At 58.4% G+C, this 60948-nt stretch overlaps 6 protein-coding genes and 1 pseudogene across 26 annotated transcripts; 4 read left to right on the top strand and 3 right to left on the bottom strand.

The window, feature by feature from the left end:
- The first annotated feature begins 2854 nt into the window (after nt 1-2854).
- TRIM28 (tripartite motif containing 28) lies at nt 2855-8970 on the top strand. The gene is made up of 17 exons (XM_059044602.2): nt 2855-3224; nt 3561-3673; nt 3897-4029; nt 5698-5833; nt 5911-6027; nt 6130-6244; nt 6396-6542; nt 6619-6733; nt 6815-6921; nt 7012-7048; nt 7144-7189; nt 7272-7524; nt 7612-7931; nt 8010-8133; nt 8216-8302; nt 8381-8518; nt 8613-8970. Exons 1-17 carry the CDS (start codon nt 2870-2872, stop codon nt 8787-8789), a joined length of 2520 nt encoding a protein of 839 aa, XP_058900585.1. The 5' UTR covers nt 2855-2869; the 3' UTR covers nt 8790-8970.
- Nucleotides 8971-9646: 676 nt separating this feature from the next.
- Nucleotides 9647-12514, bottom strand: CHMP2A (charged multivesicular body protein 2A). Of its 2 annotated transcripts, none has more exons than XM_059044752.2 (6): nt 12340-12514; nt 11392-11605; nt 10335-10514; nt 10131-10261; nt 9985-10046; nt 9647-9866 (listed from the first exon to the last, which is right to left on the bottom strand). In XM_059044752.2, exons 2-6 carry the CDS (start codon nt 11557-11559, stop codon nt 9739-9741), a joined length of 669 nt encoding a protein of 222 aa, XP_058900735.1. In that variant the 5' UTR covers nt 11560-11605; nt 12340-12514; the 3' UTR covers nt 9647-9738. The 2 variants fall into 2 exon arrangements, with proteins under 2 accessions (XP_058900735.1, XP_066876094.1); XM_067019993.1 differs by having other exon boundaries at nt 11392-11583; nt 12340-12508.
- Nucleotides 12515-13160: 646 nt separating this feature from the next.
- Nucleotides 13161-15969, bottom strand: UBE2M (ubiquitin conjugating enzyme E2 M). The gene is made up of 6 exons (XM_059044757.2): nt 15782-15969; nt 14509-14603; nt 14348-14386; nt 14132-14235; nt 13759-13822; nt 13161-13673 (listed from the first exon to the last, which is right to left on the bottom strand). Exons 1-6 carry the CDS (start codon nt 15888-15890, stop codon nt 13533-13535), a joined length of 552 nt encoding a protein of 183 aa, XP_058900740.1. The 5' UTR covers nt 15891-15969; the 3' UTR covers nt 13161-13532.
- A 1124-nt stretch (nt 15970-17093) lies between these two features.
- LOC131744799 (tigger transposable element-derived protein 1-like) lies at nt 17094-40882 on the top strand. The gene is made up of 5 exons (XM_059044680.2): nt 17094-17153; nt 28309-28485; nt 28667-31091; nt 34847-35064; nt 37661-40882. Exon 5 carries the CDS (start codon nt 37744-37746, stop codon nt 39502-39504), a length of 1761 nt encoding a protein of 586 aa, XP_058900663.1. The 5' UTR covers nt 17094-17153; nt 28309-28485; nt 28667-31091; nt 34847-35064; nt 37661-37743; the 3' UTR covers nt 39505-40882.
- Nucleotides 20689-31060, bottom strand: LOC131744781 (myeloid zinc finger 1). 5 transcript variants are annotated; one of them, XM_067019898.1, is made up of 6 exons: nt 30192-31060; nt 28845-29280; nt 28263-28452; nt 27704-27774; nt 27485-27605; nt 20689-22413 (listed from the first exon to the last, which is right to left on the bottom strand). In XM_067019898.1, exons 2-6 carry the CDS (start codon nt 29238-29240, stop codon nt 20876-20878), a joined length of 2316 nt encoding a protein of 771 aa, XP_066875999.1. In that variant the 5' UTR covers nt 29241-29280; nt 30192-31060; the 3' UTR covers nt 20689-20875. The 5 variants fall into 5 exon arrangements, with proteins under 5 accessions (XP_066875999.1, XP_066875998.1, XP_066876000.1 ...); XM_067019897.1 differs by having other exon boundaries at nt 30522-31060; XM_067019899.1 differs by having other exon boundaries at nt 20689-22311; nt 30522-31053.
- LOC136793063 (WW domain-binding protein 4 pseudogene) lies at nt 31131-33147 on the top strand (annotated as a pseudogene).
- A 72-nt stretch (nt 40883-40954) lies between the features above and the next one.
- LOC131744771 (tigger transposable element-derived protein 1-like) lies at nt 40955-49529 on the top strand. 16 transcript variants are annotated; one of them, XM_067019889.1, is made up of 4 exons: nt 40955-41716; nt 43710-44164; nt 47099-47178; nt 47611-49529. In XM_067019889.1, exons 2-4 carry the CDS (start codon nt 43826-43828, stop codon nt 49421-49423), a joined length of 2232 nt encoding a protein of 743 aa, XP_066875990.1. In that variant the 5' UTR covers nt 40955-41716; nt 43710-43825; the 3' UTR covers nt 49424-49529. The 16 variants fall into 16 exon arrangements, with proteins under 16 accessions (XP_066875990.1, XP_066875981.1, XP_066875989.1 ...); XM_067019880.1 differs by having other exon boundaries at nt 47591-49529; XM_067019888.1 differs by having other exon boundaries at nt 43706-44164.
- Nucleotides 49530-60948: the final 11419 nt, after the last annotated feature.

The raw sequence follows: 60948 nt of genomic DNA, 5'->3' as shown, positions 1-60948 counted from the left end.
TGAGAGTATAAGATGACCCTGGCCCACTGGGAGGCAGAGTCAACATGTGCCCACGTCCTGCCACTCACCTCTGGACAGGCCGGCTCCTTGGAGAGGGCCTCTGAGGAAGGCTTCTGGCCTGGCCTTGCTCTCCTGTATGCCCACTCTGGCTTGGCCAGTCCCAGGATGCTCCCTTGCACCTCCCTGAGTGCCTGAGCCTGATTTCCAGGTGAACCTGCCCGCCCGGATGCTGTTCTGGAACAGTTGCCAGGGTCTAGTGACGGGACCATAATACCAGGGGCAACCCGAGGGCCCAACCCATCCCCAGCAAGCTGTCCAGCAACCTCTAGGCATCTCCCACCACTCTTCCTCACTCCTCCCGGTGTGCCTGTCTGCCTCGGGGCCTTTGCACTTGTTTCTCCACTGAACGGTTCTTCCCCCAGGTGTTTGGGGGCAGCCCCGAGGCAAGTCCACTCCTACACTCTTTTTTTTTTTGCGTTACGCGGGCCTCTCACCGTTGTGGCCTCTCCCGTTGCGGAGCACAGGCTCCGGACGCGCAGGCGCAGCGGCCATGGCCCACGGGGCCAGCCGCTCCGCGGCCTGTGGGATCCTCCCGGACCGGGGCACGAACCTGTGTCCCCCGCATCGGCAGGCGGACTCTCAACCACTGCACCACCAGGGAAGCCCCACTCCTACACTCTTTACCATCACCTACTTATTGTGACTGTCTGGCCCTCGACAGCCCCGCGTCTGACGGGGGTGGGGGTGGGGGTGGGGGTGGGCGGGCAGGGTAGGTATGGATCATCTCTACCCCACCCAACCCGGTGATTTTGGGGCCCAGCGCAGAGAGCGGGAGGGGGCATGGAAAGTACTCAACAAATATCACTAAAGGATTCCGCACCTCAACCTGGGCGCTGCCTGCCACCAACTTTCCTTCCCAATTGTCGGAGATGGGAGGCGAGGGTCTGCCTCCCAGGCCTCTGAGGGAGGGGCTGAGCCGGGGCGGGCCAGTCAGTGGAGGGGAGGGGCCTCGCGCGGACCGGGCGGTGGGCGCTCCGGCGGCTGAAGGGGCGGGGCAGGGAGGGGCGGGGCCCGGATTTGGGGGCCGCACTCGAGCTGAAACAAAGGCAGGCGCGGAGACAATAGGCCCGAGTTCCCCCCAGGCCCTCCGGGAACGAGAGCAGCGCCGGACGCACTTCCACCACCGCCACCTACACCGCGTGTGGGCGCCTAGGGGAGCTGGGGTGGGGGAGGCTGCGCCCCGCTCCTCTGAAGCTTTTGCAAGGTCGAGCCCGCGGGAGGCGGAGTAGGGCCTGGGGGCTAGACGCGCCGGCCCCCTCCAGATTCTCTGCATCCTCTCACAGCTGCCGCCCAAGCCTCCCCCTGGACTGGCAACCGCAGGACTGAGGAGCCCTGCACAGGGACGAAGGCCCACCCCAGGCAGAGGCTCCAAGGCACCCATGCCTCAAGTATTCTCCGTGCCTAGTGACTTCAGAGAGGATCCCCTCCCCCAGGCCCCACTCCCACCTCTGACGGGATCCCCTCCCACTGATCTTGCTTTCCTCTCCGTCAGGACCCCTCCTCCGCCAGCTCCAGCCTTAGGCCCTGCTTCCCTCCTTCTCAGCTCAGACAGGACTCCTCTCTCCCCACGGACCCTGCCCCACCGCCAGGATTTTCCTCACAGACTCTGCTTCTCCCTCAGACAGGATTCCCACAAAAAGACCGTGTTTCTCTCGAATAGGATTCCTCCTCCAGGCCCAGCTTCCCCCATCTGACAGAATTCTCACCAGACACTCTAAGTCCTTCCTCAGACGGGAACACCCTCCCCGCACGCAGATCCTGCTCCCCGCTGAGGCACGCTTCCCCTCGCTACAGATCCTGCCTCCGCCCACAGATGGATCGCCCCACGCAGACCCTGCTTCCCCCTCAGAATTTCCCCACTGTTGCGGTTCAGTCCGCCCGCTTGAAGAGCATCAAGGCCAGCGCAGTGGCGGGCTAAAAGATGGCAAGGGGCGCTTGCAGGGCCACGCGGGATTTTCAGTCTCGGTGTTCTGAACCCCGTGGGATCTATTTGATTTAATCAGGTGTCAGCGTATCTCGTGTTAAACAATAAAATGGTTAAAACCCCAAAGTCAGCGTCCCGGTTTAGAAGAGTACTTCCTTCACGGGATGGGGACCCTTCGCCCTTCTCCCTCGGCCCAGCATCTTCCCTAGGTCTCGGCCCCGCCCCCTCTAGGGAACGCTAGTTGACGCAGCAACTGGAGACCTCCCCAGGCGGCCAAAGGGGCGGGGATCGAGGTGCAAGAACCGACTGCCGGCGCGCGTGCGGAGTAAGCGGCCTGGAGCAGGGACTACAATATCGGGCGCGAGCCCGGCGGGTGGACCAGGCTGCGGCGGCGGCGACCAGATGCCCCGCCCCTGCCGCACGAGCAGCGCTGCGGGTGGTGGAGGCGGGGGTGGGAGGAGCCCGCTCAGGCGCGTGCGTACTCATGGCCTCCCCCGCCGCGGCCCGCCGCGGCCCCGCCCCCGGGCGCGAGGTGCCCAGTGCGCGTGCGCGACAGCGTCGGCGCCAGTTATTTCTGTCCCGCCCCCCAACCGCGGCTCTTTCTGCGAGCGGGCGCGCGGTCGAGTGGTTGTTCGCGTGCCGCGTGGCGCTGGTCTTGGTCGCCGCTGAAAAGGAAGCGCGGGCGGCGGCGGAGGCAGGAGAGCGGGCAGCGGCCGGCCGGGCCTTGGCAGTGCCCCGCGCGCAGCGGGCGGCGACCTAGGCGGCGCGTGGCGGCGCTAGGCCTCGCGGCGGCAGCGGCCCAGCCGTTGGCGGCGAGTGCGTCTGCGCCTGCGCGGCGGGCCCCGCGCCCCTCCTCCCCCCCTGGGCGCCCCCGGCGGCGTGTGAATGGCGGCCTCGGCGGCGGCGGCGGCGGCCTCGGCGGCGGCAGCGGCCGCCTCCGGCAGCCCGGGCCCGGGCGAGGGCTCGGCGGGCGCCGAGAAGCGCGCCGTCGCCTCCTCGGCCACGGCCTCGGCTTCGGCCTCGGCGGCGGCCTCCGCATCGGCATCGTCGCCCGCGGGGGGCGGCGGCGAGGCGTTGGAATTGCTGGAGCACTGCGGCGTGTGCCGGGAGCGCCTGCGGCCCGAGAGGGAACCGCGCCTGCTACCCTGCCTGCACTCGGCCTGCAGCGCGTGCCTCGGGCCCGCGGCGCCTGCCGCCGCCAACAGCTCGGGGGACGGAGGTGCGGCGGGCGACGGCGCTGGTGAGTGCGGTGGGGCCGGGGCCGCCCCTCCCCCACCCCGCAGCCTTTGATCCTGACGAGGCTCGGGGATTGGGGGGGTCTCTTCCCAGCGTGACGATGACGGGGGTCGTCTGGGCGAGAGGATGGGGACCCGAAGAGTGGCCGGAACGTGTGTGGGCAGTGGGCTGTGGGCCGGGCACTGAGATGGGGCGACTGTTTAAAGTTCGGTAAAAGAAGGGTTTGGTTCTTCCTCCGGGAGGGTCGGGTCGGCTTGGCTTGGCAGGGCATGGAGTTTGGGGCCCAGTGGGGGGGATGCGCTCACCATGCAATGGTTTTGTTTCTTCGTGTTCTTCGTAGTGGTGGATTGTCCAGTATGTAAGCAGCAGTGTTTCTCCAAAGATATTGTGGAGAATTACTTCATGCGCGACAGTGGCAGCAAGGCTGCCACCGATTCCCAGGATGCGAATCAGGTATGTCTCGCCCAAGCAACCCCCAGGAGGTCTCTGGCCATGAGTAGGGGTCACTAGCCCAGAGCGTGGTACCAGCTCCAGGCTCTACTCTCCCCGTAGTAGAAGGCTTAGGGCAGGTTGTGTAGGCTAAGCAAAGGCCCCACTTTTCTTCACGTCGTGTTTCCTGGTTTTAAAGGCAGATCTGTGTGGTGGTTGTCTTTTTTGACTCTGCTTTGCTCAGCAGTGCTGCACTAGCTGTGAGGATAATGCCCCGGCCACCAGTTACTGTGTGGAGTGCTCTGAGCCGCTGTGTGAGACGTGTGTGGAGGCGCACCAGCGGGTGAAGTACACCAAGGATCACACTGTGCGTTCCACTGGTATGCAGCGTGCAGGGGGCTGCCCTTGCTGTTCTCCTGTATCTGTCTTTCGTTGCTTGTGATGGTAGTTGCAGTGGAAGGGTCTCAGGGAGTTTCTCTGCGGGGTACCAACTGAAGGGCCTGAGGGCAGAACTCAAAAGGGGGGAGGCTGGGGCTCTGGTGGGCAGTGTCTGCAGGTCCAGTGGCAGGGGAAAAGCCACAGGCAGGGAGTAGGGGGAGTTCACAGGGGATCTCCTGGTGCGGCAGCGGGTGGATAGAGGGCTTGAGAAAGCTCATCAGGGAACCCCCCCCCCCCCCCCCCCCCAGGCAGGGGATAGGCCTCTAATGGTACAGAGATCGGCATGTATGGATAGGGAAATGCAGGGTGTTTGGGGAATGATGTGAGGAACCTCCTGGACCAGAGGTTCCTTGGCACCTGTTTTAAGCCTCTGTAGGGAAAAGTGAGGTCTTTGGACCTTGTGTCTTAACAAGCTGGTAGGGTTAGCAGACTGTCACTGACCAGTGAGTGCTGGAAGTGTTCTTATCATTGAGTCACAGATATTTCACAGCCTAGCTCGGTGTTTCCAGACTTTCTGTGAATGTGCTGGAAGTGCTATGGAGAGGGGCTTGCGCTTGGTTTTTGACCCAGAACTCCCCATCAGTGGCGTTTTGGTAGTTACGCTGTGGCTCCGCCACCCAGAGGACAGTTTTGATGGGAAAGCTTGGGTGGAGGTGGTTCCTGTGGGGCACGAGGAGCCAGGAGAGAAGGGCGGGGTCTCCAGGGGGTCCTGGGTTCCAGGCAAAGGTCAGGGTGCAAGAGTGGGCAATATTTAGAGGAGCTGAGGCTCAGCTTATTTGTATCAGAATGTTCCTGTCTCTCACGCTGGGCTGGCGTAGTAATGAGACACGGTAGGGATTGGGGAGGTTTTCTAGTGGCAGCAGCCTCTGGGGAGGGCTGGGGGGTCAACATGGTGCGTTAAGTCTCTGGGGAGTGTTGCTCTGAGCAACAGGACCCTTTTCCCAGCACAGGGGCCTGGCATCTCTCTGAGGGTCCTGGTCTGATAGCGCATCTCTCCAGCCTGAGAAGGTTTTGTAGCTTCCCCTGTGGGTTGTGAAGGTGGTGTGGTCTCATTTTACCAGAGAAGAGAGGGGAGGTCACCAGGCATGGCTTATGAGAAAAATGTATCTGACCGTCTCTTTAAGCCCTGATTTGCTTTTTTTCTGAGCCAAAAAGCAAATGTTGTGTGTGCTGGGCTGCCACAGTAGCCAGAATCCCCTCGCCTGCTGGACAGAATCTTCTGTGAGTGGAGGAGAAAGGGAGCCCAGTGGCGGGTGGGGGCAGGGGTTCAGAGGTGGAGGAGCTTTCTTGAGTGTCCACCTGGAGGAAGTTTCAGTAGAGGGAACAGCGGGGAGGTCTCTCCTGGCAGAGGCTGTCAGTCTTATCCTTTAAGTTGTCACCTCCAGAAGCTGAAAGGAGAGGGGTGTGATTCTCTTGGTCAGGCTGAGGGCAGAGGGTTTTGAGAGCAAGGATCTAGGCTCTTCCCTGTCCACTGCTGTAGGCCCACAGGGTTCTTCCGGCAGATAGCCCAGGGGTGAGGGACAGGCAGGAAGTGAGGCCCTGATCTCTGTCTGCTCCTCGAGTTGGAGGTGGTGAGGATGAGCTCCCGCTTCATAGATCCCATTCCCCAGGACCAGCCAAGTCGAGGGACGGTGAGCGCACGGTGTATTGCAACGTGCACAAGCATGAGCCCCTTGTGCTGTTTTGCGAGAGTTGCGACACCCTTACCTGCCGGGACTGCCAGCTCAACGCCCACAAGGACCACCAGTGAGTCCTGAGGCTTGGTGGGTGGGTGCTGCCTGTTCCTGTGCTGGGCGCCTGGGCCCACCTCTATCTGCCCTCAGGTACCAGTTCCTGGAGGATGCTGTGAGGAACCAGCGCAAGCTCCTGGCTTCACTGGTGAAGCGCCTCGGGGACAAGCATGCGACATTGCAGAAGAACACCAAGGAGGTTCGCAGCTCGTAAGTATGGATGCCCGTGCTGTGCTGGGGTGGGTGGGTGGGGGGTGGCCCTAGGTGAGCACCTGCCTGAGTGGCCCTGACCTCACCCACTCTGGTACCCAGGATCCGCCAGGTGTCTGACGTACAGAAGCGTGTGCAGGTGGACGTGAAGATGGCCATCCTGCAGATCATGAAGGAACTGAACAAGCGGGGCCGTGTGTTGGTTAACGACGCCCAGGTACCCCCCGCGTGGTCCTTTTCCGCTGGCAGCTCACTGCCTCTGGTGGAATCGTCCTGGGGTCCAGCGCCCTCCGCTGGCTGCTGCTGCCCTCCGCGGGTGGGGAGAGGCAGTGCTCTGTGCGCCCTGAGCCCCCCGACCCCCCCTGCAGAAGGTGACTGAGGGGCAGCAGGAGCGCCTGGAGCGCCAGCACTGGACCATGACCAAGATCCAGAAGCACCAGGAGCACATCCTGCGCTTCGCCTCGTGGGCTCTGGAAAGCGACAACAACACCGCCCTGCTCCTCTCCAAGAAGCTGGTGTGTGCTGGCGGGCGCCCCCCAGGGCTGGGAGCCCCGTTCACTGCCCGTGCGCTCATGTGCCGCCCACCCCCAGATCTACTTCCAGCTGCACCGGGCCCTCAAGATGATCGTGGACCCCGTGGAGCCACACGGCGAGATGAAGTTCCAGTGGGACCTCAATGCCTGGACCAAGAGTGCAGAGGCCTTTGGTGGGTTTTTGTCCTTCTCTTGCTGTACCCTGCCATCCCAGGCCCTGCATTTTCTTCTACTGTTCTATTTCTTTACCGCAGGCAAGATCGTGGCAGAGCGTCCTGGCACCAACTCCACAGGCCCCGCACCCATGGCCCCTCCTCGGGCTCCAGGGCCTTTGAGCAAGCAGGGCTCTGGCAGCAGCCAGGTGAGCCAGAGAGGGGACCGTAGTGGGAGGAAAGAGGCACGGGGGCCTGTGGGATGCTTGTCTACTGAGGTCCACTTGCTCTGCCCACAGCCCATGGAGGTGCAGGAAGGCTATGGCTTCGGGTCAGGTGAGTGATTCTGCCCCCCCCCCCCCCGCCCCCAGTAGGTGGGAGAGCTGCAGTGTCCTATGTCCACCCCAACCTGTTTTCTGTGTTCCGAGCAGATGACCCTTACTCGAGTGCAGAGCCCCACGTGTCAGGGGTGAAGCGGTGAGTGTGGCTGCTCTTTGGTGGTTACAGGGACGGGGGGTGGCCGTAGGGGCGGGGTGCTCACACCAAGCCACACCCACAGGTCCCGCTCAAGTGATGGTGAGGTGAGTGGCCTCATGCGTAAGGTGCCACGGGTGAGCCTCGAACGCCTGGACTTGGATCTCACGGCTGACAGCCAGCCACCAGTTTTCAAGGTCTTCCCAGGCAGCACCACTGAGGATTACAACCTCATCGTCATCGAGCGAGGTGCTGCAGCTGTTGCTGCTGGACAGCCTGGGACTGCGCCCCCCGGGGCCCCTGGCGCCCCGCCCCTGCCTGGCATGGCCATCGTCAAGGTGAGCCTGCCCAAGTGACTGTGGCTGGGAAATGAAGATCTGCTGCGCAGGCCGGCACCCCACTGAACACCCCTCACCTCCTTGCAGGAGGAAGAAACAGAGGCTGCCATTGGAGCCCCGCCTGCCGCCACTGAGGGCCCCGAGACCAAACCTGTGTTGATGGCCCTGGCGGAGGGCCCCGGCGCCGAGGGCCCCCGCCTGGCTTCACCCAGTGGCAGCACCAGCTCAGGCCTGGAGGTGGTGGCTCCAGAGGGCACCTCGGCTCCAGCTGGTGGCCCAGGTGCCCTGGATGACAGTGCCACCATCTGCCGTGTCTGCCAGAAGCCAGGTGACCTGGTCATGTGCAACCAGTGCGAATTCTGCTTCCACCTGGATTGCCACCTGCCTGCCCTGCAGGATGTGCCAGGGTGCGAGGCTGTGCGGGGTCTGTAGGGTGGAGGGCTGGGCCAGGTCCCGTGCAGCCTCTCACAGCCTGTTCCCTCCAGGGAGGAGTGGAGCTGCTCTCTCTGCCACGTGCTGCCCGACCTGAAGGAGGAGGATGGCAGCCTAAACCTGGATGGGGGTGACAGCACTGGTGTGGTGGCCAAGCTCTCGCCAGCCAACCAGCAGGTGAGGGTGGGGCCCACTCCCTTGGTTTGGCCCGCAGCACCCCAAGTCCCCTATGACTCTGATGTTCACGTAATGCCTGCAGAAGTGTGAGCGCGTCCTGCTGGCCCTCTTCTGCCATGAGCCGTGCCGGCCCCTGCACCAGCTGGCTACTGACTCTACCTTCTCCCTGGTGAGTTCTGGGACTTGGGAGGGTGGGAGGTGCAGGGGCTGTTTGGCCTCACCTTCAGCCTGTGGGCTCTGCTTCAAGGATCAGCCCGGCGGCACCCTGGACTTGACGCTGATTCGAGCCCGTCTCCAGGAGAAGTTGTCGCCCCCCTACAGCTCCCCCCAGGAGTTTGCCCAGGATGTGGGCCGCATGTTCAAGCAGTTCAACAAGCTGACAGAGGTGAGCCTGTTGGGGTGGGGATGGGTTGGGGAGGGGAGGCTGGGGGCAGAGAGGTGGGCGACCTAGGACCCATCCACTGTAATTTGCCCGGCAGGACAAGGCCGACGTGCAGTCCATCATTGGCCTGCAGCGCTTCTTTGAGACTCGTATGAACGAAGCCTTTGGTGACACCAAGTTCTCCGCTGTTCTGGTGGAGCCCCCGCCGCTGAGCCTGCCTGGTGCTGGCCTGAGCGCCCAGGACCTGTCCAGTGGCCCTGGTGATGGCCCCTGAGGCTGGGCAGCCCCTGAGCTGCTCCAGCCTGGCTCTGTTCTCTGTTCTGTCCTGTCACCCCTCTTCTCTCTCCTCTTCTCCTCCCTCCGGTGGCCTGGTTCCCACTCCTTGGTGGCCCATACCCCAGTCCCTCACAATATGGTTTTTACTTCTGTGGATTTAATAAAAACTTCACCCGTTACTCAGGCCTTGGTTGGTGGGGGCCGTGGTCCCGGGGGCCTGGTGTCTGGCTGTTGCCGACCCCTCACCAAACCCTGTTGGGCCTGATGGGGGTGGGGCACTTGTCGCCAGCCACCTGGGTGTCCAGGGAGTGGGGAGCAGCATCCCTCCTGGGCCCTTTGCGATCTGGGGAGTGTCTGGTGGGTAGGAGGGTCACCCGGTAGGTAGGCAGAGCCGGGCGAACCTGTGGGCAGGCAGGGTGAATCCCCCGGTGGGTGCTGCACGGCAGCGCATTCTCCCTGAGAGCTTCCCGGACTGGTCTGGAACCGTTTCTCGCAACCAGCTCATCAGAGTGAGCTGCGTGGGCTGGGCTAAGCGGAGTTGGGCACTGTATCCCTGGGGGACAGGCCTGGACTCCTGGGATGCTGCTACCAGGATGTCTGGGGAGCCTGCCTTCTTGTGGGTGCTGGGCCAGCGTCTGCTGCTCATGTTCACATCCCAAGCCCTGAAGACTGGGGTGGGCTTGGTCTGTCCACTCCCGCCAAAACGAGAAAACGACTCCACCCCTCTGTCTTACACGGCAACGAACCTGGCACACGTTACCAAGCCCTGCCTGAGCAACTCCTGTCAGCCGTGTCGCCGGACTCCCTAACCCACCCAGCCTGGCTCGCATTAGGCCACTCACACAGGCCCAAGACTAGTAGCCAACTTTTATTGCAGAGGGTACAATGAAAATGCTGGGCCCTCCGCTGGCTCCCCAGGGTGGCACGGTGGAGGGGGTGGTGTGCAGTCAGTCCCTTCGAAGGTTCTTGAGCCGCTCCTCCAGGTCTGCGTCTGCATCAACTAGGGCAGAGGCTGCAGCCTCTGCTTTCTTCCCACTGGCAGCCACACTGAGGGAGCCTCCGGTGGAGGGGAGATCTGCAGAGAAGGGTTAGGAAGAGAGCCCCTGCGGAAAGGGGTAATGCCAGGAGAGGAGGGAGGGTCTGCGCGGTGGCTGAGCTGCATGCAGGACAGGGCCCAGGGTCTGGACACTCACTTGACAGCTCATCCGTCAGGCTCAACCCCAGCTCATCCAGGACCTGGGCTACAACAGCGTCACTAGGTTTAAAAAAAAAAAAAAGAACTATGAGGGCCAGGCACTTAGAGGGCCAGGCATCTGTCCTCACCCTCCTGTCTCCAAACCTCTCCTCTTCATCGTCCTCGTCACCCATGGCATCATCAATGGCGTCGTTCATCATCTCCTCCTTCATGTCCATAATCTCGGCCTGCCGCTCAAACTCCATCATGATCTTCTGGATCTGGGGCAACTTCAGCTGGAAGTGGGAGGAGGGTGAGTCTGGCCCCTGAGGTTAGTAGGGGTAGGGAGGGGGATCGCGAGAGGCGCACCTGTCTGTTCATGGTGCCCATGGCCTTGGTGACGCCCTTCATAGCTTGTGCCATTGAGTTGTTAGACTTGAGTGTCTGGATCTTGAGGGACACGGCCTGGATGTTGGCCCGCATCAACACAAACTTTCGCACGTACCGCCTTGTGCGCACCAGGTCTCTTGCCATGATACGCACAGCGTCCTGAGAAGTGGACAGAGGTGGCAGGGAGCCAGCTTTGGGAGTATGCTCCCTGCCACCCCACCATGCCCACTGAGGCTTTCAGGGGTTCCTATGTGCCCGCTCCCAGTGGTCACTGTTCCCTCTCGCTCTCATGCCTCTTGGGTCACCACTGCACAGACTCCTCCGCAGGCTTCTCACCTCTGATCCAGAAATGAGAGGAAGAAAGGTGGGGCCGCCCTTGAGGGGTCCTTTTCTCTCCATGTCTATAGAGTCAACACCCATTCCTGAATTCTCTCCTGGCCAAAGAATGTGTGTCTCCCTCCACCTCACACAGGCCCTCACCTCAAGAACAGAACCCTGATTCACACACAAACACATCCAAACCTCACCTTTTCACTTCCTCCCCAGAGCGCTTCCTTGCTTTGCCCATCCCAGGAAATGGCACCTCAACCCAGCTGCTCAGGCCAAAACTCTCACCCATCAAAGGTGCTGCTCCCCAGCGGTTCAGGCCGGGCCCATCTCTTTGCTCACTGGCCCCCAGGGCCAGTGCATCCCATGCCACGTGGGCTCCCACTATGGCCCACGATTCCAAGTGGTCTGGCCCACACCCACTCCTGAGCTCACCCATCACTCTCATGGAGCATCTGCTGTTCTGACACACTTGCCACTTGGATCTTCACGGGCTCACTCTCTTCATTACTCAACGTTTGGCTCTGATACCACCTCCACAGAGGCAGCCTTTTGGACCCTGAAACTAGGGAAAGCCCCACTCAACCCTTCATTTCCCTAGAAGCACCTCCCTGTTGGGTGCTCAGCCTGTGCAGTTTGCTGCAGCCCCAGTGTCTGAACAAGCAACAGCACCGGCCCTGCGCCCCAGGCTGTGCCCAATCGAGCTTACCATCTGGCCCTGCTTGGCCATTTTCTTGATGTCTGCAATGATTTTCTTCTCCTGGCTCTCTAGCTTCTGTCGTTCACGGTCCAGCTCTCGCATGGCGCGGTTCAGGGCGCGCTGGTTCTGCCGCAGCAGCTCCTCCGGCGTCTTCCGGCGCCCAAACAGCAGGTCCATGGCCGCAGGAGCCCACCGGTAGGACTGGGGCAAGTGTGAAGCCTTACTGCAGAGTGGTGTGAGGCCCAAAACGAGGGCATGAGGCAGAGCTGGGGTCACACTGTGTATGAGCAGGGACAGATGGGGGCTCCCAAAATTGAAAGGGCTGAGCAGGGAGAAAAGGCGTGAACGGAAGGCCAAAAGAATGGAGTCTGGAACTTGGGTAGCCCCAGGGACGTGAGTGGGGACAACGTGCCCACCCCAACCCCTCCTCCATCACAGTGCCCCCGCTTCCACCTCGTCCTGCAGACGCTGCGATGAGGCCCTAGCGTGTCCGGTGGACTGAGACTGGAGATGGCCGTGTGTGGGCGGACGGGGGTAGGGGGCACTTGGAACCCTGAGCGCCAAGGACAGGGCACTTGAGAGGGTCCCTGACAGGAGGAGGTAGAGGCTGCGAGTACTAGAAACAGGGTGGATTGGGGCGGGTGGGGGGCTCTGAAGCTGACAGCGTATGGATGGAATTTGGTTTGGGGCGGGGGTCCTAAATGCTGAGGGAATTTGGGTGCGGAGAATAAGGCTGGGGGGCGTTGCGGACTCCTGTACAGAGGGAGGGATGCTAAGTGTTGGGGCGCCTTGTTCATGCAGGAAAGCCTGGGGGGGTCATTCGGGGTGTTGACCACTATAGGCAAGACAGCATGGGGTCCTCTGATGATAAGGCCGGGTCCCAGGGAGGGGCGAGGCCCTCGTACGCCGCCGCCCACGCGCCCACCCAGGGCCCGCGCCCCAGTAGGGGCCACTCACCGGAGTTAAGACTCGCTTCCGTTTCCGGGTCACGCTCTTCTCGCTGGGAGCCCCGGAGCGCCCACCAACGACAGCCCCTCGGTTTTGTCGCCTCGGCGGTCGCCGCCGTTTCCGGATTAAACCACCCGACGTCACACGCCCCGCCGGCGCCCGGAATGCTGGGCGGGGACAAGAGACGTGCGCACGCGCCGGCGGCGGCGGCGGGGGGGGGGGGGGGTGGGGCGCGGCAAGCGCATGCGCACCAGCTTCCGTGTCCTTGCCGCAGACTCGGTGTTCCGCAGGTTCAAGTCTAGCCTAAGGGAGCCGAGCCACGGCCGGAGTCCTGCTCCTTGCGGGGTTGGCGCCCTTCCGGGCGCCTTCTGCGTAGCCAGCCGGAGGCCCTCCACCCCACCACGTCACCCACTGTAGGGCCCAGCTCATCTCAGGGACCCAGAACTCTCGCTGAAGTTTCTGGACTTCAGGCACCCGGTGGCACCAGGCAGCATTCTCCTCGTCAGGCCCTCCCATGGCAGCTAGAGGCAGAACAGGAGATGGTGCGGACTTTCTTGTGTGTTGGCTTACTGGCCAGGAAGCCTGTGGTTACTGGATCCTGCCCCTCCTTTGTTCCGGAGTGGGGTTCATCCCACCCTGCCCGAGGCCTGGGGCTTGGTCCCCTTACGACTCCCAGGGCTGCCCCAGGCACTGGGCAGCCTGCTGACGCGGGGGCGGGAGGGGGGCCCTAATGCCACCTGCGAGCACACAACTCCCACCACGCTTGCTGCAGGAGCCCTGGTGGACATCACCTGCCCCTCCCACCCCATAAAAGGAAGAGGCAGAGGCCATGCGGTAACATTCCCCTTTAATAGCCTGGCGGGACCTCCAGTGGTGCAGGGGTGGGGTGCCGGGTGCCCAGCCACCCTTGGCCTCCCATCCCAGAGCCCAGATTAGGGGGGCTGGATAGTACCCAGCGTGGGGCTAGACAAGCCAATTCATTTCCCATCGCTGAGCGGGTCGGGGGAGGCAGCGCCGACCTCAATCACATGGTGGTTTAAAAAAAAAAAAAACTAGGAGCGGGTGGCAGGGAGGGGTGGCAGGTCAGGGCATGGGATTCCCCCACCGGCTGCCCCATGCCCCCCCCCACCTGTGGCCCCCAATAAATATTTGCAGGGGACGCCGGGGCTGGTGGCCCTGGCAGGGGTGGGTATGCGCCGACCCTATTTCAGGCAGCGCTCGAAGTAGGTGGAGCCGATATAGCCACCCCGCATGGAGCGCTGCACGTTCTGCTCAAACAGCCTCCGGTTGTTCTGCAGGACCTCGGCGGCTTCCTTGTTCAGTGGGTCTTCGGGGTTGGGCTCCTGTGGCCGGTATGGGTGGGGGTCAACAAGCCCAATGGGCAGAAGGCCAACCTCCCCCAGCCCCAGCGTCCCCACCCCTACTCACCAAGAAGAGATACTGCAGGCCATAAATTATGGAGTTTATCGTAAGGACTGGCTTCCAGTCCTCTCTGTGGGCAGAGAACATCATGATCAGGGTCTGGTGAGTGGGCAGCCGTCACAGGCCCTGCTGGGACCGGACAGGTCAGGCCCAGGGCACGGGACAGTGCGGATGGGAGAAACTAGCGGGAGGGTGCAGAGAAGGACAGACCATGGAGAAAGCCAAGGTCAAGCCACGAGGAAGAAAACGTGGAAATGAAGAGACAGAGGAACACACACCACAAGGGGTAAGGACTGGACAGAGACTGGTGTAGTGCACGGCCATGAAGGGTGCCTGGCACACAGGGCTGGGGAGAGCTGTGGAGGGCTAGTGCCCTCACCTGAGGATGTTGAGGCAGACGTTGCCCTCGAGGTCAATGTTGGGGTGATAAACCATCGTCTCACACTTCACCTTGGGGGGGTCATGCGGGTAACCCTGGCCCACCTGGCTCCAGGAAAAGAGAGGGGAGGTGGATAGGTGCCGCAGCAGTGCCTGGCCGGGGCCTCAGCTGTTGCTTCCTCAGCCCAGGGAGCCACCCCGGCCCACCGAGACTCACCTTAAAACTGAACACAAACTTCCCGCTCTTGTAAAAGCCCTGTGAAGGAAGAGAAGAGGCGCTGGGATCCCATCCAGCAAGGCCTGGCAGGTGAACCAGGTATCCCTACTTGAGGTGGGGCCACCCGCCGTGCCTGGGAGTCCAGCCGAGTGTGCCCTCACCTCATCAGGACAGATAACCAGCTTGAAGTTGAGAAGGTCGTCTGGATCTGAGAAGCTGATGTCGCACGTCTTGGGCAGATTCAGCTCGTTTATGTCTGGGTGTTCACAGCAGAAAAGGGAAACCGAGAGAAAGGAAGAGGGAGAGAGGAGGGTGTTCAGAGCAGGTGCAGGTGCCAGCAGAGCCTGCACAGCCTCCTCCAGGACCCTGGCTCTGTCCTGGGCAGTGGGCCACATCCCCAACCCTCTCCTCGTTCTGCTCCCCAGTCTCCAGGCAGGCTCTTCTGGATCTCCAGAATCCCAAAACACGCATGTTCAATTGTGACTGTGCTTGAGCTCCTGGCCCGGGGTAAGTTCCAACCCTTCTGAATCCACAGCCCTAAGTCCCAGCACCCAACAGCTGGGTCCCCCCCAACCCACCTCCTAAGTGCCCCCACTCCCATATGCATTCCAAGAGCCTCTGACTACCCCACACCCAGGATCCCGGGCCATAACCCCCACCTTCTAGAGGAGTCCCCAATTATCTGCCCAAACTCAAAGACCTTATTCCCCCCCCACACCCTAAATCATCCCCCACCAATCCCTGGTCCCCACGATACATATACTCCTCTTCCTGCCTATCGTCCCAAACCCAGGTTCCCATCTGACCCCCAGATCTGTGAGTTCCCAGCCCTCCTACCTTCCACTGTTCTGACTATAAGATTTCCAGCATCTCCAGTACCATGGTCTAAACCCAACCCTACTCCTATCTCTAATCTCTGGCACCCACTGTCCCTCCCTCCTCCTCCTGTCACCCTAAACCCCAAATTGCCATGTGACGCCCCCCCCAGACCCACGAAACCCAGGCCCCAGAACGTACTTCACCACGCCTGACTCTGATTCCCACTGACCCAAGCATAATACACTAAATCTCCCACTCGGATCCTCAATCCTCGGCCCCCACTATCCATATCTCCTCTGCCTTTCACCCAGGTTCCCGTCTGACCCCCAAGACTCTCGAGTTCCCGGTCCCCCCACTACACTGCCACCCTCAGATTCTCAGTCTCTAATATCAGACATCTGGCTTTCCAAATACCTTCAGTGCCCCATCCTCGGCCCCGCATCTCTGACCACTTCAGTGACTATTACTCCACCCCTGATCCCTCAATCCCCAGGCCCTGATCTCCGATCCCCACATCCGCGGCCCCCCCATTTCTGACACCTCTGACCCCTGGCGACCGCATTACCCCAAGCTAGGCCCTGACCTCCGACCTCCACCCCCATCCCGACTCCTTACCCTTCTGGATCCGCAGCTGCGCCGCCGACGCCTTCTTGCTGCTGCCCTTGGTGCCGCCCGCCGACTCCTCCTCCTTCTTCTGCTGCTTCAGCGAGAACAGCTTGATCATCCTGCCGCCGCCGCCGCTGCCGCCCCTGCGGGGCCCGGGACCCCGGCCACCCGGCCCCCCGCCGCCGCCGCCCTTGCCGCCTCCGCCACTCGGACCCGCCGCTGCGGCCTCTTCGGCTGCTGCCGCCGCCCGCCCGGCCTGCCGCGCCGCTCCGCGCCCACCGCGCGGCCCGCGTCGGCTCCCGTAGTCGGCTCCGGCCTGGCCCGGCGCCTCGGGCTCGCTCGGCGGCGCTCGGGCCCACTCGGCTCTTCTCGTGTCCGCTCGGCCCCGCCCCCACCCGCCGCTCCCTCCTCCCCCTCGCCCGCTCCGGTGTCCTCAGGCCCAGCTGCGGACGCGGGGTCCTTAGGCCGCGCCACTGGCCCGTTCACTCGCTCCCTTCCTGAGGGGGTTGCGGCTCGGGTCGGAAGAGGGAGGCGGGGGCTGCGGTGGCGACGGCCGTGTACTGGAGGAGGGTCGGCTTCCGTGGCAGCAGCGGCTTCGGCGCGTAGGTCCGCATCGGCCTCGGGCGCCCCACCGCTTCGGATATTTCCGCCGCCTGCCCTCCTCGGCTCTTTCCGCCCGGCCTGCGCTGTGCGCCTGCGCAGCCGCCGATGCCTCCGCCCCGCGTTGCTCCGCGATGGGACTTGGGGATCGGGCTCCTTCGGCTAGGCTCGGGTATTTCCGTTCGTGCAGGCCGGGCCGGGCCGGTCACTTCCGAGGACGCCTGCGGTTCCAGGGAGCGGGGCGGTGTTGCCGCCATCTTTGAGTGGGGCAGATGCGGGCAGCTTCGCTTGCGGGCCAGCCATTCTCACTTGTACTCGTGCAGACGGCGGCGTAGGCGGGCCAAACGAAGTACTTGGCCCCGGGGGTCACAGACTGAGGCTGGGTCAGCTCTGAGCCTGAGCAAGGCAGGGGCGTTGCCTAGAGGGTGCGTGGTCCAGCACTTTCGGTGTCCCATCGCAAACCCAAGGAACCCTCTCGCAGAGAGTCTGGCTGAGGTAAACTAACAAATAAAACGTGTATTGTGTCAGAAGGTAGTAAGCACTGTCGAGGTTTACACGGGCTGACACGCTTCGGAAGCGGAACGTGGGGAGGGCCGCGCTCTGCGCGGGTCTACAGTTCCAGCGGAGGTGCCCTACGACCTTCCACCGGCTGCGCGTTAGATGTGGGCGGGGCCAATCTCCCCTCCAATCAGGGCTCAGCGTGCCTCGGGTGGGGGGGTGGGAGGAAGCGGCGCGGAGCGGTTCTGTGATTTCAGGCTGTCACCAAGGGAACCGTCTGGTGGTGAGCGGAGCCGCGAGGGCTGGTTGGGGCGGGGGGCCGGGCCCGTGGGGCGGCGGGGGCTCTGTCTCTCAGCCTGCCCACGTCCGAATGAGGCTCCTGCCGCACGTCCCATCCAGTCGCTGAGGCGACGTGCCGCCGCCATCATACGGACCACCAAGGGAGAAGTAGTCCCGGCGGCCCAGTTGGGCCCGCGCTGGGGGTGGGCAGGCTCAGTCCATGGCCTCCTCTTGGCGAACGACCCCGGCCCCTTCCTCACCCCAGGGGGTCGGCTCTACCCCTTCGGGCCTTGATTTGGCGTCCATCCCGGCCCCAGCCTCCTCAGAGGCCCTGCCCGGGTACCCTCGGCGTCTTTGGGCTCCGTGGACTGATCCCAGTGGTGTCTGTGCAGCCGCTCCCCCTTTCGCCCCTTTCCATTCTCTTTCCACCATCCAGACGCCCCTCTTCAGCCCTCTAGTTGTCCTAGCCTCACACTCCCAGCTTCGTTGACTCCCTTGAGAGCTGAGTGCTGGAGAGGCGCTGGGGTGAGGATGGGAGATCAGAAGCTGCAAACGGCTCAGGTTTGGGGCTGACAAGATTGCAACCATCCCAGCGTTCTCACGCTTCAGACATGGCTGGTCCTGGGACCCAGAGGGCTCTTCCAGACTCAGTTTCCCTCTCCCTCTCCGTTCTTCTCATCCGCTCCGCTCTTGCTGATTATTTATTTTTGTACAGGACGTGAGGGTTGGTGACCATACTGCGGTTTCCAGCCAAAGTCTCAGGGGTGGTTTCTGTTGGCCAGCCTGGTTCATGTGCCCATCTCCAGGCCAGTTGCCGAGGCCCTTCCGCTAAGGTCCCATCTGGGGATGGGGAATCGGTTCCCTGGAGAGGACTAGCCAAAGTTCGACTCGCGTGGTCTCTGATCTTGTGGCTTCCCCAACGTCCAGTGGGGGAAGACTTGACCATGCAACAGAATGCTAGGCAAAGGGGGCCATGGTTTCTGGACGGGAGAAGGGGATGGCCTAACTGAGGCAGGGAGCTGGGTTGGAAGTGGTGCAGCTAAGCTGTGTATTCCTTGTCACCTTCGTGGCCACTCAAGTGGCAGAGAGGCACAGGTGGTTTTGGTGGCAAAGGTGCCTTTGGCCCTTGGGCCTGCAACCTCTTAGGATGCAACCTAGGGCTTAGCGCATGCAGAGGTCCTGAGGGAAGCTGGGGCCAGTGCCTTGGAGGGACTGGGCAGAGCGTGGCGGGTGAGTTGTGAGGGTGGAAGTGCATGTAGGGTTGTGAGTGTAGCCTCTGGGAGCTGACACTGGGAGGAAAGGGTCTGTCTGGGGCACGAGAGAGCAGCAGTAGACCGGGAAGAGAGGCTGGTGCTGCGGGCCTCCAGGCTGGAGATGGCCGGCTGGGATCAGAACAGTGCTGGGGGTTGGAGAGAAGTGGATAGATTTGGGAGGCTAGGCTTCCGGTGAGAATAGTTGGATGGACGTGGCATGGGGAGGCTGGGCTTGGGAGTGAACAATACGGGCTCAGGTACAGACAGTCCAGGGACAGGCTGGCTGGGCACTCTTGTAGCTTTCTTAGATGACCAGTACTTAGGTATTCCTCTCCTGGGTTCCTCATATGGCTCTGGCCAAGTGGGGCGAAGTGGTCATTCTGTCCAAGCCCTCAGCCCTGATGATAGTATGGTAACACTTGGGCTCTCGACCTGCAGCCACATGACTGGATTGCAGAGGTGTGCCTGGCCAGCTGCAGAAATGACCTTTCATGAGTGGCCCTCACATAGCTGTTCATGTTGATTTCTTCTCAGAGGGCTGTTTTGGCAGGTGGGTCCATGGACTTCTCAAGGCTTCGGGTGTGGGGCCCTGGCTGTATGTCTCCATGCTTTTCATGTTTGCTGTAATTTTTCCTGTGTGGAATTTCATGTTTTTATGTAGTTGTATCTGCACAGATTTCCCTTCATGATTAACACGAAGATGATCAAAGATGAGAGCTTTCTTGTTTTCTTTGTTTCAGATCATAAAAGTCATACAGGTTGTAAAAAAAAAAAAAAAAGAAATCCATGTTACAGGATTTATAAAGTTCCGGCAACATTCCTCCAACCTGAGACCACTGGCTCCCTCAGTGTTCATTCATGTGCCTTCCCTGATCTGATTCTCCCAGCCCCTCCCTGCCTTCCTCTCCCCTCTGATTCTACAGATCCCAGACCAGGTTTCCTAGAATCCCGTTCGTGATCAGAGAGAATCGTGAGTGCTGTCAGAGAGTCCGGGGACGCCCCACGCCTGACCGCCACACAGGAGTGCCCCTGCATGGGGGGGCTGCTGACTTTGCCAGACGTCATACATGCCTGAGTGGCTCTGGTCTGGGCTGGGGCTAGACTAGCAGGGAGGTGGGGAAAAGGGAGGAATAGGGGCGGGGAGGAAGTGGGGCTGAGGCAGGGAGCATGCCTTCTCTAGCATGTCTGTAGGAAGCCTCTGGCCCAGGCTGGCTTGTCTTTCCCTGATACCAGGGCCCAAGTCTTGAGGGGATCAGGCTGACTCAAAGTGGCAGGGGCAAGTCCAGCTGCACTTCTGGAAGAAGCTTGGACATACAGGCCTAGAAGGGCTGTTCTGGAACCCTCTAGGCCAAGGGCAGGCTGACACCCTCCTAGAGTGGGGTTTAAGTCCCACGCCAGACCCTGCTGCATGAAGATGCCCTCTTTGGAACTGCCTTTCTCCATTGTCTCTGGCACTTACAGCACCCATGGGTGGAATGGGGGACTGTGTCAAGGCCTGAGCAATAAGATGGAAGGGGAAGATAGGGCAAAAGAAGCAATGGCACAGGAAGAGGCTGGAGGGTTCCAGAGACACCCGCCCTCAAGTCTGCAGGACACTGAACTGGAACTGGCGGTATCTGTCCATCTTCATGAAAGCTGCTGCCCGCTGTGCTTCCTGTGACTCGTTACTGAATACACTCACCATAGAGACCTCCCACTGTGCGGGAGCCCTTAGGGGCTGTGTGGGGGGCCAGGGAGGGAGGAGAACGGCGCGTGACGGCATGATGGGGACGATCACTAGAGGGCTGGGGCACTGGCCTGGGGTTTGCAGCCACCTGCGGGCCTCGGACCGGCTGGAGTCTGTGGGGAACAGAGGAAAGTCTCCAAAGAATATGGATTCCCAGGTAAAGCCGTGTAGCTTTTACACCTAAGAAATGGCTCCCTAGGTTTAAAGTTTCATAAACACATATCCTCAGGCCGGCCCTGGCATGCTGGGTACCAGTTTGATACTTTAGCACCTGATGATATTGGCCGGCTGGGGAGAACTCTGCCAGCCCAGGCCCTCATCTGGCAGTTGGCTTGGCTGGCAGACGTGTGGGTCAAAGGGAACATGGGCAAATAGCACAGGAGCCGTGGTGCAAGGGGGGCACCCCACAGATGAGGCCAGGCTCTGCTAGGGGCCACATCTGCAGGGGGCTCTGGCTCTTACAGGAAACATGTGGTTGCAAAGAAAGTGGTGGACCCGTCGGGTGGGCAGAGAGGGACCCAGGCAGGTGGGGAGGAACTGAATTGGTGCAGACCCAGACGCAGGTTCCGTGTACTGTTTATTGAGCACCTACTGGGCACCGGGCCCTAAGAGGGCTGGCTTGTACCCACGTGATCACAGGCCTCACAGCATCCCCGAGAGGTAGGTGTTCTGCAGCACCGCCCCCCCGCCCCCCCCCCCGTACGGAGGACCGAGGTGAGGGCGGAGAGGGGGTGCAGTGCGCGCTGGCTACTCCGCACTGTGGACGCGCTGATGCTGGATGAGCTTGGTGCTCTGGTGGAAGCAGCGGCCGCAGTCCTGGCAGGCGAAGGGCTTCTCGCGTCGGTGGGTGCGCAGATGCTGCGTGAGCGTGGGCCGCTGGCGGAAGGCTTTGCCGCACTCGGGACATGTGTACGGCCGCTCGCCCGTGTGGATGCGCCGGTGCTGTGTGAGGTTGGCGTGCTGCCGGAAGCTCTGGCCGCACTCCAGGCAGGCGAAGGGCTTCTCGCCTGTGTGGATGCGCTGGTGCTCGGTGAGCCGCGAGACTTGCGTGAAGCCCAGGCCACACTCGCTGCAGCGGTAGGGCTTCTCGCCGGTGTGCGTCCGCTGATGGCGAGTGAGCTTCAGACGCTGGCTGAAGCGCTGGCCGCACTCAGGGCAGGCGAAGGGCTTTTCCCCCGTGTGCACGCGCAGGTGCTGCGTGAGCGTGGGCCGCTGGCGGAAAGCCTTGCCGCACTCCGCGCAGGCGAAGGGCCGCTCGCCCGTGTGGATGCGCCGGTGCTGTGTGAGGTTGGAGCGCTGTCGGAAGCTCTGGCCGCACTCAGCGCAGGAGAAGGGCCGCTCGCTGCTGTGCACGCGCCGGTGCTGCAGCAACACCGAACGGCGGCCGAAGCGCTCGCCGCACTCCACGCAGCCGAAAGACTTGTCGCCCGTGTGCACCGCCTGGTGCTCCAGCAGCACGGCGCGCCGCGCGAAGCTCTCCTGGCACTCGCTGCACGGGAAGGGGCCTGGGCGCTCCGGCGCGCCAGGAGGCGCGGGGGGTGCCGCGCCGGGGCCCGGGGGGTCGCCGTGGATGCGCTGGTGCTGCAGCAGGTTGGAGCGCTGCCGGAAGGTCTGGCCGCACTCGGCGCAGCGGAAGGGCTGCTCGCCCGTGTGCACGCGCCGGTGCTCCTCCAGGCGCGCGCTGCGTACGAAGCCTTGGCCGCAGTCGCCGCACACGAACGGCCGCTCCTCGGTGTGCGTGAGCTGGTGGCGCAGCAGGTGCGAGCTGCGGCTGAAGCTGCGGCCGCATTCGCCGCACACGAACGGCCGCTCTCCCGTGTGTATCTTCTGGTGCCTCAGCAGGTTGCTGCGTTGGCTGAACACCTTACCGCACACGTCGCAGCGGCCACCTCGCACGGCCCCGGAGCCTGTGCTGGGGCGACCTCGCCCCCGGCTCCGGCCCCTGGGGGCACGCCAGCGAGCGGCGGCCAGCCCGGGTCCCACGCCCTGGCGGGGATCGTACGTGGGGTCCTGCTCACCTCCTGGGTCGCTGGAGAGCACCAGCGCGTGTGAGAAGCCACCTTCGAGGGAGGGTGACTCGAGTCGGCCCGTGAGGCTGGCCACGCCGAGGTCCCAGGGGAGGTGGACGTGGGAGCTCACAGTGTCTGGGCCAGCAGAGATGCTGTCCATCTGGAGTGTAAACCCTGCATTGCAGAAGGGGATACGCTCATTCATGCCAGAGAACCCACTTGTGCCCAGAGCCACTCCAGCCCTGCGGAAACGGTGCGAACTAGAGCGACCTGAAACTGACCAAGGAGGCAGACAGAAGTGACGTGGGCAGGGGCAGGGGTTGTATCTGTTCAGGCTTCCCTAAGGAGGTGACAATGGGACAGACCCTTGCAGGAGGTGGAAGACTGAAAAGCTGGGGACAAGCTTTCCAGGTCTGACGTAAGTTTGTAAAAACCGCCTTTCTGGAAGGGGCTGTAGGGCAAAGGTGGGGCAGGTGGCCCGTGCACTGTCCGGGTGGGTGATGATGGCTTCCACAGATGCAGAGCTGTGGGTGGGTCTGAGGGAGGCTGGAAGTGGAGCCAACAGGAAGGGAATAGGGCAGGGGATAGAGGCAGGGAATGCAGGCAACCAGGACTTTTGTCTGCCGTGCCTTCCTTGAGATGCCCACGGGACTCCCGAGGGACAGAGGACATACGCAGGCTGTGGGGCACAGGAGTCGGGCCCAGTCTGCCGGGAAATGTGAACATGGGTGCTGTGGTGTGTACATGGCCTACGGAGTCCTGGGCCTGCATGTGATCAGACAGGGGTGGGTGTCTGCGGATTAAAGGAGCAGGTTCCGGCCACGCTGTGAGCACTCCATCATTAGATGCTGGGGAAGGGAGGCGATGTGAGCACAGGCAACGGAGAAGAAGCAAGTTAAAGCAAGGAGACTGGGAGACTAGCAAGGGCTTCAGTAGGTGACAGAAGACCTAGCAGATGCCAAAGGAAACTCAGAAAAATTATACTGTGTCAAAGGAAATCATCTGTGCACAGCAAAAACCCTCCGAGTCAAAAGACGAATGACAAACTGAGAACTCTCCAGAGGCAAGGGACTAATTAACCAAAGTAAGGTGCACCAGTCAGTCAACAAGAAAGACGGACAATCTAACAAACGTAGGGAAAGGGCAGGAAAAGGAAAGGACATGTCACTGATGCTGAAATTCCGTAAAATATGCTCAGTCCCCTCCTAGTCAGCAAAGTGCGTATTAGGGCCGTACTCGTTACCGTTTCCACACCCTAACTCCAGGAACCCAAGCATTTGTGTGCACCGCTGGCGAGCATAAACAGAAGCCAGTGTGGCGAAGTGCAGCAAAACGTCCAATTTCCCACCCTCTGATCCAACAGTTCCACGTCTAGGTACTTCTCCACCAGTTGTGTTCCCCCTGTGTGAAATGTAGGTTTCTCAGTTCTCCCTGAAAAGTAACCCAAAGGACTGTCAGTAGGGGCCTGTATGGAGAAACAGGTGTGTCCACGGTGAGCCCCAGCGGGCTCTACGCAGCTGTCCAAAGAGGAGGGCACTTGCTGCTGTGTGTTCAAGTGGGAAGATGCACGAAAAATGTCAGGCGTGGAACAGTGTGAAGATTAAGCATCCACGTGTGTTTTAAAAGTGGGAAATGAGGGCTTCCCTGATGGCGCAGTGGTTAAAAATCCACCTGCCAATGCAGGGGACACGGGTTCGAGCCCTGGTCCGGGAAGATCCCACGTGCTGCGGAGCAACTAAGCCCGTGCACCACAACTACTGAGCCTGCGTGCCACAGCTACTGAAAGCCCATGCTCTGCAACAAGAGAAGCCATCGCATTGAGAAGCCTGTGCACCGCAATGTAGAGTAGCCCGCGCTCGCCAAAAAACGAGAGAAAGCCCACACGCAGCCACAAGGACCCAACGTAGCCAAAAATAAATAAATAAATAAAATAAAAACGGGAAACGAGTATGCACCAGAATTTGTGTTTGTTCTTCTATACAGAGAATCTTTCTGGAAGTACATACAAAAACCTGGTGACGTTGGCTGTTGGGGTGCAGGGCCATGTGATACAGGCAGGAGAGGGGCACTCCACTGTATACTCCCCGGTGCTCTCTGGATTTTCTAACACGTGAATGTCCTGGCAATTCAAAATGTTCTCCTGATAAAAGCACTGGCTGCCCAGAAGACGCTTGGCTGAGGGCAAGGGGAGTGGCCAGGAGACCTTATGGGGAGACCAAGGTGGCTGAGGTGAGCTGTGGTTGTCTGTGGAAGAGTGCAGCCTGAGGAAAGAACGGGACTGCAGAGAGAGAACCCGCCGAGGAGCCTGGGGTGGAACTGCCCGTGTGGCTGGAGAGAGCAGAGAGACTGGGGGACTGTGGGCTGAGAGAAGCAGGTCCAGGCTGGAGTGTCAGCTACACAGCATGAGCCAAGCCTGGCCGGCCAGCTGAAGACTGAAACAGCAGGAGGGGCGTGTATCAGATGCTACTCTCTCCGCTTCTACATGCACAGCTGACAGAGCATAAGAAAAGAGCTTTCAAAATACCCGGGGCGGCCCCAAAGCAAGAAAGGATGGTGAGAGTCAGGAATCCAGAGCCTGGTGCACTGTGCTCTACAGTGCCAAGGCTGTGCGGACTGAGGAGGAGAGCCAGGCTCTGTCATGAAGTCGGGGGTTGAGGACGTAGCCTGGGTGAGCGCAGTCCACCCATGGACCTCTTGCTTTCACTGAGGCTGCAGAGGTATCTCCGTTGAACAGCCGGGGGCCCAGATGAGCCTTCCAGTTCAGAGTTATGAGGGACCCTGTGGCAGTCCCTCACCCAGGGTGATGCTTAGGGCAGGGACAAATAAGAAGCCCCCAGAGCTGTGAAGGGCAGGCTGTCAAGAGCGCACCCAGTGGGAGCATTCACACCCAAGGAAACCGAGCTAACGAACAAGGCCGGAAACACCATAAGGTACTTGCAAGTTCCCAAAGGATGGATCAGTATCCACAAAACAAGGACATTATGAAAAAAGAATGAGTTCGGATCCTTATTGATAAAAAACAGCAAATGGGGACTTCTGGGTAATAATGGTATCTATTTAAATTTGTTTCATTGTGAAAAACAACATTAAAAACCACCATAAAGGTTTTGTTTTGTTTTTTCAAGGCATAAAACCCACAGAGATGAAGAGAAAAAGAGAGGAAACAAACAAATCCCTGATATTTTCTACTCTAGAAAGCAAAATGCGCAAACGGTAACTGTGCAGCAGACTGGAGAAGGCGAATAGTAAGTCAGCAGCGGGGAAGGCTGAAAGAAATCAAGCTGTTTGACCCCAGAGGTTGAAAAGCTCAGGAGCTGGAGGTACGAGGTACCTCTGGCCACGCAGGTGAAGGGGCAGGGGCACCAGGCGGGCTGCGGAAGCTGTTTCAGAAGCTGAAGCTGAAGCTGGGCAGGGCTACTGCCGGGAACAGCCCTGGGTCTGTCTGCACAGAATTCTGATGAAGCGGTGGGCAGTGCGGTAGCTGACTTCTGGACCCCCTCTTCCATCCTGGCAAAGGGCTGGGTGGAGGGTGGGGGAGGACCCTGAGGGAGTCAAGGGAGTTAAGGGAAGTCACACCGGGCGCTGCGATGCTAGCCTCTCTCCCGGGATGCTGGCGAGAGGCTAGGAGTGCCGCCTTAGAACACTCAGAGGAGAGAACTGAAGATCCTCACTGCAGGGGTGCCTTCAGGCAGCCCCGCCAGACTGCCCTACTACTGCTTCAGTGGCGTCCACTCATGTTCCACCCACCCACTCACGTTTCCCAAGAAGTGAGGTTCCCTGGGGAGTGAACCCCTCCCCCTCCCCTCCCAGCCCTGATTTGTTCTCCTGGCCGATAAGACCCTCACCCATCTGCTCGGACCTGCCAGCGGGACCAGAGACCACACCGGGAGAAGAAAGCTTAAAAAACAAGTTATTGTTATCCTCAGAGAAATAGGGAAAGATGTTACAACTGTAAGAATAACAGAAAGTGGTTAAAAAAAATGAATGTTCAGGGGAAGAAGACACTCCTGGAAATTAAAACTCTGCTAGCAGATATGCAAATCTCAAAGGAGGGTCTGGAGGCTATAACTGAAGAAATTTTCCGGAAAATCGAGCAGAAAGAAAGGGATGGGGAAATTGCAGTGAAGAGGACATTGGAGGATCTGTCCTAGAGTCCAATAACCAAGTAACAGGCATTCTAGAAACAAGAGAACCGAACAATGGAGGGGAAGGAAATCAAAGAAACAATGCAAGCCAGTTTCCCACAATTGAGAAACGTGAATTTCAAATTGGAAGGGCTCACCAACAGTGGTGATAAAAAATGTTTTGACCCAGTTTCACAGCAATTAAAAAAAATGTTTTGAGACAGAGTTAATAGAAAGAATTCTTCAGCCAAAATTCAGTGTAATACAAATGTGTTTCAGATATGGAACATAGCTCAGAACTTTACTTCCCACACCGGAGTTCACAGGAAGGTTCACCAGAACAAGGGGGTGGGACTTCCCTGGTGGCACAGTGGTTAAGAATCCGCCTGCCAATTCAGGGGACACGGGTTTGATCCCTGGTCCGGGAAGATCCCACATACTGCGGAGCAACGATGCCCGTGTTCCACAATTACTCAGCCTGCACTCTAGAGCCCGCGAACCACAATTGCTGAGCCCGCGTGCTACAACTACTGAAGCCTGTGCACCTAGAGCCCGTGCTCCGGAACAAGCTGCTGCAATGAGAAGCCCACCCACAGCAACGAAGAGCAGCCCCCGCTCACCGCAACTAGAGAAAGCCCGCGCGCAGGGACGAAGACCCAACGCAGCCCCAAAAATAAATAAATAAATGACAAGGGAGTAAACCAACAAAGAGGAGGGTCCAGGGAACAGGGAGGACAAGGAGGCAGGGAGCCTGGCCGATGGCAGACCGTTGTAGGCTGTGTGGCTGAGGTGGACAGCACAGGGCATCTGGCCTGAGAGCAGGGTACCACTCTGTCCTGCCCAGGCCCCACCCTGTGTCAAGGTGCCCCCTGTCTGCCCACCCTGTCTACTAACCTGCAGTCCCTCTCTGCCCCGCCCCCCGGATCAGTGGGACGCAAGCCCAGAACCCGGGGGCCATCCAGGGTGCCGGGGCTGGGAGCGGACGTGGGGAGCACAAGTCCTGCTCTCAGGAGGTTTTACTGGGGGCGGGGAGAAGCAGCTGGAGGGGCCGTGAGGTTAGTGCGGGGCTTGGCTCTCGCGGGCAGGAGATGCTAAAGCAGGTTGAACGCTGCAGGCGATGGAGGAGCTCGGGGAATGCTGGAGTAAGGGGGCCACCTGAGTAGGGCCAGGAGTGGGATGGTCAGGGGCGGTGCTGCCTGTGCAGAGGGCCCCATGTTACTCACCCGCGGAGAAGACACTCCCAGCTTCCTCCTGCCACAGGGCCTCCGGGTGCTCCGTCCACGAGGACCCCTCAGGCCCAGTCTCACTATGGGGAGAGGCCTGGTCCAGCGCTGCGCCACAGCCCTGAAACCACGGTGGTCACTGCTCGCCTGTGTCTGGCTAGGCCCAGGGAGGGACCTACCCAACCCCCACCCACTGAGGCTCCCAGAGCAGGGGCTCACCTGGGCCTCCTCAGGTAGGACAGTGGAAGTGGCCTCCTGGGGGTTGGTTAGAGGCCCAGAGTCCAGAAGCTCTGGAGAGGAAGGGTGGGGTCAGGCGGTTCCAGGGGCTCCCCACCCTGCTGCCCTCCTCAGTGGTGTGCCAGGTGCCGGGGTCCAGGTGAGGTGAGATCTGGGTGTAGGCTTGGGGCTGGGCATGTCAGGGGGGCTCTAAGGGTCCACACAGGAATGGCGGAGAGTGTGGGGGGGCATGTCGGGCACCTGCCTGGGAGGCACAGGAGAGAAGGGGATGCTCCCCCGCACTTCGGGGTCCTCCCGCAGCTGTGCCCACCCACACTCCTGCCTTCTGTCTGCTCTCGAGCAATCGGCTAATGTCCCCCAATGGATCTCAGGGAGTGAACCCCACATGCCTCCTGCACCAGGAAACCCCAATAGCCGGCTCCATGCCAGCTGAAAACATGGAAGGAAGCAGTGGTGACAGTCAGGCTTGGCATACGGGGGTAATGACGGCCACTGGCTGGGCGGGGTGTGGGGGCCACCAACGCACGGGCACGTCGCCTACCCGCACCTGGATCCTCGGTAACCCCAGGCTCCTCTTTCACCCACAGGCCCAGCGACGACTCCTGTGTGGCCCCATGGGGCATCTCAAGCCCAGGTTCTGGAGTCCGAGGTGTGATTTGAGGGAGGGGCTGGAAGTCGGAGGGCTCCATCTTCTCTGATAGCACCTCCTGGCCTTGCACCTGGACTGTGACCTGGGGAGGCGCCACCCACCGTCAGGAGCTCAGGTAGGGAGTTCATGGGCATCCACCCTATCTTGGGCCCCCAGGGGTCCTCACTGACTAGGTCCTCTAAGGACCCATGTCCGCCAGGGACTTAGCAAGGAGCAAAGGGACCACCCGCGGTTGCTCTCCTGCTGCTGACACCCACCCTCTCTCCCCACCCTGCATCCCCTGTCCATGCCTCTAGGTGGTGCAGCGATGGGCCAGTGAGGCTGGCCCTGGAACCCCATCTGCCCTCACACAGGTCCGCTGCAGGTGACCACTTCCAAACCACAAGGGACCGGTGTCTGGCCAAGCATGGCACCTCACAGGAAGAGGCAGAGATGCATACTGTTCCGGCCCCGACCCCGGGACCACTGACTCACCCATCTCCGGGGCCCTCCTGGCTCCCGGCGCAGGCCCTCGACCAGGGCAGCGGCCTCCTCAGGGCTGCCTGGCTGCTGGCCCCGCACGCGGGCCTGGATCTCGGGGGGCAGCGCGCCCAGGAACTGCTCCAGCACCAGCAGCTCCAGCATCTGCTCCTTGGAGTGCACCTCGGGCCGCAGCCACTGGCGGCAGAGTTCACGGAGCCGGGCCAGCGCCTCGCGGGGACCCACTGCCTCCTCATAGTGGAAGTGCCGGAAACGCTGGCGTGCAGCCTCTGGGCCTGGATCCCACGGGGCGGCTTCACCCTCCTCCTCAGACTCCTCCAGCTTCACCGTGATGGGCCCCTCATCTTCTGGGGGTGCGTGGCCCGGGGAGCCCAGAGCTGTGGGCCTCATTGGAAAGACCAGGCTGGGGCTCTGAGGCCAGTGTCTCCCCCTGGGGGAGGAACGGGATGAGGCCGCTGCGGTGAGGACAGTGGTGACGACTGCTTATTGAGAGCCTACTGGATGCCGCGCTGTTCAATCCCGAGACCCGCCAAGTGGAAGGAGGATGAGGAAACTGAGGCACAGAGGCAGTGCCGTATCAAGGACCTGTGGGGCTGGTAAGCCCTCGCTGAGCCTCTCTAGCTTGGCCTGTGCAGAGTCTCTGGTAGCCCCCTGTTCCTGGGCTGCTTCTTAGGCCCAGAGGGCACCTCGTCTCTCCCCCAAGGCCCACGCTTCTTCTACATGCGCCACCTAACCCCTGCTCTGCACCCCTCTGCCTACCAGGTGAATGCCACCTACAACATCCACTGCCTGGGCATCTGCACCACTACCACCCCTCCCCCCACCAGTGCCAGTCAATCACTGCAGCGTCCACTCTCCCGCCTAGTGTCTCAGACCACTCCCCTCCCAGCGCGGTTTCACAGCGCAACCCGACTGCACCTGCCCCACCCCACACCTGTGCAAGGTCACCTGTATGGCGCAGCACCCAGACACCATTCTCCCCCCATTCAGCCCCATTCTCTGAGCCCGACTTATCACAACACGCAATGCCCCACTATCTCCTCCGTTTCCCGATTTAGGTGGAACTAGGAGGTAACGGGGGAGTTTTCAGAGGGGAGCTACAAAGGTGCCGAGACCACTGGACTCGGAGCCTGCAAGGAAAGTCGGAGATTCTGCCCAGCCTATTTGCCACGTAACCTCGGGAGGTCGCTGTGCCACTGTGAACCTCCGTTTCCCCCATCCCCACTACACTCGCGCTGCTCCTGCTGCAGCTGGAGGTACAGTGCGACCTTTGTGGACAGATCTGAGTTTATTAAGGAAGTGGCTTCGATTTCGAGGGCCGCCTGATCCCGTGGGTCTAACCTTCGCTCCTCAAGGTTCCAAGTCAACCTGAAACCCCAGGAGACAGCTGGGCCTCCGTAATCGGGCCGGCCCTGCGGAGCTCCCTGAACTACATTTACCAGAAGCCTGGGCGGGCACCTTCTGCTTTAGGGAGCCGGGGCAGGTCCGGGTGCCGCCATGGCAACTGGGGGCGGGGACTCCAGATTTTGTCGCCGTGATTGACGAGCCGCGCTACAGCGCTGGGCCCGGCCACGGGCGGCACCCAGGCCCCTGTCCTGCGCTCCCGATCCCGCTGGGCCGCCGCCCCAATCCACGCCCGAACCTTCCCGGTTGAGGGGCCCCCGCCCTCACCTCCGCGCTCAGCGGGCCGCTCCGCGCTCCTGAGCATGCGCACTCGCCGACCTTCCCTCCCCGGCCGGACTATGTCTCCCAGAATGCTCCACGCACCAGCCGGAGCGCCGCCTTGCCCGTCCCCCACCCTCGCCCCAGTTTCCACCCTCCTCCCGCTGTGCCCCGGGGCAGCGTTGTTCGCAACGATCGGGTCACGCTCCGGGCCGCGTCTTCCCGCGCTCCCAGCCTCAAATCCAGGCGTCCAGGCGCCCGTCGACGCGAGCAGGCTTCTCAGGGGGCAACGGGCGGCCGCACCGCCTTCCCAACCGCGCATGCCCCCACCAATTCTCCCTGAATTCTCTACGGGGCTTCCGGGGATTAGCAGGGCTCTGCACCAATCACGGCCCTCTCTAGGACGCCGTCAGCCCCCGTCTCCATGGCAACCCCCTGCGGAGACCCGGCCACCCCTTCCACCGCCCTCAGGACCGCAAGCGAGCCTCTCCCACTTTCGCCTTGGAGAGAGGCTCGGCCGGCTTCTGTCCGGGAGGTCGGTCAGCCAGTCCTCTGCGCGCGTGCGCGGCGCCATGACAGGTTTTTTTTTTTTTTTTTTTTTTTTTTTTTTTTTTTTTTTTTTTTTTTTTTTGCGTTCGCGGTCGGTAGGCGGGCCCGGGCGTCTTCATGGTAACCAGTGGGCCGTGCAGGCGGTTTCCAGGGCAACCCTGGGTACCGGCCGGCGTCTGAAAGATGGGAGAGGTAGGGTGAGGGTAGAGATGCGGAGCGAGAGAGAAAGGACAGACAGACACAGACTCGGGGGCGGGGAGAGTTGTGAGGAGAGACAGAGAAGGTAAGTGAACAGACACAGGGACAGAGACACGGGCAGGACAGAAAGAGACCTAGGTCAGAGAGTCAGGGCTGGGCAAACGTGTGTGTCAGAACAGTTAAGAGGGAGAGCGATCAGGGCGGGATGGGGAGGAAAGGAGAGACAAAGATTTACAGCGACAAGACGTGCAGCTCGAGATTCAAGGGACAGACAAGGATCAAGAGTACAGAAGCGAGAGGGGAGAAAAGGACAGAAATTAGAGATACAGTAAAGTGTATCGAGAGTTTTTAAAGACTCAGAGAACGGTGACAGCAAGGAGAGAAAGACGGAGCGGGAGGGACACATGTTAAGAAAACTTATCCAAAACTTGCCATTAAGAGAAAAAAAGATGACTAGAAGAACTAGCACCGTCTCTACCAAGCCTGCTTCAGGTCATCTGATTCTCTAAGTGAAGCAACTTTTTTTTAAAGTTAACTGCTTTGGATCAGAGTCCAGATACTGTGAAGTTAGATGCTAACGAGTAAAAGTTTGATAGGTTGTAAATGCTTTCTGTCCAGTACAGAAGGGTATCCCAAGTTTTTTGTCACCCAGTAGGACACTAAGCAGGACACTAAGATGCCTGCCCACTGCCCCATGGGGCACTACCGATCCGACTTGGCGCTTTTATTTCACTGTCCGTTCTTTCACCCTTTCTGTTGTTCCTTCTTGTTTGAAGCTGTTTCGAAAATTATATTTTGACAGTCTAAAGGGAACCATTTCTCCGGAATGGGGGACAGACAGGGAGAAAGAGAAAACAATGAGACAGACCCAGGAAAGGAAAGGAGATAGCGAGGATGGTGGGAAAGAAAGAGACCAGGTCTGGGCGCGGAGGCTCCGGTGGGCCTCGCAGTGAGCTGGGCCCTGACTCGTCCTGCGTGGGGACCATGAGCCTCAGCCGGGCCTGTGGGTGACCCTCGGGGCAGCTGGTCCAGTCATGGAAGACTACTGGAGGTCACAACCAAAGAAATTCTCTGATTACTGCAGGTGCTGGATTGAGGACAATAGGTCTAGTGTTGAACTTCATGAAAGAGGAAAGATTCATAAGGAAAATGTGGCAAAGAGGATCAGTGAAATTAAACCGAAAAGGCTGGCTAGGGCAAAGGAAGAAGAGAAGGCATCAAAGGAGTTTGCTGCAATGGAGGCAGCTGCCCTGAAAAAATACCAAGAGGATTTGAAAAGCCTTGGCTTAGAGTCAGAAACTTCAGAGCCAAGCATATCACTAGTAACCAGCACTATCCCACCTGCCTCTGCATCAGATCAGCAAAAGAAAAAAAGAAAGAAAAAAAAGACCCTTCAAAGGGCAGATTGGTAGAAGGCATAACCTCTGAGGGTTACCATTATCATTATGATCTCATCACAGGAGCATCTCAGTGGGAGAAACCTGAAGGATTTCAAGGAATCTTAAAAAAGACGGCAGTGAAGACTGTTTGGGTAGAAGGTTTAAGTGAAGATGGTTATACCTATTATTATAATACAGAAACAGGGGAATCCAGATGGGGAAAACCTGATGATTTCATTCCACACTCTGGCGATCTGCTTTCTACTAAAATCAATGAAAAGTCACTTGGTACCCAAGAAGAGTCCAAATCATCAGATTCACGTTGTGATTCTGATGTGGAACACCAAGCAGAAAAAGTGGGGGAAGGGAATGGGACTTCGCTGGTGGCGCGATGGTTAAGAATCCGCCTGCCAATGCAGGGGACATGGCTTCGAGTCCTGGTCCAGGAAGATCCCACATGGGATCTTGGTTGCTGCGTAGCAACCAAGCCCGTGCGCCACAACTACTGAGCCTGCGCTCTAGAGCCCGCGAACCACAACTACTGAAGCCCACGCGCCTAGAGCCCGTGCTCCGCAACAAGAGAAGCCACCGCAATGAGAAGCCCGCGCACAGCAATGAAGAGCAGACCCCGCTCGCCACAACTAGGGAAAGCTGCGCGCAGCAACGAAGACCCAACGCAGCCAAAAATAAATAAATAAAAGAAAAAGGGGGGAAAAAAGGCTCCGTGCTCCCAACGCAGGGGGTCCAGGTTCTATCCCAGGGAACTAGATCCCCTATGCCAAAACTAAGACCTGGCATAGCCAAAATAAAAGTAATAATAATAAAGAAAGCTCCTCTGTGTTTGTTTTACATTACTTAATGCTAAAATTTTAGACTTATTCTAAATGTATTTTATGTGAATTTAAAATAACTCTTTTTTCATGTGAAATTGATTTTTGTTCCCAAAATGGAAGCCTACCACATTGCATTGTAATACAGTGTATTATGTTCAGTGTCTAAAAATTGCTAATTACATCATAATATAAGACGCTATGTATCTGTTATTTAAAACATGGAAAAGTAAGGCCTTTATTCAATTATTACTCATATGAATATACTTGTACTGCACTGAAAATGCATTACTTTAAAAAATATATTTATTTATTTGGTCTCACCAGGGCTTAGTTGCAGCAGGCAGGCTCCTTAGTTGTGGCATGCGAGCTCTTAGTTGCAGCATGCATGTGGTATCTAGTTCCCTGACCAAGGATCGAACGCAAGACCCCTGCATTGGGAACATGGAGTCTTATCCACTGCGCCACCAGGGAAGTCCCGAAAATGCATTACTTTTGCACACTGATATTATTCAAGAAATAAGAATTAGACCACGTAAGAGAAGATTCACAACCTGTGATAATTCAGTTCTGAGGATCCTGTCAGAAGGCTGATGTAGAAAGTGTATGCATATTGGCTTATCTTACTCAATTTAAGGTCAAGGGCCAAGAACCGGGACTGCAGCTCAGGTCATGCTTAATATGGAACGAAAACTGGACCAAAGATGTATCTGCCTGGTTCAGTGTAAAGCGACAACCATTGCTTAAGCCTTTTCACCTTGAGCCAGGCACTATGGTAGGAACTGGAGATGTAAAGGTGAACAAGACATATCTCTGTTCTTCATGGCTTCTCATTCTGACGGAGTCCTCTTTTCCCTAGTCGTGCGCTCTGTGTAGAGGCCTTACATATACTGGAAAATATTTTTTAGGGTTTATTTAAAACTATGTAGATGAAGTCTTGAACAAAAATAGTAAGTTCTCTGACTTCAGTAAAATGTTCTGGTGTTCCTTTAGAGAAATTGGAAAGTTCCCATTTCCTGGTTAAATTTCTTAAAAAGTGGAATTTTCTTATTTAATCCTTCTGAAGTAGGTACCTTCCCTTTATTATTCCAAATTCTTAAAATTATATTTTTTTGTAAATTGTACAGTAGTTAACATTTGGTAGTAAATATTTGTCTTTTTAAGGTTACTACTGTACATGTAAGAAAATTATAGGTTATTAAAAACTTTATGAAAGAAGAAAAAAAGAAAGAAAGGAGGGACCGAAAGTAGACGGCAGGAAAGACAGGAGAGAGAAATTAATAGGCGAGAAACCCGGCCTTGGGCAGAGGCGGTCTTGGGCGCCCCCGCCTGGACTCTGTGCTCGGCGGCCTAGTCGCCGAACTACGTTTCCCGGTAGGCCCTGGGCGACTGGACGCAGCACCTAGCGCGCCGTCGGGGGCGGAGCCCACGCTGCCTCCTCCAATCCCGGCCGTCGCCCGGCAACCTCCGCCTCCGCCGACAAGATGGAGGCTGGCCTCCGTCGCCGCCGGGAAGCGCCACCTGAAGCCAGAGAAGGGGAGGGGCCGCAGCTCAGTCGGCCCACTTGAGGAAGCCGGCCCACGTCGCGGTCCGGAGGTGAGAGCAGTCGGGCGCGCGGGAGCCCGGGCTCCGGGGGGAAGGGGCCGAGGCGTCTATACCCTTGGTTCCCGTGGGGGGAAGGGAACGGACGCGCGCGAGGGGGCCAATCGGGGCCTTCGGCGGCCCCGCGGCCTTCTGGGAAATGTAGTCTCTAGCCTTCCCCGTCGGCGGGCTTGGGGACTTTCTAGAGCGGGAGGGAGAGAATGAATGAATTTAATTTAAAATTGTGGGTGAGGGACTTACCTGGTGGTGCAGTGTTTGGGAATCGAGGCCTAGTCGGGGAAGATCCCACATGCCGCGGAGTAGCTAAGCCCATGCGCCACAACTACTGAGCCCGCGTGCCACAACTACTGAAGCCCGCGCGCCTAGAGCCCATGCTCAACAAAGAGAAGCTACCGCAGTGAGAAGCCCGCGCACCTCAACGAAGAGTAGCCCCCATTCGCTGCAACTAGAGAAAGCCCGTGCACAGTTACGAAGACCCAACGCTGCCAAAAATAAATAACTAAATATATTAAAAAAAAATTGTGGGTGAGCAGGCGAAGGTAGGGATGTGGAGACGAAGGGATGGGCGCGTGAGTGGTTCGGAATTTGGGGCCTCCTTCCAGGCAGGAAGCTTTCCCCATGACCACCTCCCCTTTAAGCCAGGTGCAGCCCATGGGTCCCCGTGCCACAGACTCTCTCAAAACACAAAGACCTGTCAGGTACTGTCCTTGTTTTTCACACGCATTCCTTCAAAAAAAACTTCTACTGTTTTGATCAGGTGCTACTCTCACATGGTTTGAAATGCAAAAGGGACAAAGCGAGAAGCCTGCCTCCGTCACTGTACTTCGTTAAATAATGTAGCCAGCAAGTGACTGTTGGGTGCCTCCAAAGTGCCAGGCTCTCTTCTTGGGCCTGGAGACCCAACAGAGTGCTCAGTAGGTACAGCTCCTGCCCTCAGGCAACGTGTGATGGAAGCATAATAAAATATAGGTGGGGAGGGCCTCTCTGATTAGGTTACATTTGAGCAGAGACCTGCAGAAGAGGGAATAAGCCATGCAGATTACAGGGAAGGGCCCCCACTGTGGGCCAAAGAGCCACAGTAGCAAAGGCCCCTGGGTCGGGAGTGCCCTTAGTCTGCCCTGAGCATGTGGTCAGGAGTACGCAAAGGACAAAGGAGGCCCTTGACAAAGCTGGTGAGGATTGTGGCTTGGACTCAGAGAGGTGGGAGGGCTCTGAGCAGAGAAGCCACTGTTTTGTTTGTTTGCTTTTTTTTTTTTTTTTTGCCGCACTGTGCGGCTTGCTGGGATCTTAGTTCCCTGACCAGGGATTGAACCCGTGCCCCCTGCAGTGGAAGCCCGGAGTCCTAGCCGCTGGATCGCCAGGGAATTCCCCCCTGACTTGTTCTTACTGAATCATTCCGACTGCTGTGTGGAGAATCACCTTCCTCCGCTATCCCCAGGCACTCCACGGTGGTGGCAAGAATTAAGGAGGTTCCCTTCTGTGTTAGTTTCCTGTGATTGCTTTACCATATTACTACAAACTTAGTGGTGTATTTTTAAATTAATTAATTAGTTTATCTTTGGCTGCGTTGGGTCTTCGTTGCTGCGTGCGGGCTTTCTCTTGTTGGGGCGAGTGGGGGCTACCCTTCGTTTCGGTGTGCGGACTTCTCATTGCGGTGGCTTCTCTTGTTGCGTAGCACGGGCTCTAGGCGCGTGGGCTTAGTAGTTGTGGCTCGCGGGCTCTAGAGCGCAGGCTCAGTAGTTGTGGCGCATGGGCTTAGTCGCTTTGTGGCATGTGGGATCTTCCCGGACCAGGGCTCGAACCCGTGTCCCCTGCATTGGCAGGCGGATTCTTAACCACTGCACCACCAGGGAAGTCCCGACTTCGTGGTTTAAAACAACACAAATTTATTATCTTAGAGTCTTGGAGGTCCGAAATCTGAAATGGGGCGCCTGGGCTAAAATCAAGGTATTGGCAGGGCTGGTTCCTTCTGGAAGCTCTAGGCTTCAGTGGTCACTTTGCCTTCTGACTGAGTGAAATCTGTGTCCTCTTACAAGGATTCCTCTGATTACGTTTAGGGCCCTCTGGGATAATCCAGGATAATCTCCGCCTCTCAAGATTATTAACTTAATCACACCTGTGGTGTCCCTTTTCCCCCTGAAAGGTAAACTTACTCATAGGTTCCTGGGATCGGGATGTGGAAGTGGATGCGGTTAGGAGCCATTATTCAGTCTCCCGCACTGACGTTTCATGTCTGTGAATGGCATGGAGCCGCTTCTTCTCGTCAGTGTCTGCGAGATGGGTCAGGATTTCTAAACTCTCTTTGCATCTCCTTGTGGCTGCAAGATGTTTTCTGGGGGAAGAACAGAGTCTCGCCGCAGAACTTTTTTGGTCTCATAAGCTAAAACTAAATGAAATGCTCCTCTACGTGCAAAGTATGCTTGGAAGTGCGCACGCCGTGTCTTCAGCGTCCGGGAGGGAAGGGGCCGGGCCCGCCTCTGAGGCAGCGGTCCGCAGGGCTGGGGGCCTCAGGGCAGAGCGCGGGAAGGCCCGGCAGCGGTCCAGACCCTCAGGTCCTTGCACGTTAATGCTCACGTGTTCTCCTCTTCAGGCAGAGGCGGGCGTGGCAGGAGCGGTCCAGAGGCCACGGTGGGCGCGGCGGACGGGCAGTGGGGAGAGAGCTTGTTGAGGCGCATGGCTCGGGGCAGCGGCATGAAGACGACCCCGCACCCGCAGGCGCTGGGGAAGGCGCCCCTCGGGACTCGCCTCCGCCACAGTGCCAAGCGGGACCGGAAGTCCATCACCCTGCATGTGAAGTTGGAGGTGCTTCGGAGGTTTGAGGAGGGCGAGAAGCTGACGCAGATCGCCCGGGCCCTGGGACTGGCCACCTCCACTGTTGCCTCGATCCGCGTGAACAAGGACAAGATCCGGGCCAGTTCTCAGGCAGCCACGCCCGCCAGCACCACCCAGCTGACCCGCTGCCGGGGCGCGCTAATGGGCCACATGGAGCGCCTCCTGAGCCTGTGGATCCAGGAGCAGAGGCGGCAGAAGCTGCCTGTCAGCACACTGCTGATCCAGGACAAGGCGCGCCGGCTCTTTGCCCAGCTGCAGCGCGAGCAGGGCAGCGGCTCCCAGGCTGAGACGTTCGGGGCCAGCAATGGCTGGTTTGCCCGCTTCAAGGTGCGCCACAACGTGCTGCTGACCGAAGAGCCGGCTGTGGCCGACGCCCAGGCCGCCGCACACTACCCCCTGGTGCTGCGCACCATTCTGGACGAGGGCTGCTACTCACCACGGCAGGTCTTCAACGTGGACGAGACGGGCCTGTTCTGGAAGCGGCTGCCTGAGCGCATGCTTCTGGCACTGGAGGGGACAGCTGGGCCTGGGCCCAAGGCCTCTAAGGACCACCTGACCCTGCTGCTTGGTGGCAATGCGGCTGGCGACTTCAAGCTGAAGCCCCTGCTGGTGTACCCCTCAGAGAACCCGCGTGCCCTCAGGGGCTGCTCCAAGGCCAGCCTGCCTGTGGTCTGGCGCTCCAACCGCAACGATTGGTTGACACCGAGCATCTTCCAGGAGTGGTTCACTGGCTGCTTCTGCCCAGCTGTGGAAAGCTACTGTGCCAGCCATGGCCTCCCACAGCGCGCCCTGCTGCTGCTGGACAGCGCACCCTGCCACCCTGTTCACTTGGGTGGCCTCTCAGCCCGTGTGCGTGTTGAGTTCCTGCCCAAGAACACGTCAGCCCTGATCCAGCCCATGAACCAGGGTGTCATTGCTGCCTTCAAGGCCCATTATCTGCGCCGCACGCTCAGCCAGCTGGTCCAGGAGACGGCGGGCACAGACCGGCCCTCCGTGCGGGAGTTCTGGCGCAGCTATACTGTCATGACTGCGGTAGACAACATCGCTAAGGCCTGGGCAGAGCTGCAGCCTGCCACCATGAACAGTGCCTGGAGGAAGCTGTGGCCCGAGTGTGTGCCCGCTGGTGCCCCCGAGCCCAGTGCCGCCCCCCAGCTCCGTCACAGCATTGTGACGCTAGCCAGCCACGCAGGCCTCGGGGATGTGGCTGAGGCCGATGTTGCCCAGCTGCTGCAGGCCCATGAGGAGCCCTCGCCCTGCAGCATCCCCCAGGAGGTGGAGGTCGGGGATGTCAGTGGCTCTGGGCTGCCCTGTGAGGCGGGGAAAGGCCTGGCCTCCAGAAGACCAGAGTCAGATCTCATGGAGGCCATGGTGGGCGTGGAGACCGAGGAAGCAAGTGTGGGTGCACTGCGCCCTGAGCACCTGGCCCAGGCGCTGTCCCACTTTGCTGCTGGCCTGCGAGTCCTCATAGAGAACGATCCCAACCGGGAACGCAGCCTGCGGGTGTCCCGGGCTGTCCACTGTGCCCTCACCCACCTCCGAGGGCTGCAGCGGGAAAGGAGGCGACAGGCTCGGGCAGTTGCGGGGCCTCAAGGGGCCCCGTGATGGTGGCAACGAAGGAGTTGGCAGAAAGCCTGCACTCACCCCAGGTGGGGCCCATAGAGGGTGGGCAAGTGGCCAAGGGCACAAACCCTGAAGGACAGACCTCTTTGGCTGTCTTGTGTGATTTAGGGCTTGGGCCTGACCTCAGACGAGCTTTGTCTGATGATGCTTTGTTTCTGGAGGGTAGCCGCTGCCACTTCTCACCCATGGTTCTCATACCTCATGCACTGCCATCTTTGTACAGTGGCACACAGAGCGTCGGGCTTGGGGAACAGGAGGCTGGTGTTCTCTGATTGGCAGGGGAGCTGTGGGACACAGGAGTGCCCATCCGTGTCAGAGACACACCCTGGAGAACAGCAGTTGCCAAGCACAGCCCACCAGGGTAGCCTTCCTTGTGGTGAAGGGCCAGGGTTGAGACGAGCCTCTCCTATTTGCCAACCTTGACCTGTCCGTGCACCGTTGTGACTCTTCCTAGCCAACTCTAGACGGGGGTTTCCTGCTCTCCTTGCTCACCTTCCGTGCCATCCTCACTCCTTCTGGCTTCCACGGCTTGTGTTGTCTGAGGTTTCTGGTACCTTCCCTGTGCCCGAGCCTATGGGCGTGTGTGGCTTTCCTTGGTTTGGAGATGTTTTCTTCCCTGGGTTTCTGTGCCGTGGTTGTCTTGGCTTCCCTCCAGCCTCTGAGGCTGAGCCTTCTGTCACTTTGATGGTCTCCCAGATCTAGAGCTCTTTGGAAAATCTCAGCCATTCTTGAGGGCTCAGTGGCCACCTCAGGGTCAGCTCCCAGCACATTGGCTGCAGCCCAGCCTCTCCCCAAGGTTAGAAACATGGCTCCGATTCCAATGGATTGGCTCCTTGGACGGTCTTGTTATCTCCCGTCATTCCAGCTTGTTCTCCTGTCCCCCTAGATTGTAATAGCAAGCACACTGGGGTATCCACTTGACTCTGTAGACATACCATATGGGCCACCAAAACCCAGAGAGTCATCAAGGGAAAGAGTTCTTGTACTCCACCTAGGTGAGCCACAGGTGGTGAGACAGGGCTGTCTGGCCTCCTGGACTCCTTTCGACACAGGTACCTGCATGTGTCCGTGAATGTGTGTGCGCGACACACATACGCATGCCAGGAGTAAAGTTGGGAGAAAGGATTCCTTCTACCTCTGTCACAGCTAACACTTGCAGTGCTGGGCCTGCTGTCAATACGTAAAAGGGGCCGGAGGCCCGGGAGGGGTTCCAGGGTCCAGCCTTCCTGGGAGAAAGGTCAGATGAGGTCCCTTGTTTGCTTTCTTGGGGAGAGTGGCAAAAGGGAGGGCAAGGAGAAGTAGAAGAGCTTTTCTTAGGAGGCTGGTGACTGACTGGATTAATAAACTGCACAAATTATGAGCACTTGTAATGTGCTAGGTGTTGGGGAGACCAGGGTGGGAGAGCCTGGCTTCAGGAGCTGCCGGTCCAAAGGCTGTTACATTCTGTGACCACGGCTATGACGGGCGACTTGTGAGGGACCCAAACCCAGCTGGAGTCAGAGGAGAGGACATGATAGGGAAGGCTTTCTGGGGAGGTGCTGCCCCAGCTTTTGGAAACCGGTCATTTCAAAATGCCAGGTATCAGAGAGGGGCCTGTTTTAGGCGGCCCAGCACGGTGTGGCTGGTGAAGCCCTGAGGACGGGGAAGCAGGAGCAGCCCCGATGGAGGCGGAGTGCGGCGCAGCAGCTGAAAGAGGCAGGTGACCAGGTAGGAGGAAATGCCACATCCGCCGGGCGGGAGGAGTAGAGGCAGCTGAGGGGCAACCTGGCACAGTCGAGCGGTCGGAAAGCGAGGGGATCTGAGGTCGCGCGGGCAGGGCGTGGCGGAGACGACGAGCGGATGGGCCCATCTGGCTCCACAGCTCTTTACCTCGGAACCTGGGGCACCGCCAGGACCTCAGGGAAGGCGCCGCGGAGCGTCGGGACTCGCATCGCTTGGCGCCCCCTTGCAGGCCCCTGAAGAACTCCATTTCCCGGCGGCGCCGAGCGCTGGTGCTCGCTGCCTTCTGGGAAGTGTAGTGTCTATAGATTACCCAGGCTGTTACTGTGGCGGGCCAAGGACTACATTTCCCAGGGGGCCTCGCGGACAGGGCCGGGCTTGCGCACGTTCCACTTCCGGGCGCCGGACGTCGCCAAAGAGTTGCAGAAGTATACTGTTACCTCCTCACCTCCGCGCGCCGGCCTGTCGTGGGGAGGTGGGTGGTTGCTAGGGAAGGGAGGGAAGGGGCGGAGTGGGCACAAGGCACCGGAAGTAGTGCTTGGGACGGACGGAAGCTCGTGGTCCTGGGGCCCCAGGGTGGTCGGTCTTTGTTCCTGCACGGTGTTGTTTGACGCCGTCCGCGTGGCTTCCTGGGGCGGTGAGTCTGGGCGCGACGCGATGGAGGCGTCGGAAAAGCCCGGGGTAGGGTCTGCAGCTGGCCAGAGGGCGGCAGGAGAAGGCGGGCGGAGGATCACCAGCTGCTTTCCGAGGACGCCGGCGAGTCCGCGGGGAAGGGCGGCGCGTGGGCTGCTGGGACATGGAGTCCGGCGGGGCTGGGCCTGCCCCGGAAGTGATTCTGGGCCGAGCTGGGCTCTCGCCACGCCTCGGGGGTCGGTGCACGTGCACCCGCGCTAGTCCCTTTCTCGGCGGAATTCCTGGGCTTCTGTCCACCTTTCCACCCAGCTCCCCCTAAACTTCTCACCTCCCCTGGAAAGTCTTCCTGGATTTCTGCAGCTCAGACCACCTCTTTGCTCCTGCTGCACCTGCGTGCCTCCCTCTATAAAGTGAGAGTGCGGGCGGGGTTGGGGGACGCTACCCGCACAGGGGGATTAAATGCAGATCCTTCCCTGGCCGAAGGCTGTGCAAGTTCGCCCAGGCCACACAGCCTTCGCATTTGCTGATTCCGCTGCGCAGACCGTCCTGCACTCTAGCTGTCATCTCAGGGTACTTGGGGGTGAGACCCGGGGGTTGGGGGCTGTTGGATGGGGCTGCCTGGTTCAGGGGAGCCCTGACCAGTGCTTTAAAGACGTGCATTGGCATTGAAAATGATCTGTGTTCTTTTTTCTTAAATATTTATTTTTCTTTTTGGCTGTGTCGGGTCTCAGTTGTGGCACGCGGGATCTTCATTGCGGCGCGTGGGCTTCTCTCTAGTTGCGGCTCGCATGCTTAGTAGTTGTGGCGTGCAGGCTTAATTGTCCCGCGGCATGTGGGATCTTAGTACCCGGACAGGGCATTGAACCCACACCCCTTGCATTGGAAGGCAGGTTCTTAACCACTGGACCATCAGGGAAGAGATCCCAAACTCTGTTCTTCTCTTAAGTTACAGTGGTAGCAAATGGCCACCATGGTTGGCACAAAAATTCAGATGCTTTGCAGACGTTAGAAAAGAAAAAGCAGATGGCCTACTCCAGTTCCTTTCTCCAGAATTGCCAGCTGAGGCGTTACTGGTTTTCAGGATTCTTTACTGAACACTTGTAGCAGTAGCTCCTGTTATTTGTTTTGAAATTTTAACATTAGTGGGATCATGTCAAGTGAGGAGGACCACAGCTTACTTTCTTGTTTAGCACTGTAGCGTGGGCGTCTCTCTCACTGTCCATTGTTGACCTTGACTAGTTGAGTTGGGCCGAGCCTCTCAGGCCCCATAGGATTGTGCCATGAGGGAAGGAAGTCCTTCCAGTGTAGGAACCAGCTCCTGCTCTCCCTGTGCGGCTGCACTGCAGCTGTCCCCACTACCATCTTGGCCTTCCAGCCTGTCCCCCACATCACTCTTTCTGGTGCCCCACGGACTGCATCCTTCACTTGCACAGAGCCTCCCTGGGCACGGACCCTCCCTGGGCACTGAGTGTCTGCTAGTTCCCGCTAGCACCTCTGCTTGGCTGCTGATGGGGTTCCCGCTGCCACCGAGACACTGGACATGTCCACGCCCCATCCCCAGGAGCAGCCCTCCTACCGGCCCAGTCTGACCTGAACTCCTGAAGGCTTCCCTGCAGGAAGCGCTCCCTCACTGTCCTAACCAGATTCCCAGTGTGAGGCATCCTCTTGAGGGCACAGATAGGGAGGTTGAGGCTGGAGGTGTCCCCCTGCCAGGTTGTCAGCTGGCCAGGTGTGGGGACAGTTTCCGCCACAGCAAGTGACCTTGCAGGGTGTGAGTCGGTGGAGGGTTGTGGGTGGTCCATGGCCCTGATTGGGTGGGTGTGTGTCCCAGGAAGACGGTGTGTGTGGCCTGAGTTGAAGGCAGAGAGGCCAGCTTCCCCAGGTTTCGCCATGGCAGCCGACCCAGCACCCATCGGTCAGGAAGAGCTCGTGATCATCAAGATGGAGGAGGATGAGGCCGCCCTGTGGGATCCTGAACCGTTCTTCAAGCCTCAGCCCCAAACCCTGTTGCCTGGGCTTGGTAGGGACCCCCGGCAGTGCTTCCGGAGCTTCCGCTATGAGGAGGCATCAGGGCCCCGCGAGGCGCTGGCCCGGCTGCGGGAGCTGTGCCGCCAGTGGCTGCGGCCCGAGGTGCACTCCAAGGAGCAGATGCTGGAGCTGCTGGTGCTGGAGCAGTTCCTGGGCGTGCTGCCACCTGACACCCGGGTCTGGGTGGAGTCCCAGTGCCCCGAGAGTGGCGAGGAGGCTGTGGCACTCGTGGAGGACCTCGCTCAGATGTTGCAGGAGACTGGTGAGCCACGGGGGACTGGGCTTGGGGGCAGGGGAAGTGCCGGGGGACACAACCCATGATGCCGGGTCCTGAGTGCCTGCCCGCTCTGCCCAGGCCCTGTGTCCTCATCTCTGGGAAGAAGACTCAGAAGCTGTGACATGTTTGGAGACTTTCCTAGACGCTGAGCCTCCCAGAGGTGTGAGCCTGGGGTTGGCGTAGCATTTCCTCCCCTGCTCAGGTGCACTGGCCTTTTTTCTCTTCCGTTTCTCCTTCGTGGCAAAGTCACGGAGTGCACGCCATGTGCCAGGCCCTGTGGGTCCAGCAGGGAAGGGAGAGCGGCAAGGTCCTTGGCCTGTTGGAGCCCAGGCTGGTTTGAGAGTTGGACAGTGAGACCTCCAATCACAAGTAGGGCGTCCTTCTTTCTCTAGAGGGGGTGGAGGCAAGAGGAGGTGGGCACAGAGGTCGGCCCTGCCAGGGGTGGCTTTGCAGTTGGTGCTGTGTGACGTCTTCAGCTTGGACGTGTGCTTCTGCACCTCTGAGGAGGTGACAGCCGTGCAGCAGGGAGGAGAGATGGTTGGTTACCGCCTCGGTCCACCCTGGCATGTGTTTACTTGTTTACTCGTGTGTGTTTGTGCAGTTCTTTTTGCCTGCTTGGCCCCTTGTATGGAGGGGTGGAAACCATAGCACTTCAACAAGCAAACAAAAACCCAGCTTTATTAGGCTCTAACCCACATAATCCAAAAGTTGTGCGCTTCGTGGCTTTTAGTACAGTCACAGGTTTGTACAGCCATCACCCCTGTCTAATGTTACCACCTTCCAGTAAACCCCGTGCCCGTCAGCAGCCACTTCCCTTTCTTCCCTTTCCTAGCGCCTTGGCAGCCAGGAAGCTGCTTTGTGTCTCTGTACACTTTCTTATTCTGGACGTTTTGTTAAGTGGAATCAAATCATACATTTGCTGGAACCATACGTGGCTTTTTGTGACGGGCTGCTTTTATCGAGTATAATGTTTCCAGCGCGCATGCGCGGTGTAGTTCATCCGCCTCACTCATTTTTATGCCTAGTCACGTTCCATTGTGCGGTTATAGCACATTCTGTTTATTCATTTATCGCTTATGGATATTTGGGTTGTTTGTACCTTTTGGCTGTTACGATTACTGCTGATGCGAACTTACGTATACTTCCCTCTCTTGGTTATATACCCAGGAGTGGAATTGCTGGATCACATGGTAACTCTGGCCTTTTGAGGAACTGCTAACACACCACTTGCTTTAAGAGAGGGAATTGAATGTAGAGAGAGTAACCGAGGCATTGAAGGAGTGAAAAAGTACGAAAAGAACTCTAAGGTGACATGGTGGTAGGAACTGCAGGGAGCTGTGTCCGCCCTGGGAAGCGGTTGGAATTATGCCAGTTAGAGACTCAAAGGAGGGGCTGCTGCTGGATGGTGCTGGGGTCTCCCGGGGGACAGGCCGAAGCCGGTTCTGCACATGTTGGAAAAGTTGCAAACTGGATCTAGCTGCTGCTAAGGAAAACCTTGATAACGCAGGACTGGTTTTCACCCAGGCGTGACCGTGAGGTGCAGGTGAGACACCTTGTACGCACGGGTCCACGGTCCTCCCAGGACGTCTGGCTGTCGTGCCGGGCTGTCCTCTGAGCCACGGGCAGCGTTTGTCGTCTTAGGGGACTGTTCCCTGGTACCAGTTCCCAGCTTCCCACTGAACGCACGCTTAGGTGATGCACACCATTGATAGAGATTTTGCATCGTGAGAGTGTGGGAGTTGGCGGAGCAGCCTGCTGGCCCTGAACGGACTCAGGCCTGGCGCTCCCGAGGATCCCGTGGGGCGTGCATGGTTATGTCCACTCGGCCCTGAAGCCGCGTGGTCTCATGTTTACACGGAAACTCCTGCCTTTGCTCCGCACCCTTACCTGCTCTCAGCCTGCTGCTGGCCCCTCGATGCCCCCACATGGGAGAGGGTAGGGGCTGGCCCTGGCGTTCTCTCGGTGGTTTTGGAGATGACTGCTCTGATGCTAGAGGGGGACCAGAATGATGTCCTAAGCTCTTCCTTGGCTGTCACGGTTGCTGTGTGTTCGGGTGTCCCCAAGACCCCCCCTTAGCCTCAAGCGATTCGCTAGAAGGAGTCACAAAATTCAACAAGGCTATTGTATTCGTGGTTGTAGTTTATTACAGTGAAAGGATACAGATTAAAGCCAGCAGTGGAAAAAGGTGCCTAGTCTGGGAGATACCAGGCCCGAGATTCCGGTGTCCTTTCCTGTGGGAGTCGTGCTTAATTCTCCCGGCAGGGATGTGCACCGACACGCACAGGATGCTGCCACCGGGGGGCTCGCCTGCGGTGACGTCCAGGAGTTTTACCGGGGGTCAGTCACCGAGTTATGGAACGTGACTGACCTTAGTTACTCAGCCTGAACTCCCCGCAGAGGTCAGACCTGTACGGCGCGGCCCAAGGTTACTACCATGTCACGTTGTTAGCATGAACTATCTGTGTGGCCCAAGAACTTAGGTAAACAAAGATGTTCTCATCAGGCAGAATCTTCCAAGGGCTTAGAGGTCCCCTCCCAGGAGCAGGTCAAGGGCCAGACTTCGGTTTGGAGTGTGGACGGTTTGGACAGATCAGGCCTGCTGAGTCAGCCCTTTACTGACCACCCAGCTGCAGCTGAAGGAAGCTTCTAATGACTGGTTCCTTGGCGTTTCAGCGACCTGGGTTTCAGGGGCCTTGGGCGTGCTCTTGGGGTGCGTATGTGTGTGTGCGTCGGAAGGGGCTGCCTGCCAGTCAGGGTGGGGTGTTCTGTGTGAATCAGAGGGCAGGCGGTGTCCCATCTGGCTCAGAGTTCGCGGCCAGCGGGACGCGTTGACCTCCGGATTGATTAATGGGCCTGGGTGCCTCACCCCTTGGTCCCCAGGCTGGGCCTGCAGACACTAACACTGCTCTTTCCCCTCAGCACTGGCCCAGGCCCCTCCCGAGGACCAACGGTTTGGAGACCTGGCAGAGCCGGCCAAGCCCTTCACGGATGGAGCTCAGGTGAGCTGTGAGTCCTCCGAAGTCAGAGATGCCACATCCTGCGGGACCCCGCCCCCCCCGCCCCCTCTTCCCCCCAGGCCGTGGAGGGTCACATTCAGCAGCTGTGCCCAGCCCCCAGCCCCACCGCCCCTCACCCTCAGGCTGGGCTCAGGACCTGCCCTTCACCCTCTCCCAGCTCCTGGGTCTGAGGTTGGGGCCCCCCCAGTCTCACACCATTTGAATACAGAGTACAGTAAGTCCCCTACACACAAACCTCCAAGTTACGAACTTTCAAAGACGCGAACATGCGTTCGCATGTCCAGTCTCGTAAGTTAGTTCACGTGTCTGGCGTACATTGTCACGTGCGTGCATCCTCTACAAGTGGTTGTGCTTTTGTGTGCTTTACAGTACTGTATAGAGTACAGTAGTACAGTATCTTTATTTCAAGCCCAGGATGTCCGGAAGCAAGCGTAAAAGCAGCGGTGATGTAGCTGGTACTGCTAAGAAGCGCCACGCGATAACGATGGAAACAAAAGTGAAAATAATTGAGAGAGTGGAGCGAGGCGAAAAGATGGTGGACGTCGCTCATTCTTATAACCTGAATCGTTCAACCATCGGCTCAATCGTAAAGAACAAGGACAAGATCATGGAACATGTGAAGTCTGCTATGCCGATGACGTCAACAATAATAACGAAGAAGCGTGGAAAGGTGATGGAGGAGATGGAGAAACTTCTCAGCGTGTGGATGCAGGATCAGCGTCAGCGTCGGGTCCCACTGAGCTTAATGCTGATTCAGGAGAAAGCTAAGAGCCTCTATGAAGACTTGAAGAAGAAGCACGGCGAAGAATCAGAGGGCAAATCTTTTAATGCCAGCCGTAGCTGGGTTCACCGGTTCAAGGCTAGAGCCAAACTTCACAATGTAAAAGTGAGTGACAAGGCAGCGAGTACAGATACGATAGCTGCCCGGGAATTTCCTGAAACGCTTCGAGAAATTATTGATGAAGGCGCGTATTTACCCGAGCAGGTGTTTAACGTGGACGAGACAGGACTGTACTGGAAGAGGATGCCGGACCGAAGTTACATCAGTAAGGAGGAAAAGTTGATGCCGGGCTATAAAGCATCAAAGGATAGGCTCACGCTGCTGTTTGGCGGCAATGCTTCCGGTGATATGAAGCTGAAGCCTCTCTTAGTTTATCATTCAGAGAACCCGAGAGCCCTTAAAAACATAGCCAAGGGCTCTCTTCCTGTTGTGTGGAAGAGTAACCCCAAAGCCTGGGTGACACAGGCCATTTTCCAGGACTGGTTTTTCCACCACTTTATCCCGGAGGTAGAGAAATACTGCTTGGAGAAGGACGTCCCATTCAACATTCTTCTGCTGCTCGACAATGCTCCGGGCCACCCCCCATTCATGGATGACTTTCATCCCAACGTCAAAGTAGTGCATCTGCCACTGAATACTACGGCGCTCATCCAGCCTATGGACCAGGGAGTTATCGCGACTTTCAAGAAATATTACCTACGCCACACTTTTCGTCAGGCAGTGAAGGCGAGTGACGAGTCGGGAACGACCCTGCGGCAATTTTGGAAGGACTACAACATCTACAAGGCCATAAAAAACATTGACTTTGCCTGGAGTGAGGTTACCGCCGTCACCATGAACGGGGTTTGGAAGAACCTTTGCCCGAAGTTTGTGCACGATTTCCGTGGATTTGAGAAGGTGGACGAGGAGTCCAAAGAGGTCTTCAGCAACTTGGTGGCCCTCAGCGAGAAGCTGGAGCTAGACCTGCAAGAGGACGACTTCATTGAACTCCTTGCTGTGCAACACGAGGAGCTGACTAACGAAGACCTGATGGAACTGGAGGCCCAGAGGAAGGACGAAGAGGGGCAGGAGGAGGAAGAAGTAAGTGAAGAACCAAAGAGATTCACGACGCAGGAAATGGCGAGGGGGTTTTCTTTATTTGAGGAGGCGCTGTTAGTGTTTGAGGCACAGGACCCGAATGTAGAACGGTACACGAAGGTCGCGGCGGCCGTTCAGAATGCAATCCAGTGCTACCGTGTCATCTATGACGAGAAGAAGAGAGCTACTACCCAGACGTCACTGGATCGTTTTTACAAGAGGGTAGATAGGATTAAATCCTGCAAGGAACCAGAACCCGTGCCATCCACGTCAGGCGTGAGTGAAATGGCACCGTGCCCTCCGTCTCCTATTGCCGACGATCCTTCAGCTGTACCGTCTCCCACCTCCTCTTCCTCCTCCAGTCAGTAACTCTTCCTGCCTGTTCCCTCGATGCCAGCCCCTGGATGCCAGCCATTGTACTGTACTACGGTACTTCTCAAGGTACTGTACTGTAAGATTAAAAACGTTTTCTTTATTTTTTGTGTTTGTTTGTTTTTTATGTATTACTCGTGTGAAAAGTATTATAGACCTCTTCCAGTACAGTACTGTGTAGCCGATTGTGTAAGTTGGGTACCTAGGCTAACGTCGTTGGACTTAACGAACACATTGGACTTACAGACGTGCTCTCGGAACGGAACTCGTTCATATGTAGGGGACTTACTGTAGTTGTAGTCTCTCTTGCACAGAGATTGAAATACAGCAGTCGTTACTCATCTTCCCATTTTAAAGAAAATTTTAAAATGTATAGAAAACATGTATGTGCATTATAAAGTAATTCAAACCTTAAGAAAAGCACATAAAGTTGAAACCCCACAGCCAGCCTTCCTCTCTGGAGATGGCCACTGCCACCCATCGTACGGCCTTCCTCTTTCCTGCGCACGCGCGCAGTGCAAACACATGGGCGTGTGTGTGAACGGGGCCCACAGACATTTCCAGAGGAAGCCCCATTAACTCTCTGCACCCCACTGATTTCACTTCGTCTCGTGTTGCGGTCCCTTCCAGTGGCACAGGCAGTTCCAGCCTTTCTTTTTAGTGGCTCTCTTGGAGTCATGTGCCCAGCCTCGCTAGGGCAGGGGGGCCGCTGTCGGTTTCTCATCCCAGAACACACACCCTCATCTTGGCTGCTGCCCCTCTGGGTCTTCTGTCCCTGGGCCTGCCTGTCCTCTGGATGGCCTCAAGACACAGGGACCAAAGCTTATCTCTGCGTCACGGGGCGCCTGCGTGTCTCTGATTCTGGTGGGTAACCCAGGGGGCTTCCCCAGGAGGACAGGGACTTGCTCACACGTGGGAAGGAGGGCAGAGCAGCCGGGGAGCGTGGCTGGGGTCTCCTGCCAGGTGAGGGGGGAGGGTGGACCACACCCTTACTGCCGTTCCTGGTCTTCCTGAGACACTGCGAGGCCTGGAACGCCTGCGGTGGCCCTACCTAGATCTGCTCAAGTCCGGCTCAGCTGGTGTCCTGCTGGCAACCCTCAGAGAACACCCAGGGCTGCTTTTCTGTCAAACTCCCGTCGCCGGTTGAGAGTGTAGAGCTGGGCTCTGAGAGATGCTGCTCCTGGAAGAAACAAGGTGCTCGGCCCACCCCCCTGTGGAAGGACGCTGGGAAGTGGGTCTCCTTGGCCACCTCGGGGCCCCACAGCGGGAGGCGGGCCTGCCCCTTGCCTGGTTCTCCAGGAGCCTATCTTGGCAATTGAACCCTGCACAAGTATTTCCTCCATTAAAAAAACCCAAAACAGGGACTCCCCTGGTGGTCCAGTGGTTAGGACTCTGCTCTTCCACGGTAGGGGGCACGGGGCCGATCCCTGGTTGGAGAAGTAAGATCCCCCATGCCGCGCGGCTTGGCCAAACGAACCAAAAAATCAAAACGACACACAGAGACAAAACAAAACCTTGAGTCCTGACGCCCTTAATTACATTGCTCAAGGTCTTGCGAGCTCAGGGCTATGAAGTGTGTCGGCTCCAACTGGACAGCTTGTTCCCCTCCTTTCCCCGGCTGCCACCGAGCTCTGAGCTGAGGTTTCTACACTGTGGCTGCCCGTTCCTGGGCCTGGCTGTGACGTGCTGGTAATTTCTGCTTTCTGTATTTGGTCTGACATCGGTTTGTGGTGTATTACGCCACCCTGGATGCTTCAGGAGGCCAGCGAGTAGGTGACTTGGGGTGGTGGTGTCAGCGGGGGGCTCCCTTGGAAAGTGGTAGTGGGTTTTCAGAGGCTTGCTGCAATCCTCAGGGGGAGTTTATTTGGTCCACGGGGCCAGAATTCATCGAGTGGCCGGATGTGGCCCCGAATCTCCCACCTAAAGAGAGAGACTAGTCAGTGACCCCTAAGGGTTTTACCCAGCCCCATCGGCACTTCCCACAGGTAAACGTTGTCTCCCCATTTTACAGCGGGTCAGGGCTGGGGCGGCAGCGGCCCCGAAATCAGCGGGCACAGGGCGGGAACATAAATATTCTCTTGTGGTGTCCGGAGAGAGTGATGCGGGCCCGAAGCCCCCCCTGAAGAGGCCGCCGAGGGCGGGCCAGCGCCGAAGTGCCAAGCGGGACCGTAAGGCCATCAACCTGCAGGTGAAGCTGGAGGTACTGCGGCGCTTCGAAGCCGGAGAGAAGCTCAGCCGAATCGGGAGGGCACTCGGGCTCTCCACCTCCACTGTGGCCACCATTCGTGACAACAAGGACAGGATCCGAGCGAGTTCGCAGGCGGCCACCCCGCACGCGGCCTCTAAGCTGACGCGCAGCCGCAGCCTGGTGATGGAGAACATGGAGCGGCTGCTGAGCGTGTGGATCGAGGACCGGAACCGGCGTGACGTGCCGGGCAGCGTGGTGCTCGTCCAGGAGAAGGCCCGCAGCCTGTTTGAGGAGCTCAAGCGGGCGCAGGGTGAGGGCGCCGAGGCTGGTTCGCGCGCTTCAAGGCGCGGCACGGGCTGCGCAGCCTCGGGGCCGGAGGCGAGGCGGCGCGCGCAGACGCAGAGGCTGCGCGCAGGTATCCGGCGCTGCTGCGGAGGGTGATCCGAAAAGGGCGGCTACACGGCCCGGCAGGTGTTCAACGTGGACGAGACCCGGCTCTTCTGGAGGCGGCTGGCGGGCGGGACGGCCCCTTCCACGGCGGAGAAGCCAGGCCCCGGGTTCACAGCCGCCCAAGGTCTCCTGACCCTGCTGCTCGGCAGCAACGCCGCCGGGGACTTCAAGCTGAAGCCGCTGCTGGTGTACCCCTCAGAGAACCCGTGCGCCCTCCGGGGCTTCCCCAAGCCCGACCTGCCCGTGCTGTGGCGCTCCCACAGGAGGGCCTGGGTCACCGTGAGCCTCTTCCAGGAGTGGTTCGTGCACTTCTTCTGCCCCGCCGTGGAGAGGTACTGCGCCCGGCACGGGCTCCCGTATAAAGCTCTGCTCGTCCTGGACAGCACTCCGGGCCGCCCTGGGAACCTGGACGACCTCTCCGACCACGTGCGCGTGGAGTACCTGCCCAAGGACACCACGGCCCTCATCCAGCCCATGACCCAGGACGTGGTCGCCACGTTCAAGGCCTGCTACCTGCGGAGGGTCTTCTGCCTCTTGGCGGCGAGGGCGGGAGGCGCCGGCGAGCGGTCAGCGGCCCCGGACTTCTGGCGGGACTACAGCATCCTGGACGCTGTGCACAACATCTCCGAGTCCTGGGAGGAGGTTCCGCCCGCGACGTTAAACCGGGGTTGGGGGAAGCTGTGGCCCGAGTGCCTCCAGCACGACGCCAGCCCCCGACCCGGGGAGGCCCTCCCGCAGATCCGGCGGGACGTCGTGGCGCTGGCGCACGGGCTTGGGTTTCGGGGAGGTGGCAGAGGCGGGTGTGGCTGAGCTGCTGCAGAGCCAGAGCGCAGACCTGTCCAACGAGGAGCTGGTGGGGCTGGAGCAGGAGCGGGCAGACGGGGAGGAGGGTGAGGACAGCTCGACGGCCTCTCGCCAGCTCACGGCCAGGCACCTGGCCAAGGCCCTGGCACATTTCGATGCTGGCCTGCAGGTCGTCAGAGACAACGACCCCAACCTGGAGCGCAGCCTCCGCGTCTGCCGGGGCGTGGGCAACGTGATCAGCTGCTATCGGGAGCTCTTCAAGGAGAAGAGAGGCCCCAGATAGTGTGTGTTGAGGGGGAGGGGGTGTTGGGAGTTCTGAGGCCTCCAGACTTTGTTGGGGAGACGGGGTCCTCCCTCCCCATCTTTCACATGGAAGTGACACTGGTCTGCATGTTTCCATTTCATTATATTAATCCCTCAAATGTTTTTGTCAGCAAATTATTTAGTGTCTCAAGTGAACTTCTCAAATATATGGTTTTAGAAGCCTTGATGAATTCTCAAGTGACTTGATTGCATCCTGGGCCCTTGTGGAGCAGTGCATCCTTGGTTTCCCGGTGGAAGCCCATGAGGAAGCCGGCGTCACTGGGTAGCACCCCTGGCACGGTATTCCTGCCACCTTGCTCACTGCACTGAGCTCTCCCTGTATTCAGAGCTGGGGCTCACGGAGCCGAGAGGGGTTCAGACAGGGGTTCTGCTTGTTTTCTGGCCCGCACACCCTTCAGCTGGGCTTCAGGGCCTGCAGGCGGCAAAGGCTGACCCCAGATGAGCACCCAAAGAGACTCAGGGATCCAGAGAGTGGGCCTGGGTGGGAGGAGTGTCCGGCCACACACCTCCCATCTCTGTTCTCCCGGGACACTGGATGCGTCATGTCATCCTGTTCTGTCCTTCGAAATGATGCTGTGCCCCTGCTGACTGGCCGGGGGTAGGGGGCGGGGGCGGGAGGAGAGACTACAGCACGCTGTGGGTGAGCTGGTGGGGCAGCACACTTATCGGGCTCCCTGGCCCCGGCGCGGGCATCCTCACGGCTGCAGGCACCCCTGCAGGCCTGCTGCTAATTCTCCCTCTCTTCTTGTCTCTCTCCTCTGGCGCTCCCTCTCTCCACCAGTTTCCGTTTGACTCCTGCCATGCCCCTTTGACTCTTCTTCCCGTGGACACGGGCTCATTCCAGGCAGTGGTGGCATTTGGAGACAAGGCCCCGGATGCCCTGTGGGAAGACTGGGAGGCCCACGGTGCCCCACAGAAGGAGGGGTAAGGATACGGGATTTGGGGTGGGGTTGGCCTTACTGCAGGGCACACGGGTCCTCAGGTGAGCGGTCCCTGTCTCCCGCCAAGGGGCCCTGTTAGAGGAAGCCTTCCCTGAGCCTGCCTGCCTTCTGCAGGAGGTGGGCGGCGGGGGTGGGTGGGTGGGTGGGCTAGCCCGGGAGATTGGCTGGGGGCTAAATTTGGCCTGAAGGTTTTGCTGGGGAGCCCAGGTGCCCTCACATGTTCCATCTGCTGTCCATACACCCCTGTGTACACCTGGCTGAGGCATGCCCAGGGCCGACCTCTGATCACATGCACAAAGCAAGCACTCCCTGCTGGCTGGACCTCTTGCTTCCGAGCAGGTAACTCTTCTGCCCTAACACTTGGGCCATCGTGGGTACCCGTAGCTCTAGGCTCTCCTGGGGGTGGCCACTGACCTGACCAGGGATGCTGGTCTGCTCCTCCTGCTTGGCTGTCTGCACCATTCAGTGTAGAAACAGAGCCAGAGGAGACTTTAAAGGACACTTTTGGGCATATTAATCACGTAAGGCTGTACACGGGTCTTCTCTTCCTGGCTGGGGTCTGGCTGGACGCGGGGTGTTTTCCAGCGGTGCTGGGCGCGGAACCGGGCCCCGGGCGCTGGGGCCGGAGCCGGACCCAGTCCCCCGGCGCTGGGGGCACAGCGGGGTTCGGGCGCTGGGGGCGGAGCCGGGCCCCGGGGCCCAGGAGGCGGAGCCGGGCCGCGAGCGCTGGGGGCGGAGCCGGGCCGCGAGCGCTGGGGGCGGAGCCGGGCCCCGGGCGCTGAGGGTGGAGCCGGGCCCCGGGGGCGCTGGGAGCCCTTCGGGTTCGGGCCAACAGAGAACAGCCCGGATATCCACGCCCACGGCTGGGCCTGCTGGTCTCTCCGTCCTTCTGTCGGGCACAGTGTTCACCTGCCCCTGCTGGCCTGTCTCCTGTCGGGTGCTAAGTCCTCCGTCCCCACCGCCATTCCCGCAGCCCTCCTCCAGCCTCAGGGGTGACCCGGGACCCTCCCTGGGCTCCCCGCCTGCCCGCCTTGGTCGGTGTCCTCAGTCCGCCTGTGCCGACAGGTGAGTGTTCCCTCCAGACGCTCCCGAACGCTTCTCCCCAGCATCCTCCCCGGGGTCGGCCGCATGTCCTGCCGGGATGTTCCCCTGTCACCGAGCCCCAACTACGTGGCCAGGGCAGGTATCGGGCTTGCAGCAGGCACCGCTCTGCATCCCGCTGTACACACAGGCATGACCCTTCCCCAGGATGCAGGAAAGGCAGCCCTATCTCAGGATATGGGGAGACGACGGACTGACTACAGGGCGGACGTCAGCTCCTGGCTCACTAGGCAAGAGCAGCGGGGGGTTCTCGCTCCTCGGACCCTCTCTCACCTGACCGTGACCCGGCTTTGTTCCCACCCCCGTTGTCCCTCCATCGGCCTCGCTCTTGTGAGCAGAGCAGGACAGTGTGGTCAGCGGTCACAGGCTGAGGCACAGGGACACTGGCTGAGCCGCGTGCACCCATGCTGGCCCCACGGAACGGGCACTGCACCAGGGCCTGTGTGGTGCAGGTTCACCTGCCCACAGAGTGGCCGGGCCTCTGCTCCTGGCTCCAGGAGGTCACCTTGAGTCTGATGGGAGTGTCTGTGCCCCGTGGGCCTCGCTCCAGGCTGGTCTGTGCCGATGGCGCGATGCACTGTGGGGCTTCCTGAGTCGCCCCTGGGGGCTGGAGGCCGAGGTCGGGCACGTGGTGGTCCTCATGTCGGCATGACCGACCCCCCCAAACCCTGCACCTCAGGATTCAGGTGGGCTTCCCTGGGTGACCACACCCAAGGGACCCCCGACGTTGCTCCTGACCTCTGCCCTCGGCTGATTTTAATCTACATCCTAAGCAACTCTGTGCCAGCTGCAAAGAGAGGCAGCTTGTGCATACACCCCTCCCAGTGCACGGGGCTCTCGTGGACAGGCCTCTCCTAGGATATGGAGCTCACCTGAGCAGGTACCCAGCAGCCCACGGGGCTCTCGTGGTCAGGTCCCTCCCAGGATATGGAGCTCACCTGGGCAGCTACCCAGCAGCCCACGGGGCTCTTGTGGTCAGGGCCCTCCCAGGATATGGAGCTCACCTGGGCAGCTACCCAGCAGCCCACGGGGCTCTTGTGGTCAGGGCCCTCCTTGGATAAGGAACACCTCTGTGCAGGTACCACGGCAGGGCTGGGCACACAGGAACCGTGCACGTAGCCCTCATTGCAGAGCACCCCCATCTCACCTGTCACTCAGAGCTGACACAGAGCACCTCAGATTAGGACCTGAACTAGCAAACAGCAGCTCCGACAGGTCTGTGACCCTGGGCTTCACTCTGTGTGGCCTCCCTCCGCCTGGTCTTCCAGAGACTTCCACTGCAGCCGGGGCACCAGGTCTCTGTCTCCACCCACCACCCCTCCTCTCCCTGACTCCTGGGTTCCTCTCATTAGGAGAGGGTCTTCTTGAAGTTGTCTCCCACTCATGGGCCAGATAAAATGGTTAGAAAACAAGCCAGGGCTGCAGCCCCTTGTCTATCCTGACCCTCAGGACCCCACATCTGTTCCTTGGACCTGGCCGGTGCAGCAAGGCCCATTTTCTGCAACTGTGAGCCCCTGAGGGGCGAGGAGTGGCTGACCTGGGCAGTCTGACCCGGCCGGCCAGTCCTCCCCAGGTGTGCCTGGGCCGAGGTCAATATAAACCCCGCTCCAGGCAGCAAGAGCCCCTGCAGCTGTGCCTGATGCCATATTCTCTGCCCCGTCGGCAGTCTCGGGGCTGGGCTGCTGGGAGGGAGTAGGGCCCACGGCTCTGTGCGTGTCCCGGTGCGAGTGGGGCTCTGGTGGACTTTCTGCAGGAGTTGCCGGGCTGCCACCTGCTAAAGAAGAGGATGTGTCACCCATACCTGCCGCTGGAATTTCTCCCCGGGCAGAGGTGAGGAAGGAAAAAAGCAGTGGGGGCTGGGACAGGAGGGGTACGTCAGGCAGGGAAATGGAAAGCTTCCAGAAGAGCGCCCGGGGCCAGGACCATGCTGGCTGGCCTGCAGGCCCCACGTCGGCCTGCGTGCTGTGGCTGGTGTGGCCCCACGGCCCTTCCTCTAGGCTTTCAAGTCCTTGCACACATTCAGGTGTTTTACTTGGGAAGGGCGGGAACAGTTCAGCAGCAGCTGGCCTGGGGGTCAGCTCACGTTTACTCAGGGACGCCTCGGCCCGGTCCCCCAGCTTTGGGAGAGCTGAAATCCAGGGATCTTCTAAAGGGGCTGTTCTGAAGCGCCATCACCTGAGAGGTGGTCTCAGCGTGAGCTGGGGTTTGAGAAAAGTGTGATGAGATTAAGCCTGGCTTTCTGTGACAGCTGGGGAGGGGTCTGTAAAGCACCTTGGCTTTTTATCTTTTTTAAAGTTTTTATTGAATTTGTTACAATATTGCTTCTGTTTCATGTTTTGGTTTTTGGCCGCAAGGCATGTGGGATCTTATTTCCCCAACCAGGGATCGAACCCGCACCCACTGCATTGGAAGGCGAACTCTTAACCACTGGACCACCAAGGAAGTCCCAGCACCTTGGCTTTTAAGGAAAAGGTTTGTTGCTGGAACAAAGTGTCTCCCCAAACCGGGCTGAAGCTCAAGATGTCTCTGTCCCCTTCCTGTGGGGGTCCAGGGCAGGTGGGTGTCGGGTCCCAGGCTCTGCCCCGCCTTTGTCTCTCCTCCCTGCTTCCAGGTGAGTGTTTCAACCAGCGGGGTGGGGTGACCACGGGGCATCGTGACCTCCGTCCTAGGGATATATTCTGGATGAAGACTCTTATTAGATGTATAATGTGCCTATGTTTTCTTCCATTCTGTGGGCTGTCTTTTTACTTTCGGGATAGCCTCTTTTGATGTACAAAAGTAATTTTGAGGAACTCCAGGTTATCTGTTTTGTTCTTTCATTGCTTGTGTTTTAGTGTCAGATCTAAGAAACTATTGCTAAGTTCAAGTCCATGAATCCCTTGGTTTATTCCAGAGTACCATCATCCCTTGGTATCCACTGGGCTAGGGTTTAGGTCTGGGGTTTGAGTCAGGTCAGGGTTTAAGGGTCAGGGGTCAGGGTTTGAGAGTCAGGGTAGAGGGTCTAGCGGTCTGGGGTTAGGGTGTTAGGGTTAGCGGTTAGGGTTCCTTAGGGTTAGGGTTAGGTTTCAGCATAACTGCACCCCGTTGCCCTTCCTTTCTCTTCTCCGAGGTCTCCAGGATGGATAGGATTTGCCCAGGGTCACACAGGAGTCAGGGAGTTGAGCTGGACCACTGTCTTTCTATCCCCCAGTCCTGGGCTCTGAGAGAAGAATGAAATGTCTGTGCTGTCTCTGAGTGTTTCACATTGAACTCGATGTCAGTCACGGCTTGTGGAGGGTGTCTGGAGTCATGCCTGGTTCCTTCCTGCCCTCCCATCTGGGGAAGGTGGTGTTGGCCCTGCTCTGCCTGGGCGGCCCCAGGTCCAGCAGAGCCCAGACAGGAGGGCACTCGGTGGACATGGGTGCATTAATGCAGGACTGGGTGTAGCAACCTGCTAGCCCCCCGCCTCCTTGAGGGCTGGTGGGGCCCTCCTGGGGCTGCAGACGGCAGCTGTCATTTAAAGCCCTGCAGTCCTTGTGAATATTAAAAATTGACCATCAGCACTGGGTTTAAAGCTGATGTGGCGGGAACTGGCCACAAGGCGGCAGATTTCTACATTCCCAGCTCTGGTTACAAGGGCAGCAGAGCCTTCCTGTAAGTCGTGTCCGTAGGTTGCAAATTAGAGAGGAATGTTCCAGGACAAACCCCAACAGGCTTATGTCTCCTTACTTATGTTTGTTTTTTAAATTTAGTTTATATGTTTTTATCGGAGTAAGTTTGGTTAGAGTGTTGTGAATGTCCGGGTGTACAGAATCTGGTCAATTATTCATACGTATATCTGTTCATTTTCAGATCCTGTTACCAGGTAGGTTATTACAGTGTTGAGTACACCTCCCTCGGTATTTGGTAGGTGTTTGGTGATTATATATTTCGTGTGTATTAGTGATTATATAGTTTATATATTTTATATGTTATATGTTTATATACAAATAAGACGCATTAGTATGTTAACCCCCTAATCCTAATTCGTCCACCCTCCCACCTTTCATTTTGGTTAACCCCTAGTTTCTTTTCTAAGCCTGTGAGTGACCTTTTCTGTGGAAATATTTTCACTGGTAGCAAACTGAGGATAACATTGATAAATGATGTCATAGTATATTTGTCACACCCTTCTGACTTACTTAACGTAATATGATTATTTCTGGGCTCACTTGTAGTCATGAAAAGGGCATTGTTCATTTATTTTCAAGGCTAATATTCCATTAGGTACATGTGCCACTTCTTCTTTTCCCATTTATCTGTTGACAGACATTTTGCCTCCTTCCATGTCTTGGCTAATCGTAAATACGGCTGCAGCGCACGTTTGCCTGCCTTTGTGTCTCCGGCTCGGAGGTTGTAGGCCCATGAGTGGCTCAGCCGGATCGTGATGGCTCAATTTTTACCTTTTAAACGGAGCTCATTCTGTTCTCATTATTAGCTGTTACCAGTTTATATCCAACCAACAGCATGGTGGGCATGCATTTCTCCACAAATCCTTCAAGCACTTATTGCTTGTAGACATTGGCTGATGGCATTTTGAATGTTGGGTGGTGATACCTTTTGGTAGTTTGGATTCGCATGCGACCAGTACTTCCTGATATTGAGCTTTTATCCATGTACTTTTATTTTTTAGAAAAAGAGTGAGTAAAACTTATGTCTTCAAATTATTTTCTTGAAAAATTATTGCTGTTTTGAATTTTTCTGGCCATTACATACGTCAGGACATTTTTTGACGGCAGGTGTCATTTACAAGCCATGCAATAATTATGAATATTAAGTGACCATTAGCACTGGGTTGAAAGCTGCTGTGGTGGGAAAAGGCCACAAGGCGGCAGCATTTCTCTATTCACAAATCTGGTTACTAGGGCAGAAGAGCCTTCCTAGAAGTCGTGTTCCTACGTGGTAAATTAGAAATGAATGTGCCAGGAAAAACATCCATAAGTTTATGTCTCATTACTTGTCCGTTGTTCTAATTTAATTTTAAAAATTGCGGTAATGATTATAATATTGTTTGTTCTAGGTGTACACAGTCTGGTTCATTTGTACAGTATATATCTATATATCTATTCATGTACAGACCCTCTTCCCATGTACAGTATTACAGAGTGTACCATAGACCTCCCTTGGTATATGGTCGTTCTTTTTAATATATGTATTGAATATGTATTTGTATATGTATGGTAAAACTAATCTTTTTTGTTTGTTTGTTTGTTTTTGCGGTACACGGGCCTCTCACCGTTGTGGCCTCTCCCGTTGCGGAGCACAGGCTCCGGACGCGCAGGCTCAGCGGCCACGGCTCACGGGCCCAGCCGCTCCGCGGCACGTGGGATCCTCCCGGACCGGGGCGCGAACCTGCGCCCCCCGCATCGACAGGCGGACTCTCCACCACTGCGCCACCAGGGAAGCCTGGTAAACCTAATCTTAATTTATCCATTCCTCCCACCTTTCCTTTTAGATAACCATAGTTTGTTTTCTAAGTCTGTGAGTGTCTTTCTCTGTGGAAATACGTTCATTTGTGTCAGTTGTTGGATAACACCTATAAGTGATATCATAGGATATGTGTCTTTTACTTTATGAGTTTCCTCATGTTCTGTGATGATCTCTAGACTCATCTACGGTGCCTCAAAGAGCAGTGTTTCCTTGTTTTCCATGACTAATATTCCATTGTGTACACTTCTTTATCCATTCGTCTGTTG

The sequence above is a fragment of the Kogia breviceps genome, chromosome 18 (assembly GCF_026419965.1).
Source record: "Kogia breviceps isolate mKogBre1 chromosome 18, mKogBre1 haplotype 1, whole genome shotgun sequence".
Classification (NCBI taxonomy): domain Eukaryota; kingdom Metazoa; phylum Chordata; class Mammalia; order Artiodactyla; family Physeteridae; genus Kogia; species Kogia breviceps.
Note: the sequence above shows the minus strand (reverse complement) of the source record. Positions and strands in the feature narration are given on the sequence as shown.

Excerpts from the sequence above, each read along its gene's own strand:
- TRIM28 (XM_059044602.2), top strand. The coding sequence starts at position 2,870 with ATGGCGGCCTCGGCGGCGGCGGCGGCGGCCTCGGCGGCGGCAGCGGCC. Across the intron at positions 7,049-7,143 it reads AGGCTATGGCTTCGGGTCAG|ATGACCCTTACTCGAGTGCA; the intron begins GTGAGTGATTCT and ends TGTTCCGAGCAG. Across the intron at positions 8,303-8,380 it reads CTGACTCTACCTTCTCCCTG|GATCAGCCCGGCGGCACCCT; the intron begins GTGAGTTCTGGG and ends CTCTGCTTCAAG.
- CHMP2A (XM_059044752.2), bottom strand. The coding sequence starts at position 11,559 with ATGGACCTGCTGTTTGGGCGCCGGAAGACGCCGGAGGAGCTGCTGCGG. Across the intron at positions 10,262-10,334 it reads TGGGCACCATGAACAGACAG|CTGAAGTTGCCCCAGATCCA; the intron begins GTGCGCCTCTCG and ends TCCCACTTCCAG. Across the intron at positions 10,047-10,130 it reads GAGGACGATGAAGAGGAGAG|TGACGCTGTTGTAGCCCAGG; the intron begins GTTTGGAGACAG and ends TTTTAAACCTAG.
- UBE2M (XM_059044757.2), bottom strand. The coding sequence starts at position 15,890 with ATGATCAAGCTGTTCTCGCTGAAGCAGCAGAAGAAGGAGGAGGAGTCG. Across the intron at positions 14,387-14,508 it reads TGGTTATCTGTCCTGATGAG|GGCTTTTACAAGAGCGGGAA; the intron begins GTGAGGGCACAC and ends CTTCCTTCACAG. Across the intron at positions 13,674-13,758 it reads GCCTGCAGTATCTCTTCTTG|GAGCCCAACCCCGAAGACCC; the intron begins GTGAGTAGGGGT and ends TACCGGCCACAG.
- LOC131744781 (XM_067019898.1), bottom strand. The coding sequence starts at position 29,240 with ATGAGGCCCACAGCTCTGGGCTCCCCGGGCCACGCACCCCCAGAAGAT. Across the intron at positions 27,775-28,262 it reads TACCGAGGATCCAGGTGCGG|AGCTTCTGGACTCTGGGCCT; the intron begins GTAGGCGACGTG and ends CTTCCTCTCCAG. Across the intron at positions 27,606-27,703 it reads TCCTACCTGAGGAGGCCCAG|GGCTGTGGCGCAGCGCTGGA; the intron begins GTGAGCCCCTGC and ends CCGTGGTTTCAG.
- LOC131744799 (XM_059044680.2), top strand. The coding sequence starts at position 37,744 with ATGGCTCGGGGCAGCGGCATGAAGACGACCCCGCACCCGCAGGCGCTG.
- LOC131744771 (XM_059044607.2), top strand. The coding sequence starts at position 43,675 with ATGGCCCTGATTGGGTGGGTGTGTGTCCCAGGAAGACGGTGTGTGTGG. Across the intron at positions 44,165-47,098 it reads TCAGATGTTGCAGGAGACTG|CACTGGCCCAGGCCCCTCCC; the intron begins GTGAGCCACGGG and ends CTTTCCCCTCAG. Across the intron at positions 47,179-47,590 it reads CCTTCACGGATGGAGCTCAG|TATCTTTATTTCAAGCCCAG; the intron begins GTGAGCTGTGAG and ends ACAGTAGTACAG.